Below are 72,089 nucleotides of genomic sequence, written 5' to 3' on the forward strand. Positions count from 1 at the left end.
TTAAAGGGTATGACGGTGTATTGGGCAGAGCTCTGCCATGGAAGAAAAAGAAAAAAAAAAATGAAGATCTGAAAAAACTAAATAAATAAATAAATTTCGAAAAAAAAAAAGAAAAAGAAAAAAAAACTTTAATGACGTTTTTACAGTTAAAACTGGTATGCCCGGATGTGGTTATCCCAAGCCTTATCTTCTTGTAGTCCGGTCTCCATACCCGAGAGACATGTGCTCCTGAGATGCCGTGGTTCACTGACCATACAGTTCATACTACCGGCCTAGTCATTGGACCACGTTGATATAATGATATCTATACTTCTTGAATGGCTTGGGCCGGACCATGGGCTTGGATTGACTATATTATTTATAGCAAATAACATTAATAAAAAAGAATGTAGTACTTCTTAATTTAGGGATGTCAACTCAGTTTCGGTTATTGGCCAGAACTGGGAACTGGGGTTATTGGCCAAAATTGAGAACCGAAACCAGGGTACCCTAGTTATTGGTTTTAGGAAACCGGAACCGGCTAACCAATTCCCGATTAACTGGTCAGTTTCGGGTACAACGTTTCAGTTATCCAGACTAGGTAACCAGTTTTTAAAAAAATTTGTATTTTGAGCTTATTTTAGGTATTGGGCCTAAAATATACCCATTTTTTGCACAAAGTTGGCTCATTTTTTTAAAAAACTATTAGCTTTTTTTTCCAACTAAATTGGGCTTTGTTGTGATTGTTCAAAAAAAAAAAAAAAAAAAAAACTTTAAAAAGCTAAAAAATTCTATAAAAAATCAATATTTTTGCCTAGGCCTTAAAAATAAAAATCGAATTTTTTTTAAATGCCCTAAAAAATCATTTTAAAAGCTTATAGGCTAATACATAATATATGTAAACAAACCAACAACAAAAAGAGATATTTCCTCACAACTAAAAACGTAAATAAAACAATAAAAACAAGTATTTGAATAAACCAACAACCACAAGAAATACCCCTTATTACAACAATTCAAAACCCAAAAAAAAAAAAAAAAATCAATAAAACAAGTACTTAAATAAACTACCAACTAAAAAAAATACCCCTTGCAATAAAAATAGTTAATAAACATATTTCAAACACAATGAAACCTAAACTAAAAACTTAACACTAAAAAGTAAAAATAAAAGCAAGAAAAAAATATATATATATATATATATATATATATATACCCGGTTATAACATGGTGCCAAAAACCAGAACTGGAACTGGAGTTCCCGATTTTTGGTTTTTTTCCAACCAGAACCGGAATTGATTTCTCGGTTTCTCGGTTCCCCAATTTTTTGGTTTTCCGGTTTTTTTTTTGCCATTCCTATTTCTTATTTACTTAAGAAACATATATCACTTTTAAAGGCGGATTTATAAAAAGAAAAATGCTTTTTATTTTTTTATTTTTTTTGTCTATCTTGTCCAATTTTATTCATATTTTTTCAAATCTACTATTAAATAACCTACGTTAGTAGGAAGAATATCGCTACCTAATTTCTAATAAACTAGTGACTGACAAAGTTTGTACAACTTTTTTGTTGATGCGTGCCAACTATTTTGTACAACTGTATGAGAAAAGAGAGAGACGGTCCAACCGAACCGCCCAATATGAGTCGATTGACCGAGTCGCCACGAAGTCGTTGTTGGCGGCTACGTAATCCCATTCACAGCATGACACGTTTCGATGTACTCACGAGGAAACAGGTTGTAATCCGTGTCGCCAAGATTGCCCCTGGGCTTGCGACTAACTACAAAATCTACCCCAACTAGAATGCCACTTTCGGCTTTGCTTCAAGAATCAAAGTACGTGTTTCCATTCAAAAACAAGGGTCAAGTCAACCATCTTAAAGCGTGTGAGCCATTGGATTCCTTGCGTGCCTCTTCACAAAGTGAAAAAAAAAAAAAAAAACAAAGTAGCCGTCCGATGCCTGTATATTCACTCAAATAAAAATAAAAATGCACATAAAGTTTTTTTTTTTCTTTTTTCTTTTTTCTTTCAATAAGAAAGAAAGAAAAATTATATATTGTTGGGTCTTTTTTCTAATATAAGATCAAACAAGAAACAAAAGAAAACAAATAAAGATTATAACGGCGAATCCTTTTTCCCGTTGAGAGGAAGATTTAATAAAAAGAGAAAATATTTCATTTTTTAGGGTACGTTTTTCCCTAAATTTTTCACTTTTAAGAAAATATTATTTTATTCTTCATTGAGAGAACAAAGAAGAAAGAATATTAGTGATTAAAAAATGGATGCTAGGTTTTTATAGAGCAGTTTTATATATCACACGGGCGTATATGAACAGTCATGCATGCTTGTGTTTAATTTTTTTTTTTATAATTAAAATATTAAAATATAATATTTTAATTATATTTTATAATTAAATTAAACGGGTGTGCATGACTGTTCATTCACACCTGTGTAAAGTATATCATTGCTCGGTTTAGTCTAGGTAGTTATTATTTAAAAAACAAAAAAATAATTGGCATTTATTTATCTCACCTGTTTTTCAAAAAATAATATTCATCTACCAAAAGAATAAGAAGAGAACACCTAATATTTTTCATTAAAAAAAAAAAACTTTTTTGATCTTATTTTATCATCTTGACTTCTCAAAAAAATTAAAAAAAAAAAAAGACAAAAATATTCTTTCAATATAACTAAGAGTCTGTTTAAGATTGCGTTTGAGAAACCTAAAAGTGCTTTTAATACTCAAAAAGCGCGTTTGAAGAAAAACATATTCGTTTGGTAAAAAAATTAAAAGCACTTTTAAGGTCCAAAAAACACTTTTGATAAAAGCTTAAAAATAAAACTTTTGCTCAAAAACTCTTTTTAATTTAAAAACTCTATTTCTCAAACACAATCATAAAGAAGCTCTAACTGAAAGTTATCTTGTTCATTTGCATCATCTTAAAAATAAAACTTTTACTCAAAAAAAATTTGACTTAAAAATTCTATTTTTCAAATACAATCATAAAAAAAGCTATACCTGAAAGTTATCTATTTCATTTGAATCATCTTCCATATGTGGTATCTACTTGCTAGATAAGTCGTGGCTCATACGGACAGCCGTCTGGCCCGTCTTATTTAAAGAAACATGTCAACTTTTCTTTTGTTCTTTTTTTAGAAAAGAAACATGTATCTACTTGCTCGATAAGTCATTGCCAGTGCAGTGCCATGGCAACTTGGTAATTGCGTAAAGATAAGAGGGGCAATAAGTAAGCTCCAAGATAATAATGCCACCCGGAGATTCGCACCCACGTCAGGTACTTTCATCAGAAGCGTTTTTTCTTTTCTTTTTTTTTTCTTTTTTTTAAGGTAAAGCCATTTCCGGGTCGTAAAAAATAGGAGCCTACGCGCCTCAAGTCCCAACAATGAAAACCCGTTCCAACTTTTTTCTCATAAATTTGTGTATCTTTAAAATAAAATATTAACAAATAATTCAAATACAAAATATTTTTAAAAATACAAAAAAAAAAAAAAAAAAAATTACATTTGAATTACATCAAACACTTTTTCAAATTAAAAATAAATAAAAATCCACACAAAACACCTTAATAAGCAAAGGAGCCATACCCATATGTTTAGGAAAAAAAAAAAAAAAAAAAAAACCTCCATGTAATTTTGTAAGATGACCTACAAAAAAAAAAGTAAAAACCAACAAATGGGCTTATTTACTTTCTTATGTTTTCCTTTTATTTATCTTACAAAAATTGAGAAAACCTTTTATCATGACCATCCTGATAATACTCATTTTATAACTTCCAATCAATAACCGACACATCAGCAAAAACATAAAAAATGCACAAAAATAAGTTAAACCAAAATACACTAGATTTTAGAGTGATAAAATCCTTAAAGAGTTAACATTCTTCCTCTAGGTTTTAGTTTTGAATCTAAAAATGAGTTTTGAGGCATTAAAAACAGTTTTTTTTTTCTCTGATTTAATGGGATTGTTCTCACTTTTATTTTTTACATTTTTTTTAAATTAATGATATGTCACATAGTAATTAAATACTGTAAAAAATGTATTATCATAATAGTTGCTCTCAAAAATATTAAAACATTAACAAACAATTTATCAAAACACTACAAAAAAACAAGTCGGTTATGAAACGCCGCCTACTAATAACCGTGTACGTGCAGTTCACGGAAACCCGCTGAGAGTGGTCGGGAATCCTTTTTGGCCAGGTCACCAAATCGTCTTTAGGCCTTTGGGATTTCCCTTCTTCCTATAAAGCACCCGTTTCTCCTCCACAACCAAATCAACCAAGGACGCTTTTAGTTCGTATTTTTTATTTTTCTCCCTTTCTCCTTCTTTCCCAAAACCTTTGATTTTTTCTCCAAGAATCAGCCGTTTTTCTCTAAAGCTTTGATTTTTCTTCTAACTAGAAGAATCAGCGTTTCTTCAAATTCCTCGTGGGAATCTCTGCATCTGATTTAAGTTAACTGTTTATTTTGATTTTGATTATGGGTGGTGGTGGTGTAGCTGTTCTCAATCCTCAAGATTGTATGAAAGAAACTTTCTGGCCGAAGCCCCTAATAACGCCGAGTCGCAAGAAGAAACCTCGGAGCCCTAATGCTTCTTCTAACCGTACTCCGCACAGCCGCACGAAGAAGAGCCCCTCGCGGCGCGTGAATACCCCCGCGCCGTCTCCGGCGCAGAAATCATCGCCGTTGAAGAACCTCGCCGTGGGCCAGGTGAAGATTTTAAAGCGCGGCGAAGAGCTGACCGTAACGTCGGTGGATAACGAGAAACGTGAGGAACCGAATCTGGATCTGGGATTGACGGAGCGGCTGCGTCCGGATCCGACGACGGTACCCGTCCTGTTCTACGCCGGGGCGTCTGCATTTGTTGCGTCTCCTCCTCCGAGTTCGCTTCCTCTGCCGGCCTTCTTCACAAAGAAGTGTGTTTTTCCTAAAATCGAGGATGTCGCGAGCGATTTACGTAGGATTCTACGGCTTGAAGAGCTCGATTAGTCGTGAAGGGTGGTTCGGCTGTCTATTGTTTGCTATGGATTCGAAGTTGTGGTTTGGGTTATCCGATTCTCGACCTTTCCTTACTTTTTAAATAGGTGAAGGTCGTTGAGTTCATGACCCAGAAGCAATCGTGGTATCCAAGTAGTTTATAGATGGTTTGTAATCTTTAGGGAAGTGTTTCTAATTCATTAATTATGTATAGATTTTGGTTTTCCAGGGAGCGATTAGTGGGTGGTTGGTTGATCTATAGATAGATATAGTAAGATAGGTGTGCTTGGGTTTTGTATTTTATAGGAAATGGTAATTTAATGGGTGTTCAAAGGTAAGGCATTGGTGTGTAATCCTAGATGCTTCACAAGCATTTTCAATTCTATTCTGTTGTTTGTCCAATGAAAATTTAGTTTTTCTTTCTCTTACAATCAATAGAATTATAGAGATGCAGTTGTTTCCAATGAATTATTGAAATAGAGCTTTTTGCTTTCTTTCTTAAAGGAAGCCCAAATTGCTCAGGAGTTTGAACTCTCAGTATCATAACTTGGAGCATGTAATTGACAGCTTTGCAGGCGAGTGCTATTGCTTTAGATGATTCTCTGGTAACGAGCCTTGTGAGATTCAATATGGGTGATGAGTCTGATGAGTGCTTAGCTCAAAGCATTGCTGCTGCTCCCCCCTCTGCATATCCTATGGATGAATTGGTAATAGCAGTATTCTGGGCCTATTTCTGAGATTCAGGTTTGAATGAAGAATTGGATATGCAAGATGCGTGTGATTATCATATGTTGGATTTGAAAGATTTAATACAAAGAGATGAATTTGGCAGCTTAAATTTACTGTATGTCTTTAAATAGACTGCAGGATAACCAAAACTCCTCTGTACATGGAGTTTGTTTTTACAGAGCATATCTCCATGACATCAAAGTCAAACCAAGAAATACAGCAAAATCAATTGTAGAATGAAAAGATCATTAGGTGCCCTTTCTCTACAAGATCGTTCAGCTGGGTCAGTTAAGAGAGTGCCTGCAAACCGTGACAATATCGAACTATAAAGTTATGATTGGAGTATTTTGTGTTTTGACATCTTGTGATTATGCTGAAACCAAGATTTTGTTGGTGCTTGGGTGTGGAGTACATTATATGCAAATCATAGCTTCAGGGTCAGTGATTTTGAATTGCAGGAATGAGAGTCAATCGAAGATCTTTCTACTCTAGGATTTTATTGTAGGAAATGGTGTCTCTACTTGCCGCTCATTATTAGATGTTGTGGGCTGATCCCCAAGTTTTCCAGTAAGACGGCTAACTTGTGTTTATCATAATCTAGTTGGAGTGTAAACTGTTTGTGATGCAAACTAATGTGTTGCTGGAAGGGTCAACGTTGGTGGGCCGGGCATGGTCAACGTTGAGCCTGGCCGGGTTGGTGGGCCGGGCAGGCTCAATAAGTCCCGTGTAAGGAAGTTTTAAGTGGATTTTTTATGCCTTCAGCTCTGGATCAGGATCTGGGTCAATGTTGACTTATGGGTTTGGCCTTAGGGCTGACCGTACCACCCCTAGGGCCATGGGGGTGGCCCTATGGATGAGTTGGGGTGGCTAGTTATCCCATATTTTTTAATGATTTTATTTTACATTTATTTTTTAAAAATTAAATAATATTTTATTATTTTATATTGAGTAGAACATGTGACGAGTTTTAGATGGTTTGATGAAATTAGACAGCCTAGATTGACAAAAAACTTGGTGAGCAATTCCCTAGCTATTGCTAGAGATCTTGATCCTTTTGCACCAGCTCTCATCCGTACCAAAGCTTGTAAGCACTTTTTGCAGCCTCACCAAAATCATTTTTTGGCTATTTTGGTGCAATTTAATAAAAGTGGTTTAAATCTTCACTTTTCAGATTCACCATTTTAACCAAAATAAAATTGTGAATGAACAGTACTTACTAAAGATAGTGAATACTATTCACTCACCAAATGAATAAAAATAATATAAATTTTTTCTCCTTCCCTATTCTTTGAAAAAAGTGATGTTGGAGGAATTTGAGAAAATTGTTATTTTTAATTATGCATGTGTGTTTTAGTTTTCATTTTTAAATAATGATTGGGTTTTTCCTTTCCTATTAAGATTTGTTTTCTTTTTTCTATTAAGATTTGTTTTCTTTTTTCTATTAAGATTTGTTTTCTTTTTCCTATTAGGATTGTTTTCATTTTTCAATTAGGTTTGCTTTTCCTTTTCCTTGTTAATTTAGGAGGTGCTTAGCCTATCTTTGTTGTTTTTTAGAATTCAGTTTATATTATCAATTAAATTTAAATCTTTCAGATTTATTTTTCTGTTTGCTTATATAGGACAATTAGGGACTTTCTATTCCCTATTTGTTATTTTCTATCTTCTTGAATTTTCTTTTCAATCTTAAATTCTTAGTTTCTGCTGCTATTATACGCTGTCAGAACAATCTTAGTTATGCCTGACATCAGTTGGTATCAGAGCTAAGATTGTTCTGACAACGTATAATAGCAGCAGAAACTAAAAATTGAAGATTGAAAAAAAAAAAAAATCAGGAAGAAAGAAAATAACAAATAGGAAAAGGAAAGTCATTAATTGCCCCAGATAAGAAAACAAAGAAATAACTCTCAAAGACTTAAATTTAATTGATAATATAAACTGAATTCTAAAAAACAACAAAGACTAGATGCCTTTATATAGGTTAGGCACCTCCTAAACTAACAAGGAAAAAGGAAAAGCAAACCTAATTGGAAAAGGAATCCTAATAGGAAAAGGAAAACAAATCCTACTTGGAAAGGAAAAACCCAATTCTTATTTAAAAAAGAAAACTAAAACACACACACATGATTAAAAATAACAATTTTCTCAAATTCCTCATGCATCAAAAAGTTAGAAAAAAAAATATATAAATAAGTATTTGAAAAAAAATATTTAAATGGAATAGTGAAAGTTGATAGTTCAAAAAGTAAGGCTGATGTGGGTGTTTTAAAAAAAGTGGGTAGTTAAAATAGAGAAAAATGTACTTATTGTTATTTTCGTGAGTAAAATTTGGTAAGTGTACTTTAAGAATGCCCTAAAGATGGTGAAATCAACAAATAGGCTTGTTTGGGAAGACAATTCTTCCCAATTTTTCTCAACTCTTTTCTCATTTTTAGTTGATTTGACACTACTAAGAGCATTCCTTGCAGCCTTACCAAAATCATTTTTGGTTATTTTGGTAAGGCAATTCAGCCAAAATGGCTTAAATGTCCACTTTTCAACCTCACTACTTTAACAAAAAAAAATAGTGAGGTGAATAGTACTCACCAAATTTAAAAATTAATATTTACTCACCTATTGATTAGACAACTCATTTCTCTCTCTTCCTTTTTGCTTTTTGTTTATCTCTCTTCCTTTAATAGTTAAAAAAAGAATAAACAAATCTTTGAAAAATAATATTTAAATAGAATAGTGAAAGTGGATTGTTAAAATAGTGAGACTGCTGGAGTGTTATAAAAAAGTGAGTTGTCAGTGAGTAAAATTTGGTGGGGCTGCTAGGTAATAGCATTCCTTGCAACCTCACTAAAACTATTTGTTTTTTTATTATTTTGGTGAGGCAATTTAATAAAAGTGGTTTAAATCTTCACTTTTCAGACTTGCAATTTTAACTAAAATAAAATTGTAAATGAACGGTACTTCCTAAATATAGTGAGTATTATTCACTCATCAAATAAATAAAAAATAATATAAATTTTCTCTCATTCCCTATTCTTTGAAAAAGTTAAAAAACACACACACACACACACATATATATATATATATATATATATATATATATAAAACACACAAGTATTTGAAAAAGAATATTGAAATGGAATAGTGAAAGTTGATAGTTAAAATAGTGAAGGTGTTTGGGGTGTCTTAAAAAAATTGGTAGTTAAAATAGAGGAAAATGTACTTTTTGGTGTGTAAAATTTGATGAGGCTACTAAAAATGTTCTAAAGATGGTGAAATCAACATAGGCTTGTTTGGGAAGACAATTCTTCCCAATTTTTCTCAACTTTTTTCTCATTTTTAGTTGATTTGACACTACTAACATTCAACTCAACTCAAAAATTTTCAACTTTATTCAAAATTTTATATTTTTCAAACAACCCAGTTAATCTCAACTCTTTTTTTTCTTGATATTCTTAATTTTGAATTCAGTTCAGTATAATAGAAAAAAATCGCAAATCCAAACAAGCCACAATTTCTGTCACTGCTGTGGCAATTATCAGTCCTCAAAGCCTGTGAACAAAATTGTCACAGCTTTGGTATGGAGTTCATGTTCCATCAGACACTTGTGTATGCCCATTGGGGAGCTTGTGAAAAAAATTTACTTTATGCTGAGGAACCTTTTCTTCACTCCTCTTCCTCCAGGCTTCCTACTCCTGAACTTAGTATTAATTTTGTAGAAAAGAGATGATGAATGGTAATTTTTGTTTGAAACAAGTATAATGATATAATATAAAGGTGAAAACAGTTTTGAGTATATGTATTTTGGGTTGTTCGTTTACAATTTTATTTTGAATAAAAAAACAAATGTGAGAAGAAAATGATATAACATACAAAGCAATCTATCCTGGTGATGGAAAAAATAAGCATGAATGTAAAAGCAAAGGTCTTTAAAGAACTGTTTTTTTTAACAAAGTTTTGTTGGTAGCATTTCATTGGTCTCTGTTATGAAAGTAAAATTTTACTGCAAGTAGAAGACATTGGCATGACAGAGACCACTCACAAGAGTGTGAATCCTATGAAACTCTTCAAAGTTATCTTGAAATTATCTTTGTTCTAGTTTATCCTAGAGTGGTAATAGTTTAATTAAAGCATAATGATAGAGTTAATATGTGTTATTCCGGTGTTTTTCTGGTCTTAAGTGGATATTATTTTCTAAAAAAAAAAAAAATGACCTTTATTTCTCTCACCAAATTTTTAAAAAATAATATTCACTTATAATTAGTAGAATACGAAAAAAAAAAAAAAAAAAAAAAAAAAAAAAAAAAAACCTAACATTTTCCTTAATTAAATAAGAAGAGTTATCTTCAATTGACTGAGATAGTGAGATCTCTTGAGACTTTAAATTACATATAATTTCATAGTTAATTGAGAGATGATTCCAATAGAATTCATTTATGTTAAATATGTTGAAGAGGAGAGAGAAAGAAGAAAGAGAAGATAGAGCGGGGAAGCAGAGAGTCTAATGAACTACATTGTATTGAATAGTATTATTGTGTGATTAACATTACTGCTGGAGAGAAAAATCTCTCCTAGTGAGTTCCATTCTTTTTATGCTTATTTACAATTTGCAATCATCCACTCATTAGATGACATGTGTCCACTTTTGTTGAAATTTTGAATAAAAGGAGGAAAGAAGAAGGAGAAGGGGTCCTCTCTCGATTGGTTTTTCTCCTCACACACTCTCTCTCTCTCAACCATCACTCCCTCTCATTTCTCACATACATCACTCAACACACACTCGTTCATGGATAACTAGAAATAAATTTTTATTATATTTCTTATAAACAAATAAAGATGTTCACTTAAATATCGAAGAGTCTTTAGCCTCATCCGAAGACCCTCTGACCTTATTTTTGTTTTACAAGAACTTCATTGACGTACATGGGGTTCTTCATAGCTTAGCTATCAAGAAAATCACTGATTCACTGGGCAGCAAATTCTTAGACTAGAAAACGCACCAATAATTACAAATGCCTCTATTTTTATAGATAGAGAAGTTATGAGTGATAAGCAAAAAACCCTAGACTAATTAAAGTATGAAATAAACTATAATAAGAAGGACAATAAACTTTGGAGAATAATATTAAATATTCTATCAATTTATCCAAGCAAGTTTCAAGCTGTTTAAACAACTATTAGGTGAATCTCGTGGAAGCTCTTTCTCGTTAAGCCCCGACCGAAGTGGAAGCAAATCCTCTTCCGTAATTGAGATCTTGATAAAATTTGTAAGATCTTTAATTCTCTTTTATTTTTATGCTCTTTAATTATATAAATCAAATCAATCTCCCTTTAATTAAGTTACTTTTTTGATCTTATGGTACATAGCATGAAGTGCTTTTCTCAGTGGAATTTCAAAATTCACATCCATACAATAATGAATTTTTTTTTTTTTAATTCTAAATTTTACCAAGTAATTTAAACAAAAGAAAATAAGTAAACCCCCCCCCGCAAAAAAAAGTCATTCTTAATGATGAAAAGAAATTTGCTTTTATTTATTGTATTTATGAGATGTTGACTTTTTTTTTTTTTTTTTAACGACCATCCATTTATTGCTTCAGGCAAAAGAAACTGACCGCAGAGGGAACTCGTGAATGAATGAATACGGATTGAAGTCCCCGAGCTACAATTTCAATCATTTAGACCGTTTATTTTATAATTTCAATGATTCAGGAACGGCTTGGATCCAACCATGTTAATAATAAAATAAAATCAAAATCAAAATAACCTTTTTTTTTTTTTCTTTTTTTTTAATAAAAAATAAAAGGAACTTAATAGACAGCAATCTTCCTTAAAGTGGTCGGCCACCCTCACTTTCAAGGAGATGGTTTATTCAATTTTTCTGATGAGGTTATTAATCTCTCATACCGATATTTGATGGTCTATGCTTTACAAATTAAATAAATAAAATAAGAGAAACTACATTTTTCTATGGATGTTGCATTATCGTGTAAAAATCTTAGAAATCTTAGAAGTATTTGAAAGCATTCCCATATATATATATATATATAGGAATAACAAAGAGTCATAAAAAAAAAATTACATAAATTTGAGGCAAGAAAAGGAAAAAATTACATAAATTTGAATTCTAGTAGGGAATTCTGATATCGCTCTAATTAAACAACTATAGGCTATAAATGTCTCGGCTGTTTCTTGCTGGTGAATCAAGAATTTATGGGCCAAATAATTTATTTAGCCTATTTTTAATAGATTTTAGGTTTTTTATGCACAATATTAATTATATTGAGATTTTTATTGAATTACCCTACCAATTTTTTTTTTTCTTTTTCTTTGATGCACTTATTCCCCATCTATGTTCCTTGTACTTACTTGGTTATAAAAATATTAAGTAGGTATCTATGGGACTTGGTCCATCCATTATGAGTACATGAATTGAAGTCCCTAGCCAGTAGCCAGCCCTAATTATGGCTCAAGCCTCAAGAGACAAGTGTTGGGTCCTGTATTTTTGCCCTTGCCTACTGCATTCTCAACAAATGAATTGGCTTCACCAACTATATTTATATTTGTACAATTATATAAATTAATTCATGACACCATTTTTATTTTTTTTTTCAAAGTGAGGAAAAGAGAAAAGGGAAATTACAAGAACACAAACAAAAACGATAAAGAAATCCTAGAAACAGTCGGAAATTGGTCAATAATAACCCGGCCATCAAGCGAACTTAAACGGCCAAAAAAGACTGTAATAAACAACAATATTCCATAAACAAAATAAAACCCCCATAGTAGCCAACATGACCATCAATGATCGGAAAAAGTGAACAACGCCGACCATCAGTAATCAGAAAAGAGAGGAAAATCTCCGACACTATGTCTTCATACGTCCTTCATTGTGTTTCCTGACAGCTGATAAACTATTATAAAAGTAGGAAATGTTGAGAGCATTTTCAACTATTCCTTCCTCAAAGTGTTAGCCAAAATATTGGGACAAACAAGAGCTACTCATGACCTATCTTTTAAGGGTCATTATATGTATAGAGCACCCCATTATATAGATTCCTTAATTTAAAACGAGATGCATTGTATAACGAGCCTTCTTTTTTAATTTATTGTGAAAATGGTACACTGAAATTAACTTTAACCAACAATATACAATTAAAGAGTAATACTAAAGACCACACAATTCTACCTTTTGAGCCTTTGCTGTTAAAAATAAAACAAATTTATTGGTTAATTAACACTACCACATCAGTAGAATGGGGGTAGTGGTAAGATAAAACTGTGGTTTATAAACTCACAGCAAAAATCATATCAGGTTGTTGGATTAACTTGGCCTTAGGTTATCCTAACATTAAAGAGAGAGATGCTCTATGCTACACCTCACTTCATGGTACAAGATCTTATCCAGTTCAAATGAATAGAAGAATATCTAGTTTGTTATAGTAGATGAGTATTTTTGTCTTTTTACTTTTTAGAGTGACAAAAATACTCATATATTATAACTAATTAGATATTCTAGTTTAAATGAACTGGAGAGGATCCTAATTTCTACTTCATTGGGTTGATGACTTGATATGGTGGTGCATGTTAACTCTTTATTTTTTAACAATAACCGACGGAATGGCTTATGAACATTATCACATCAGTGGATGTAGAGCGACGCAGAGCACTCCTCCCTCCTCCTCAGTCGATGCAGAGCTATGGGTACAATAAATTTGAGGAAAAAAAAAAAAAAAACTCACAAAGAGTAGGAGAGGAGAGACAGAGCTGTCGGATTTTTGCTGTAAATCTCAAGGAAACTTTCCAATGATTCTTTAGACCAAAGTTATTGTATGATTCAAACCTCTTTGTCTCTTCTCATACAAATAAATTCACTTAAAAAGCTATTTAATAAGTGAAGAATATTATTTAGTAGATTATTACATAATTTTTATACACTTGAAATGACGTTGTTGTCAAAATCAATTATTATTATTGTTTTTTAATCTAATGACTAATTTTTACTGTTTTATCAATAAATTAGATAAGAGTCATATGATAGTCTACTTGTAAAAAAAAACAAATTTTTTTTTTTTTATTATTATGTCATTTTAATTATATAACAGTTTACTAAATAACAATTAAAAAAAAAAATTCGTTGAATTTATCATAGGCTCATAGGCTTATTCAATCTAAAGTGCACGCCCTAACACGTCTGACGTTACGATATATATAATATAGCAAAGAATAAGAACTTTTTAGAAATTTTATGCTAAAAGTAACGTTTATTTAAAAAATTTTGCAGGATTCTTCTTATTGGTATGAATATAATTAAAGTCTAAAACGATAAAATAACATCATTTCGCATAAGCTTTTTTCTTTTCAAAGGAATCTTCTTCAATTTCCCCCATATTCTCCTCTCTCTCTCTCTCTCTCTCTCTCTCTCTTAATCAAACTAATTTTCACTTGCTTTCAAAAAGTCTTACATGATAAGCCAGTAAAAATGTGTTCTTATCATATTGGACTTTCAAAAAGTTTAAGGTTTTCTTATCATATGACCCAAAGTTATAATGAATTATGGTCAAATTCATAGCAATTAAGAAATGCATTTTGAAAATTTGATTTTTAAAAATGCAATTAATTATTTGGTAAAATCGTAGTTTAGCATTTAAAACCATACATTTTTAAAAACACATCCTCTTACCTACAATGTATTTTAAAACGAGATAGAAAATGGCTTTGTTTTCATAGATATATCTTATTCAAATTGAGGAAATATATTTCAATCATTTTTTTCATTTTTATTAGAGAATAACTTCTATAAGGTCTTGGTACAAATCAATATATTTGTGCAATCCAATGAGGACTTAACAAATCAGCGAGGAACACCTTAAGCAAAATAAACAAAAACACTATTTTTTTTTTTTTTTTGATATTTATATTCCTTATATGGATTAAAAGTAAAAACCATATTTTCCACTTTTCCTATGCATCTACCCAAACTTACCACCAGCTGTCGCGGGCCAATCTTTTAAATTAAGGGTGTCAATCTTTTTAATTGAGATTTTACTGAAAATTAGTTTGAAGTGGTAAAATATAATTTAGATTTTATTTATTTAATAGAGTTTAGTAGCATTATATATAGTTCTCAAGAGGTAGTTCAATCGGCTGGGACCACACTTAATGAAGTGGAGGTCACCAGTTCGAATCTCCATCCCCCCCTCTTATGCGGACATGTCAAAAAAAAAAAAAAAAAAAATGAATATGAGTCAAGAGTCATTAAAAAAAGTTAATAACAAATTGATAATTTCACATCAGCCTAATAAAATAGCAAATATATAGCGGTATAATAAGAGCACTCATATTGGGCTCTTTAAATAAAAGTTAAATTTGAAAAGAAAAAATTTACTTTTTCTAATTTGGAGAGCAATTTTTAAAATAACCAAACATCAAACTCTTTATACATTTATCTATTTTAGTTTAAAAAAAAAAAAAAAAAATTGTTCTTATTAGATACGAGAGAGAATGAAAATAAATATATAAACTTAAAAAATTAAATAACGTTCACTTTTTAAATGACTTTTTATAATTTTTTTTTTTTTTTTTTAGAAAAAAGCAATATGTAAATAGATGGGTAAGATTTGGAGAGAATTTGTCTTCTCTCCGTGGGTTGTTGATTGGAACTTTGGAAGTCACGGATCCCTTCAATGTTGTCGCGGATTGTCTTTAAACTTTATGGAGTATGGACCAACCCCTCCTCCTACTCACGACAAAAAAATAAAAATAAAAATAAAAATAAAAACAAATATTGAATGGATTCTGCTTACCTAGCCTTTTCGTTGTATTATGTTATAATAAGATATATGTTCAAATTTTAACTAGAATTTTGATTCAAGCCAAACTCATTGAATAGTCCAAAATTATCTGTTTGTAATGTAATGTTTGTCCATCGTAAGGATGATTTTGAACAACAAACTAGTTCAGAGAAATGCTACATACTATAAACTTATTTGACATTCATTCTTTATGTTTGTTTTTTTTTATTTTTTAACAGAATTTTTTTCATATTTCATTCAAAATAAGATATAGAGCATAATAGCTCTAACATTTCAGTGCCCAGAGCATAACACTCTTAACATAGCACAAAGTTATGTTAATACAATGTCATAGATACAATCAGTAAAATCTCACAATAAAAAATTATCTATGACAGCGCACAGCCTCTGCTAATCCATGCACAACTTCTCTTATGGAAGAAATCTGCTTTGACTTTCAAAAGCAGTCTAGATCTAAGACATGAGTAGCCCAAATTTTCTTAAAACATTATTTTACGGGATTCCTGAGAAATAATCCATCACACCGAAACTATCACTCCTTAACTCAAAGGCCAAGAGCAAAAATAAAAATACATAAACAAAAACAAAAAACTATAAAAAAACACCCCACTCCCAGTGGTGACATAGAAACTGGATCGGCGATTGGTGCTGTCAGACCGGCGAGTGGGATTGTGAATGAGGGAATCTGATGAACTAAAGTTGTACTAGCGACGACATTGCTGACATGCAGGTACGTGGGACACGCACACCGGCAAATTGATGCATGAAGGCTAGCGGCTGGAAAAAATGTGAGCGGTAGCATGGATGGACAAAACTAATGGATAAAACTAGATCTGATTTTGAAGAAAATAGATTTAGAAGCCCAATCAGAGCTCCCTCCTCTCCTCAGCAGCAATAGGTTTGCGGCGCTCTCTTATTCAACATTCTTTCAACAATGTTGTTATGTTCAACAACAACAAAATTCAATAATTATTTCAAGTGTTACATCAACATTGTTGGACACTTGTAAGATAAAAATATAATATCTAGCATTATTTAATAATTTATCCCAAAATTTTAGAGATATATATTGTTAGATAAATGCTATACACGATCTTACTCTCTAACGTGACTTTGAAAATTACCATTGAATTCCTATTAAATTTTAGATCTAATAACAATTTTAAAAGTCACGTTAGAGAGTAAGAGTGTGAGTAACACTCCTCTGATGGTTATATAGCCTACGGGCATGACTAAATAAGTAATTTTCTTATATATTATTAAAAAAAAAAAAAAAAAAAAAGGGGTCAAGTGGGTGATGATCACCTGCTACGCGGCATATATATGGTTCATCCTTTTTCAACAAAAATTCTCCACGTAGTAAAAGCGGTTGGTTTCTGAAACAACAAATTGACTACAACGCCCAGGCGGCCACATCGACATCAAACAATGGCGCAGTCGGAAACGTGAACTCGCCGAAAGGCAGCCTTGTCACGCACGCTAGCTTTTAATTATGCTGTGTGCCGACCCGTACCTTTCGCGCGTGTGAAATCACCCAAAATGCCAAACACGTGCGAAAGAAATTAGTGTAAATTTGTCATCAAATTATAGAGACAAAAGTGAATACCCAAGATTACATTAATTATGGTGAATGACATAATTGCTTGGCAACATTAAATTTCTAAATAGAAGATTTGACAACATTTAATCATTTGGGTAAGTAAAAATATCTAGGCAGATCTTTATATTTAATTTTCATTTTGAAAAGCATTGTGGGTACAAAGTTTAAAAATTCAAATACGATTAATTTAATTTTAATTGCAATATTATAAAATAATTTAGTGCAAAACTGTTTTCCAATTTTGTAAATCACAATACTTGGTCAATTTTTCCTCTCCAACATTTTTTTTTTTTTTTTGCCAAAAAAAAAAAAAAACACATTAATTTTTCTACCCAACCCAAGTAGTTGTGGTTGTCACGATTAAACTACAATTCTATTGTAATATTGCTATTTTTTTCATCTCCCATTCATCTTCATCTTCATTTTTTTTTGACATATCCGCACAAGAGGAGAGAATGAGAATTCAAACTAGTGATCTCTACTTCATAAAGCGTGGTCCTCAACCGATTGAGCTATATATCTCATAAAATAAAAGAAATTTTTTAAGTACACTTAGCCTCATTTGAAATTTGATATTCATGAGGAATGAAATTATCAAATTTCTCAAAAAAACATATATCAATTTGACCTATTTTGAATTGAGTGTGGTTAGGGATATTATAACTTTTATTTTAAGTCGCTTAGAGCACTCCCTCACAATGGAGGAGCCAAATTGTACTTTTATCTAAAATGACTAATCAAATTTATAAAAAACCCTTACATTGGATTAGGCAGGAAAAAAAAAATGCAAAATGGATATTTTATTGGATTAGACAAAAAAAAAAATGCTACATGTAGCAGCACTTTTTTCGGGAGCCATTTTTTTTTTTTTCTCACCTGTTTTTGTTTTTTTCCAAAACTTTCTCTTACTATTTCTCTTCCACATATCTCTTTCCCCAAAATTTGCTCTTAGTATTTCTCTCTCCACATCTTTTTTTTTTTTTTTTTTTTTTTTTTTTTTTCAAAAGTTGAAACATATGATCCTTAGGAAAAATACAATCCCTATAAAAAAGGACAAAAATTTACTCCAAACGAGTATGAAGGAATTATCCTTCAACCCATTTAAAATAGTGACAAGTGTCTATAAACATTTAAAACGCACATTAAATTGTTAAGATCATTAATAACAGTTTACTATTAGACTAACATTTTAAATGTTTATAGACATTTGTCACTATTTTAAATGGGTTGGAGGATAATTCATTCAGACTGGTTTAAAGAAAATTTTTGTCCATAAAAAAATAATATTTAAATTATATTAATAAAAATATAGCTAATCAGATGTATGAGGCATTTAAAAATTCATTAGTTAAACCAGATAAAGTGAGTTTTGATGAGCTATTTTGCATAAAAATTTGGTTACTTAATTGTGAGTGCTCTTAAAGCATTCTCAATGGAGGAGCCATATTTTTATGCAAAACGACTCTTCAAAACTAATGAATTTTTAAATGCCTCTACATCCGATTATATATATATATATATATATATATAGATAGATTGTATTTTTCATAAATATCCTATTTTTCAACTTTTGAGAAAAAAGAGATATAGAGAGAGAAATAGTAGGAGAAAAATTTAGAAAAAGAGAGATATGGAAGATAAATAGGGGAAAATTTTGGGAAAAGAGAAAACATGTGAAAGAAACAATAAAAAAATGAAATTGCTCATGAGAAAAGTGCATCTACATGTAGTATTTTTTTTTTTTTGGCTAATCTAATAAAATATCCATTTTGCATTTTTTTTTGCCAATCCAATGTGGGGTTTTTTTTTACAAATCTGACTAATTAGCCATTTTAGATAAAAATACAATTTGGCTTCTACATTGGGGATGGTCTTACAAGCTTATGTGTCAATGTATATAGTACTAATATGAACTATCATGTCAACTACTAAATAAGTAAATTGTCAAATTTTGTTGCTTAATTTTTCCTCCTTGTTTTGCCATGTAGTACTCATGTGGATTGTCACAAGCACTAGCGAAGCCACGTACATGAAGACCAGGATTTGCCCCTAAGTTTTCACTGGGTTTAAATTTAGTTATTGGGTTTTCAATTTCAAAAATACAACCTTTAAGTTTTGCTCAAATTTAAAATAGGTCACTCTATCATTTTATTGTTTAAATTAAGAGTTTGTCATATACCATATGTGTGTAATTTAACACATCATGAAAACTCTAATGCAATGCCAAGTCATTTATAGAAAAAAAAAAAAAAAAAAAAAAAAAAAGAGAGACAAACAAAATTGATCTGACAAGTGAAACTTAAAAAAAATACAAAACCTAAAAACCTAAATAACAAACCCACAATAACAATATTAATTAGAGGGATCCTATTTAAACTTCGGTAAAACCTAAGGGCCATATTTTTTATAATGAAAACTAAAGGACTAAATCCAAATCACATGAAAACTCAAGAACTAAATATGATTTTTTTTTTTTTTTGGTTAAAGGTCATTTGACTATCATTCTGCTTCTTCTTTTTATGGTTTTCATTGATATTTCTTTCTCTACTTAATTTTTGTTTAGTCCGTTTTAAGTAGGATTTATCTTTTATTTGACTGTTGGAAGTCAAAGTTGTTGAAACTATAGGGGTTTCTTCTATGTGGAAAGATGGAACCCCTGGTTGTGTAAGCGAGCTAGTGCTTCCCTTATCATATAGTTTACTCATGATATTGATGCTATTGCTACGTGTTTGATATATTGTTGTTTATTATCCAACATGGGCTCTTACCGTTGATTGCTCGTTGTTTTCTTGCATGAATTAGGAAGGCTCATATATAATTACTTCATTCTTTAAATATGGTTCTTAATCTATAAAACCAAGTGTCAAACTTCTCTTCCCCTAATGCTTAAGAGTACAAGGATCTCTTGTGATTGTTGAAGTTGGATTCTCTATGATTAGGGTGCCAAGAACTTATGACATAATCCTTTCGGTAAGGGTAGCATTAATCCGCTTTCTCTTCCTCGCCTCACCCAAGAGTGGCATGTATATCCGGTTGCTTGTTCGATTTAGTACCAAATCAATAACTCATTTCTCTAGTTGGTCAAGAGTACACACTTCTCTTTTATATAGTTTATGTATTCCATTCCCAGTGATCATGTCCTGCTAAACACAAATCTTTGGTATTATTTTATATATCCCATGGGCATATAGACGAAATAGAAATTATAACTACTTAGGTTTTGAAATGAAATAGCCTAACAGAATTTACCGCGGGCAAATAAATATCCCATAAAGATTGTCCGAATCGCGTTGAAATTCGAACACCTTGTTTTTCTTGAATAAAGGAAAATGAGAAATAAAAAATTCGGACACATTAATTGTAAGGAATATCAATCTTGCAATTGGATAGGTAAGGAGACTTCGCAAGACTCCTCTTAGTAGAAGTTGCTCAAATTGTATGTAAGTTGAATGGCCCTAATAAGAAATTCTAATAGTGCAAACATCCACACAATAATTGCCATCTAAAGAGTTTTGACTAAATCACTAATGGTAATAAACAATTAAGCACACAACAACATAAGTAATAGATTTAGAAATAGGGTTGGTATGCTTTTTCTTATATATATATATAAAAAAAATAATAATAATAATAAAAAACTGAGTTCCCAAGGATGCAACATAAATTTTCCAAGTGACTACAATCCTCTATTTTTCTAAATAAAATTAGGTTAGTCTAATAAAGTAATACTATCAATTATTAAGTGCCGATTCAAATACTTTTTTTTAAAATAATAATAATAATAATATAAATTGATACTACAACATTAATAAAATAATAAAAATAAATAAAATAAAATAGTGATATTTAACATTATTCTTTGAGTAATAAGAGGAGAGGAGATCGGAAGGCAGCACACAAAACAAAAGAAAGAAAGAAGGAGGGGATCGGTGTTGGGTAATCGGGTTACGAAGCCCTAGACGCAGCCCCACCCAAAAATACAGCGAAACTCCCCCACTGCCACATCTCACTCTGGGCCCACTCCTACGCCTTATATTGAAACTTATATCAAAAGCTAAAAAGAGTCAGAGACGAAGCCGAACAAAACACAAATAACTGGAATCTACTCCACCTTCGCCACCACCCACACACCCCCCATATAATACCACCCCCTCGTATATAAACCCCCTCTTTCTCTTTCTCTCTCTCTCTCTCTCAATCTCTATCTTTCTTGCTTTTAACATTTTTCTCATTCTCATCCGCCACTCCTCTTATCTTTCTCAATAGCATATCTCTTTCTCAGAGACGCGCAGACGATGATGGTGAGGGACGAGTGGGTGAGGGCGGCGATGACAGACGACACGGTGGTGGTAGACCTGCTGGTGCGGCTCAAGCAGTCGCAAGCGGCGGCGGCGTCGTCGTCCTCGCCCAAGTCGTGGCCTAGAGCGGTGGTTCCGCTAAGGTGGGGTCTGAGGCAGCCCAGGTCCAGGCCCAGATGCGACGCCGTTTCGCGGAAGAAGGAAGCTGATTTCACCAGATGCAGCCCCACCACGCCCCTCTCCTGGAGCGGCGGCGCCTCCCCCTCCCCCACTACCGACGGCTTCGAAGCCTCCAGCTTCCCCGCCAGCAGATCCAAGGTTCTCTCTCTCTCTCTCTCTCTCTCTCTCTCTCTCCCTCTCTCTCCCCTTCAGCTTCTTGTTCGTTTCTTTGCTGGCCATCTGATCTGTGACGTGGCAGATTTTATTTGTGGTTTGACCCGAAACGCCCTCGGTGAGTGTTGTAATTTACGTATAAGGAGCGGTGGACGGAAACGAAGGCTTTGAACGTCGAGGGCTAGCTGCTCTTGTGCCCGTCGACGAGACATTCCTTTGTCTGCAGAAAGCCCTTTTTCGGTCGTTTGACTATTTTGCCCCTTCTTTAGTACCTTATTTACTCCGCCTCCTCATATATAGTAATTCCGAAACCGCTGGCTTCCATTTTGGCCGTCGAGCTATCGTTTTCCCATTCTTTCGTGTCACCCAGCTGACAAGGGCAAATCTGTCTTAATCTTGTATTTACAAACGGTTGGTGGTTGATCTCCGATCAGACGGTGACTAATCGTCGGCGGCGGAGTGTGTACTTATTTGTTTCGTGACCACACTGCCCTTGTTACTTTGCGATATTTACGCTCACGTGAGCTCAGCCAGATTGAGAGATTACTTCACGTTTTCTCCTCGCCTCTTTCACGGTCACCTGTCATTCTTGTTCGCGATCGATTTGACCAAAATATCCTTTAAAAGTGCGGCTAGATTCTGCTGACTGAACGGCAGCCCCTATGGGGGGAGAGTTTTGTCATAAAGCAAAAAACCGGTCATTCGTCATTCGTCGTTTCCCCGTGGTAAGAACCCGGAAGCTTCACTCAAGCGATCCTCTTCCTTGTCGTTTTGACGAAAACAACCACTCGCTTAGAGTTGAAAAAACTTTCGTACCCGGCTCGAGGGCATTTTGGTCAATCGGAGCGTGGTGTGGTAGAGGTGGGACCCTTTGATAGGCCTGCGTTCGGTTTGGTGTGGGTGGAGCGAGTGGCGGGTGGCCTTTGATCAAGTTGGGTTGAGAAAGTATCAGCTGTGGCGCGGGTGTACCGTTGCCTTTCATGCGGATCATTTATCTCTTTGTCTGATAGTACTTTTATCTAATCTTTTGGGGTCTCAGTCTCATGCTTTTTCGAGATTGGGGAAAGTATTGGGTGTGGTTTAGTTGTACCTCTGACACTGTATGCGCCACTGCTGAGACGGTGTCGTCTAGATTCACAAAAAAAAAAAAAAAAAAGGTTTCACAGTCGTACTTCGGGGCTCTCCCGTATAATCAGGGGAGCATTTATCAGAGCGTGTCGGATGATGGTGAGCCGTTGATATCGCAGATTGTTTGCGTGGGTTGCGAATCTGACGGTGAAGAATCATCGGGCGACGCGTGTGTCGTTTTAACTTCGGAATAAATAAAAGGTTTTGGGTGTTTGAATATCAGCGAGTTGTCACGTGGCACCCCGTGCCCGTGGCTTTAATGATGTTTGACTATATGGGTTGTGAGTGAGTGGGTGAATTTATACAACGAGACGCTTTGAGAGAATCTTTTTCTCTTTTTCATTTGTTTTTTTTTTTTGGGATAATAGAGGGCTACATAGTTTTATTGGGATGTTTGATTATAAAATTCCTCAGATTTATGGGTTTTGAAATTCGGGCGAATTGCAAACAATTTGGATAACAAAAACACGATATAAAGGGTTTTAGCCTCACCCATCAAACTGGAATAGGAATAGCTGCATATTTATTGTCTAAATTGCTGCTACGAATCTTTCTGTAGCCAAATATGGGCACAGGCATCTAAAGTAGGAGGAGATGTGTTTTTTAAGGATAAGGATTAGATATTTATGTTATTGTATTTTGAGGTGTAGTGGTGTAATTGTGTGCTAACATAACGCCACTTGCCACGGTGTCTATTGTGTTTGTGCTGGGTGTGTGATCCATGACTCGGATTGCAACATTTGGTCACCGTTAATCCACGTACCCGTACCACAAATTATCTTGCGTCGGATTTGGACCCAAATACTGTTTTCATATTTCTTTTTTGGCCTTTTTGCTTTAGCGTGATGAATCATTGTCGTGTGATTTTTTATATTAATCAATCATTTAAAAAGACAACAAAGAAATAGTTCAATCTGCATTTCATTTGAAATGAAAGAGAATTGTATTTTATGTTATAGTGGATTCAGGCAATAAATTATTGCTATCGAATGGAAAGGTATACTTGGTGTCTTTGTAGAGGGCGTAAGTGTGGCTGTTGTGCTTTTTGTTTTTGTTTTTTCTTTACTTTGTTGCGGATATATTGTATGGTTTTGTCTTTTTGAGGTTACTGATGCGTGTGGGGGCGAATATTTTCAGGGTACTGCTGCAAATGAATCGACAGCTACCAAGATGTCAAGAAGAAAAAAGGTATGTTCTCTAAGTTATATAAACCATTACAGCCTGACAAATGTAGTGAATTTGAGATGTTCTGATACGAAGATCATTGAAATTTTCTAGACATATGCTGAGCTCAAGGAGCAGGAGAGTTCTCTGTTGAAGGAAAGGATACACTTGAAAAAGGTGTGTCATTGGTGCTTCTTATTGATTATTTGGGCCCCCCTTTAATAATTTATTGTAACCTTTATTTAATCTTGCATTTACTAAACAGGAGATAGCAACACTTCGTGCAACTTTTAAGGAACAGAGGGCCAAAAATGAGAGCTTCAAAAGAATGAAGGTACCCAAGTGTTCTTTAATCCTCTTGTTTACTGATTTGGTTTGCATGCCTCGTATATCCTGCCTTTTCTATGTATATAATCACTATGGATGAGTATAAGAGTATATAGGTTAAATCTTGTCTGACCCATTTAATTGAACGGATTAAATCCCTAAAACCTAACCCATTAATTTTATATTGGGTTCACGGGGTCGTATACAAAATTGTTAGCCCTACTTGCCCACACTCAACTCCTTCCAGAGAATCTTTGTGTTTTAGGCTTGTTTGTGGCTCTTCTCAGAAAATTACTATTTATGTTTTGCAGCTTGGTTTGGTTTTGCATTCTGCAAAGAATCTGTTTGCAACTTCTGATGGACTGGAGAGAGCAGTTAAAAGAGAACCCTACCAGAGAGTAGCCTCCACTCCTGACCATATATCTTCGAGCTTACCGGCACATGGCGCAAATGATGATAATCCTCAATCGGAAACTTGCAAGGCAGTCTTGCTGCCTGATCTAAATATGATGCCATCGGAGGAGGATTCCAGCTCTAACACCTTATATGGGATGAGCTGAGAAATGCATGCTGACTGCTTTTCTTCTCCTCACCAAAAGAACATGGCTATACAACTATCAAACGGTCTCTATTCTTATGGAAAGCACGATCGATCCGCCCGCCAAGGATCCCTTTGTAGATGAAACTGTATAAAACTTTCGATGAAGTTGCAGATGGTAGGATTCAAGCAAGCTGGAAAGACTTGGAGAGAAGGATTTTGAGGGTAGAGTAGCAACAATCCTGGCCATTAGGCTGACGAAATCATTGATTTGCGGCAGGTTCCTACTTTCCCCCAAAATTGTCTTGGGTGAGCCCTTTGTTACTTCTCGTTTCAGAAATATGTACACATAATTGTGTCATTCTTTGTAGGCAAACAGCTGTTGGACTCCTCTGTTTGTGGGTACTTGGAAGTCAATAACGATTTTGTTCTTCTACGTTTATTGCATTTTTTTTCAATTCTTATATATATATATATATATATATATATATATATATATATATATATATATATATATGTTGTTATGTGTAAGTAATGCTCTATTTTCGATGCAAATTTACCAAAATTTTGTAAATTTCATTGTGTGAACTTGATTTCTGCCAATTTTCAAAAGTCAGCTAACAATTGGTAGTGCAGAAAGGGTTCTCCAAATCACAAATATAGGTCAAAGCATTCACTTCTACTATTTCTAAAAAAGAGAGAATCATATTATTTATTTATTAGTTTATTGGGTAAAGTTCATTTAATCTTCCCAAACTATCACTCCAATAATAATTTACCCTTCAAACTAGCGACAATTCACCCCCCAAACTATCAAAATAATGACAATGTACTTCAAATTTTAACAAAATGATGAAATTACCCTTACTAAAATAAAAACAAAAATACTAAAATTTAATTTTTTTTTTCAAAATTTTAAGTGTATTTTTGTCTTATTAAAAATTCTATAAGGGTAATTTCATCATTTTGCTAACATGGGGGTACATTGTCATTGTTTTAGTAGTTTAAAAGGTAAATTGTCATAATTAATAGTTTGAGGGGTAGATTGTCATTGGGGTGATAATTTGAGGGGGTTAAATGAACTTTACCTTAGTTTATTTTATGCATTGTTAAGATACCATGCTTAGAAAAACGGTAGCAGCTAGTCATGGAGAAATAGTGACATGTGTCTTTTAATACGTGAAAAATACATATTTTTTTAATTGCATATATTTTTCACATATTTTTTAAAAAATATTATTAATAAAAAAATTAAAAAAATAAATGTGTTTTTTCGTACGGTAAAGTACACAGATTACTCTTAGAGGCTAATTTGTAAGAGACTCCGATAAACCAATTTCAGAAAATTTCTGTCTCGTTTTTTAAAGTAAAATGGCCACCGGATGTGACTACTTTTTTAACCCAATTTCGCTACTGGACTTTGCCAAAATAATCTTTGGCTAACCCAACAAAAATGCTCGCGTGAGACAAATAGGAATGAGGCTCGTTCTTCAGGCTTGTCCTCTGAGAAACATTAGTGATAATGATTGAATAGCTTGGTTTGATTCCGTCATAATTATTGGTGTGGAAGGCATTGGCTTTGTTTGGCAATCAACCTAAATTTTTTCTTAAAGTTAATTTCAAAATATTTTTACTTTTTATATTAAATTAATTACTTTTTATTACTATTCAAACAAAAAATTTACTACAAATCATAATTTTTTCACTTTTTTTATAAAAAAAATAAAGAAAATTCAAAACTTCTCTATACCTTGCCAAAATGTCACAAGTTTGGCGTTGACCTTAAAAGTTAAAAGCAGCTATGGAGCTTATTTCTTACCATATGCCTGCGAGTACCGGTAGATAAAGCATCTTTATTAGGTATGTTTGCTTTTGAAAAAAATGGCGGTTTCCAGAAAAATAATGCATTTAAAAAAATTTGCAATATTAAAGGTTGAACCACAATTTAAAGGCTAAATCATGATTTTATGACATGCTTAACTTTATTTTAAAAGTCGCATTTTCATTAATTGCATTTTATATCGTTACTATTAAAACTGCCAAACCAAATTAACACTTTTTTTTTTTTGACATGTCCGCACAAGAGGGGAGAGGGGGATTCGAACTAGTGACCTCCACTTCATTATGTGTGGTCCCAGCTGATTGAGCTACCTCTTGGGGACACCAAATTAACACTTAATTGCATTTTATATCGTTATTTTTAAAACTGCTAAACCAAATCAACACTTAATTGCTTTAGCTTGCCATTAAACTTGATTGACAGTTGCATTGCACATAGCTGATGTTCTCTCATAGAACGTGTTTTTTTTTTTTTTTTTTGGTTGGTTTGAAGTCTTTGGCCAAGATTGAAGTGTTATGGTCGGCATGTAATTGACTACAAGGGTTCTTTGGACACCATGTATGCCACATAGGCTCGAGAAGCCTAAGAAAAAAATTTCTTTGTAGTGACGTTGTTAGCGTTGAAATGGGACGCCACCATGATAGCTCTAGCAGTGGTGGCTTGTCTATGGGAATTTGACCAAATGGTATTTGAAGATGAATATTTTTATTTTGCATGGAAAATTCAAAAGCTTGAATTACTGAAAATAATAATGATAATAATAAATGCTAAAAAAGCGCATTAGATATTAATACTAGCATTAACATTTTCACTGACCTATATTTGAATGCATTTCATCCTATCCAAAAAATAAAGCGGAGATATCCCCAAGAGGTAACTCAATCGGGTAGGACCATGCCTAATGAAGTAAAAGTCACTAGTTCGAATCTCCCTCTCCCATCTCGTGCGGACATGTCAAAAAGAAAAAAAATGAAACAAAGATGGAGACGAAAAGAAATAGAAAGGGGATTTGTGCAGTCAAAGCTACATAATCAAAAGACAAAAAGGTCAATAAGTCAAATTTTCTCTCATTCTAGAAGAATTATGATCACCTATTCAATCCATGAATACCAGCTAGAGGCCCCAACCTATTTAGTTAAGAAGTTGTGTTAGAATTAACCTATTTAGTCTTATACACATACCCTTACACACGACAATTAGAACTAATAATTTTTTACACGACTCACGAACCCAATATAAAATTAATGAGTTAAAGTTGAAGAGTCTTAACCGTTTAATTAAATAAGTCAGATTAATATTGACCTATAGTTTTATATATATATCTAGACACAACTTGTACCCGTCATAAGAAAACCCTAGTTAAGCCCATTTCTTTCAATTCGTGGGTTAGATTTGACCATGTCAGCTAGATGAAATCTAGGGATCCAACGTGCTAGAGAGCAATTTAGCCAACTATACTCAATCCCCTCATCGAATCACCCGTACCCGACCATCATAATCGCCCCGTCGCCCATAGCACCTACCGAATCCGCTTTGTTTTACTTCCAACAATAGTTTACGACAAAGAAATTCAGGATTTTGCCTTGCAACACTCAAAATTTCATCCATTATTTTTGAAACAAATGATTGTTACAAACTGCACCATTCATAAGCCTTTGCTCCCAACCAATTGGGAGTCGGGACAGCTAGAATACTAGATAAAATACTATTTGCTTCCTTTTCTTTTCTTTTTTATCGTAAGCAATATTTGCTTTCTTTTCATTTGTTTTAGTCCCAATGCTTGGGAAAATAGGCAAATTTAGGACTTTTGACCTAATTTCTATTTTATGTTTATCATAATGGTGATTTCTATATGCTAAACTAACCAGAAATAACTCACAGAGCAAGTTCAATGACAAAATTCTGGAACTGGCCAAAATAAAGTGCGCTTTTTAATTATGTAATATTTTGTTTTTTGTTCATATAAAACTACGAGAATGAAATAGCTTCTTTTCTCTTTCTTTAGCGGCTAAACTTGCTTCGGCCTTAGGTCTTACTTTGTATGTAGGTTGGATCAGCTTGCTTCGATCATTTTATAATGTAATTAGATATGATGCGAAGAATAGCAATATCAAAACAGTTCTATCTCAAAAGCACTAGTTTCAATGGATGATACTTCACTAACTGATGACAAATTCATAATGCGTTTACAAATTCATAATTTCCTGAAAGCAGAAGCAAATTATGTCGACTTATATTTCATCAATTCCTCTAATCAATTCTATACGCATGGCATGAAGGCAGAGAGATTGGTCCTCCTAAAAGTTGAAAAGAGTTCTCTGCTTTATGTTGAGAAATGTTTGATAAACCTTTTCAATCTTAACCAACCTCAGTCAAAAACTATAGAATCTTGAATTTTACCTATTGAGTAAAAAGACTGAGATTTTACCAAAATTTCAACTTTGGAAGAAAACACAAGAACTATTGCCCTGAAATCATTACTTTTTCCTATCCCTTTGCAATTCCACTGAGATGAGGTTCTCCTAGTAAAGACTAAAAAACATCTCATACCATACACATAAGTGACAACTTATGTAGATTGTTTCAGCTTTTCTTCCACAAGCTCAATACACCGGTACAAAACCAACTCAAGCGGGTTTAGGGTACATACTGTGTCATCCCCGAGTTGAACAGAATCTTTCCTGTTTTCTGCCATTATGCCTGTCACCAGTGTTCGAAGAGGTAGAAGCCATTCATTGTATGCCTTCTGCAAATTGTTCTTGGACAGCACCTCGGTATAGTTGGTTTTTCCTGTTCCATTGGTCACTTGAGTCAAAAATACAAGTAGCATCTTGTAGACCAAATTACAAACATATTCTCTTTTTTACTTCCAAATATTTTTTTAACAGATAATTGAAATTTTTAGTCAAGAAAAAATAAAAAGAGCATAGCCCTAACACACCAAGTGTACTAGAGATATGCAAAAGGAAATTTAAAAGAACATTTTTTATACTAAAAGAAATCAAGTTTACCGTACAAAAGATCTAAATTTAGAGTTATTGACATTGTCCATCATTTTGGTGTATTTCCATCTATGCCCCAATTTTTGTGCTTTTGCTCTTAATAATACGAAGAGCAGATATAAAGGGAGTACTACCAAAATTTATGTAACAAGGAAGCAAGCTAATAAAACCTTTTTCCAACTTTGATTCTAACTAGATATTAGATAAAATAATGAATTACCTGTCAACTCTGTTATTAACACAAATCTGTACAGGTTGAGAGCAGAATGAACCTGTATGAAGTTTGATAAAGGAATAATTAATTAGTTATTTATTAACATGTACCAATTCAAATCCAAAGATGAACCAAAAAATATTCATTGTAAGGCTGAATAAAATTAATTGACACACTTTCAGGCTGTCAAACTGGCAAGAAATTACAACAAAACTCAATTAACAACATTACCATAGACGCAAACTGCATGCTGTATATTCTTTTCTAGAACTCCCAAACTAATAGAAGATCCTTTAGTGATTAGTTTTCAGCACTAGCAACAAACACAAATATGCCTTGGTGTAAGCCAAATATATAAAGCACTACCCATTGTTAAGTAAACCAACCAAAGTATGGACACATCCATAAATGATACAAGATGTCTACCTTATGAACAAACTTAAGCACTGGAAAAAAGCTTCTTACAACTAAAGCGGGTCTGAAGCTACCATGCTTCAAATTTTGGATTAAAAGAAACTTAGTGTAGCTATGACTTCAAAAGAAAACTATTAAATTTTAAGGTTGGACGGCGGGGTTAAGTTTAAAGCTTTCACGTTCAAAACCCTCTATGTTTGAACGGCAGCTCACAATAACCTTCTATTTTCTAATTTCCCAAAGTTCTTGGATTTGTGTTTTTCTTCTTCTCCCTTGTTAGGTGTCTCTCATGTGTACTTGGATTGCGTCCCTTTGTGCTTTCTAATAAGATTGAATTACTTATTAAAAAAAAAACTTCTAAGAGAATATTTTGATAGAGGGAGAGAAGGTTACCATTCCCCATATTTGGATGTTGGGGAGGGTGAGAGGATTTGGAGGGGTACCAACATACCATACCCCCTTCAAGTCCCCACCCCCGCGGTAAGTAAAACAAATTCAATTAACTCTTGCTTCAAAATTTTCAATTCCCTCGAATTTGGGAAATATGAAGGGACAGAATACCAACTTCAATGAAATTTTCAGTACTTCCCTTTTTATCCCAGTAATAATTTATCTTCAATAATCTGTAAACAAACTCTTATCACTCATCCTACTTTATTGTCAATTTACATAAACCTTATTTTTTTCCTCTCCTTTCCACCCTACAACCAAACAAAGGGAGGAATACATTCTCCCTCTCCCTCTCCCACTCCATATTTACTAAGACATCAAAACAAAGGAAATAATAACTATTCTCTCTCCTCTTTTCTCCCTCCAAATTCCCAAACATAGTCTAATGCCCAAATGGCATGCAACAACTTTCTTCACATGTTGCATATATATGGTTATCCAGGAGAAAGACATTGCATCCACTTTACTCAGACTATACAAGTCTTAGTTAGTCTTAGTTACTAGGTAATTTAAAACAAACATAAAAGGAAAAAAATAAGTCTAGAAGCCATTGCAATCTGCTAAACAGCATAAAGTAGTTAAATAACAAAATGAGAACTGCATCTGACAAAAAGGAAGTATCTTAGTCGAGGAAAAACAATAAAATCAGAAGAGAAAAAAATCTTTTAGACAAAATACCGCATCATTATACTCAGTAAGGGATGGAGGACCTCCCTTTGGTGGCCTCAAAACCAACTCCACCAGTTCAAGGACAGTGGCATTCCAAAACAACATTTTTGGACATTCTTCATTTTCTGTTTGCTGAACTTCATCATTTCTCATTGATAGTCTTTTGCGATTTTCCATGTGCATTTCTCCTCTAATAAGATCTAAAAGAATTGCAATCTACAAAAGGTTGTCAAGAATACATCAGATAATGCGAAACAAATATAAATTGTTACAATTCATAAAAACTAACTTGAAAAAAATTACCATGGAGGAAGAGTCAGTATTTGTAATCAAAGCTGTCAAAATGTCAAATCTCTGAGAAGTTGGAATATCAGCAAGTACCTGGTTTTGAGTAGCCAACACAAGCAGGTATTATCTACTTACGAATAAGTGTATACAATACTTGAGAAAATAAGGTTGTATGACATTGGTCAGGGACTACAACATAACCCACTTTTGGAGATTGCAGCAAACAAATTTCTTGTGGAGTTGCTCATGACACTAAAAGATACAAATTCCCTACCCTTTTAAATGCATCAAAGGCAAGCTTCCTTAGTACTGTATCGGGTGCGTATATGATGACCATTTTAATAGCCTGAAATATATAGTTTTGACCATCAGAGATGAAATGGATCAAACTTTATCCATTGACACAGGTTGGATATATTGTATAAACTCAATATGTTAGACTACCTGCAAAGCAGCAAAAAGACTGGGGATATGAGATGACAAGTCAGTATGTTCATCATCACATTTTTGGGAGATATTTCCATCAGTTATGCAAAGCAACAAGTCGATGGCATGTTTCTTTAAATCCCATGGCAGATTGACAAAAGAGTATATGTGCTTTAACATGCCTACTGTTTGCCACCTTCTCATCTGGTTACTTCGAAGTTCATCCTTGACAGCAGTAAGGTCCTCCTCAGCAGCCTGAGCAACTTCATCCGAGATATGGCCCCAAACAACTGCGTCAAGAAAGATAAAAGCATGCCTGAGAAACAGCAAATAATATTGGAAGAGAACTCAATGCCAAAAGAATAAATAAAATCTGTATTTGCAAATATGAACCTGAAAGAGATGCACCATGTTTGACATAGGTTAAACAACTCATATAATCATTTTCGTCTTCTGTGCATTCTGTAAAAAAGAAAAGGGAAAGTGAAAAAACCCTACCAGCTAAGATAAGAGAGGAGCAAATGCAATCAAAGAAAAATTACCTCCCACAACAATGGTAGTCATTTTTTCAACATCACTCCCAGTTATTAGACCAAGATATGATAGACTACAATATGGAAAGAAGCGTGAAAATTGTGACACCAAGCGATGACAGCTCGAACTTTTATGATTCAAGCTCATGGAAACAAGAGCCTGCACATCAAGGGTGTATTTCAAGAGATAAACACGCAGGTATATTAAAAACCAGGAAAACAAATAAATCAGATATAACCATTGAAATACAAAACGGCAAAATGAAGGTCCACAAACAAATGAAAGAGGAAAAAACGATTGAATAGAATCAAACACCAAAAATTATTCAAGGTGCAACATAAATGAAAACAATTAATACTCAAACTGGAAGTTCAGTCCCATAGAGAAATGCCAACCATGCTTTGCAAGACATAAAGACCAAGTAGAGCACAAAGCTTTTCCTTTGATCTACCCTCCTGTCGCACAGAATGGAAGCTCATCATGATCTAATAGAGAACATATCAAGAATCTCAAGACTAGCCTAATAAAGTAGGGAAACATATTGTATGAGAATGTCACACCGACCAACTTTGTGCTAACTCCATGTATAGAATTGGCAATGCCGACAGCTCTGTCAAACAAACTCTCAACTTCTGTTTCCTCATCATTTGACTCCCACGACACGACCTTTAAAACTTTAACAATAATAGGAACTGCTTCTTTTACTTGCTCGAAGTGATGCCTCTGAATGGAAAGAATTACTGAAAACCAAAAAGAGTATGGACCAACATCTTTCTCAGCTTACTACTGCCAAAAGTGTAGTTTTCACCACTTTCATAGATACAAATTTCAAGCACAAAACCACATTATAAAAAACAGAATTGCAAGAAAATTTGCACATAGATTATAAAATTTTAGACAATTTTCATTTATTTAAATATTTTGGAACAAGTGCCCAAAGAAAACCTAGTTATGATATAAGCATGCACCAATCAGCAATTGTCAATAAAGATACTGGATCTGAACAAGGCATATAAGTTAGGGGAAAAAAAGTTCTTTTTAAATGGCTTCAACAGGCTTTAAAGCATACCCGCTACTGCAAGCTGTGGCCTCAATGTACCATAGAAACTTTCTAATTTTCACAAGGCAGCTGGATTTTAATTTGAATCAAGTAGCCAGCACTTCCAACTAAAAAAAATTCTAGAAAATAGAGCTGTTTGTTAAATCAAAGAGCATCCATTTGGTGAGTCCATTTTTTATAATTATTTTCCCAACATCAGTGGCCAAGACAAGAGTAAGTTTTAGCTTAATCTGATATGGAGTGGTTCTCCTCTAGAAGGAGCTTTGGCATCTTTGAATTTCTTGTCTGAAAGGACCCAAACTTACACAGATGAGTTTTCAGAAAGGGCCCTGAGTGGCCAGCCAATCAACATTTTGTCTTTGACCATATGTGAGGCTATGCTGTAGGACCCAGTTCAGGCCAGTAATTATGACCCCAGCCCAAATTTGCACAAAATCTGCCAGCGTTCTCTAGTATACATCCTATATACGGGGTTGCCCCCCCTCTGCGCGTTGTTTGAATATGCATTATTTATCAAAAAAAAAAAGTACCTCCTAAAAGACCAGCTACTCCTGCTGCACTAGGATTACCCTCAAAAACAGCTATTGATATAGAGTTCAACCCAATTTGTCTAACAGAAAATACATGCAATGAAGGTATCAGACCGCATTCTAACAGTTCATTAACCCTAAGGCGCTTATTATCTTCACAACTTCAACTAGGTTACCATTTAAGCACAGGGGGGTAAACAAATTGCTCATTAAAGACTCTTCAGTTCCTGCGCTTCAAAATTCCCCAACAACTAATAGACTCCAGCACACTCCTTGTACAGCAACCTGTCATTTTCATATTCTTACCTACTCTTCTTCAAGTTGAAGAACTCTGGCTTAAAGTCTCCTATAAATGGCACTTCCACTAAATCTTAGCACACGGTCAACCCCTAGACATAGGGACGGTATTCAATAGCATAACAATTTATTACCTATGACCCAAAATTAGAATGGCAACCCCGTTGTAGAGAAAATTGCTGAAATTTATTTCATATATAAATTGTTTTTTTAAGTTTAGCCATTGCTTGACCAATAAACCAAACCACTTAAAATATTTTTCTCTTCAAACATTTGAGGTGGAACTCCAAAATGATGTTCCATGGAATTCTTCCCCATAATTTGAAGTGTATTTTTAGCTGACATTCTTCATGAAAACCAGACACACATTTAGAAGAAGAATGAAGGAAAACCTCAAGTTCGTCCAAAGTTATAACCAATGAAGCACGGATACTTCATAATAACTCTTGTACCCTTATTTGATATATAACTGATATGGATAGGCTAGAATACGGCGGAATATGCATCAAACATATTCATAAATAAATTAACTGTTAAAAAGATGGAGAGGTTTGGCTCGGATACAACATAGATACGTTTGGGGTAAATATTTGAATTTTCTTAATGAAATGGTGTTTAAATTTATATTAGGAAGTACACATTATACAACTCGTATACTTTTTCTTTTTTGCATATATTCTTATTAGGTGTTAAAGGGGAGGGGGTGTTAATGTAAAACATTATGTCTAGTGTTTTAGAAAGTTAGGCAGCAAAGAAAAAAATCAAATCTTAATAAATGTCAATCAGTTGGTTATGCATACTTTTGTGATTTATAACTTCAAAATTGGTTTTGTTAATTATATCTACTTTATTTATTTTGGTGTTTGTTATTCATCTTTTAAATTAAAAATTAGCACACATAATGTATTAAATTCATTACCTTATCTCCATCCTATCGTATCCTAGATTTTCAAGAATTGACGTATCACCATGTCCAAAAGATATTGTAATCCAAATCTCACATCCATATTGGTGTTTCATAGGTTATAACTTTAGCATATAAAATCCAACTAAATTTGTACTAGCTCTTTCCAAATAATTTAAGCCAATGACACAACAAGTAGACATTTCTAGCAATAACTCATATCCATGTACACACCCATAGTTTAGTCATATGTAAATGAATTAATAATACCACTGCTTTCACCATTACTTAGGGCAACATATTTAAATCTTATTACCTTTTGAAAGACCACTTAGTAGAGGGACAATACAAGTAGAAGCCTTAGTCGTCTTGCTTAATGCCTGGTATAATTAAAATCATTCGTTAGCAAAGAACCAAAACACAAAACAAAAAATAATTACAAGTAACATAGGAATGGATGAATTGAGCATACATCTCCACTATGAATATAAGCAATGGGAAATACAGAGGTGCCACTTTAACGAACATAATTGATGCCACTTGCATATATGTCAGTCAAAAAACTGAAGATCAAAATCTGATACATCATTTCCAGAGAAAATTCACTTTAATGCATGTTACTTATCAGAACAAAGTCATAAAGCTCCATTTCTAATGTCCACTTTGATCAGTCACTCAAAATATGAAAAATTAAGGTGCAATATGAATAACTGAAGTTAGTGTTGAGAAAAACTTCACATGGAGATGCAAAGTAAAATACTAATTGGTAATAATGAATATATGATTGTCAAATTATTTAAGATCTAAGCTTGTAGACCAATAAGAATAATTGTATTGGGTAGCGTAGGATCAGTAGTAGTTCTAGGTTGGTTATGAGTGGAACAAGTTAAAAGTAATGGAAATTTCTCCATAACTGTTCCCAAAAACACATCAAACAACAAGCAGCTTCATACAACAATTAGATTATATGAATGATATTCATCAATAAGGGGATAACAAGCTAAAGATAGGAGCTACATGCTGGCTGGGAATTAAAGAGGCCCTAGGCAGGGGGCTGAGGAATCCATTTTGTTTTCACAGTTCTGACACAACCAACTAATAAATTATATCAAAGCCAAAGGGTGGTTCTTGTTGATTGAGAGTTTTATGGGTCAAACCACTAACATTTGCAATTTTTTGGTCATGTTTCGCTATTTTGCAAGTTCTTTTAAGATTGATGAAGCCCCTGAATCATGATAACCAATAGGCCACCATAGAACCGCAATCATTCTTGCTTCCCACAAAATTATTCCTAAGATTCTTTAAATAAGGAACCCCGTTAACATCTTGCCTCACAACACTTAAAAAGTGGGGTTCTTCAAGCTAGGCAGTCAAACTTTATTGTTGACCACATAATACATGAATGGCTATTTTGAGGTCCCCAGAGCATCAAGTGCTTCTCTCATAAATATTGGACCTTCTCCAAAATTGTGTTTCTTCTTTAACCTGCTATATGACAGTCAGAAGTCTAAGTCTCATGAAAAAAAATCACTTGTTCTTGCTTCCCTCAATCTAAAATCTCAGACTTACTTAGCGATGGCCAAAAGCTTATAGAAAGTGTTGACCCAAATAGCTTGTGTTTGACATGATCAAAATAGGAGAATCTCTAAAGTGGCAGAGCTCTCTTCCCTTCATTGGAAGCACTTGCGTTTCATGACTGTGTTTTTGGACATGACATCTAAAGAATTCAAAGATCTGTACTTGAGATACATATATTTTTAGCTCTCAGTTCCAGGTGTTTACTACAAAATTTAGACATTTATTGACTCATCAATTAGAAAGAGACTTAACAGAAGACAGAATTCATCCACCACTCCACCTGTGTATTCCACAACATGAGAATATTATACAATTAAACCCTCTAACCGATAACAATGCTGAGCATAATCCAAAAATAGCCTCATGAGTCTTCTCGAACGTTGTTCTTTATATATGCTTAGGAGCATAATATCTATGTATTCCAACAATGGGTCAGGTTTTATTTGGAGAATAAATTCCATCAAAGGCAATGCTCTCAGAGGAATTCCATGATCCATCACTGTTGCTTATCAGTCAAAGTATATGTTGCTGCTAATATTACCCATATTAATAAGTTAGAATCAACCCATACAGAGATATTAGTGAGAATCCTGTTTCACTTTGAGAATTGAAGTCAATTAGACACACTATAGTAGCAAGTTAAAAATTAACTAAATCAAAATGCATAGACATTATCTAGGACTAGTCAAATTTTCACTTTCAGATTATATATGTTTAAATCATATTTCATAATACGAGCCATCATAGATGAAAATACTTGCCAAGTATATTGGTTGCTCCCCCTCTCACTTTTCAAGAAAAATTAAACTCCACACCTATGTATTCCTAAGCAAGCATCAAAATGATTCTAAGAAACACCAATAAATTGATTATATATTTCCAAACAACACACCTCACAAAGAATTGGAAGCATGTCCCGGGGACTACACATTGCTATAAATCGATCAATAACACAATTAGCAGTCTCCAAACATCTATCCGAGACACCTGCAAACTTTGAAACTGCTGTCGGCAACTCAAACGCAAGCATGTCAATAACTGTCTGCCACACCATCAAACAATTTATAAGGTCGTCAACAAATCAAAACATTTATCAACAATAAACAAAACAAAAGGAAATAAAACCTGGTCCAGTGAAGGAGAACACAAATATCCATAAATTTCCGTAAGAACTTCAAATGCATTGTGCTTTGCGTCCTCATTGTCAGGCTCTGATGCAGCAGCAGCTGAGATTGTATCAAGGAACTCAACAAGCTCCGAGACTGAGTTATCAGACTGATGTGGATCTCCTGCTTCGATGGACTAGAATAATATGAAAACAGCATGATCTTAGACATTAACACTCCATTTAATTCGTTATAAGATAAAGTAAAAACAAATTTTAATTATATCTGGGCATATTGTCTTTGATTTCTTATTGTTCGTATCTGTGAAACATCAAAAGCCTCTAAGCAAACGCACGAACACTTAGAAATTGCAACTTCCATTTAACCACAGAAAAACCAAATCCTCAACTCAGCTTCCTTTTGTTTGATTTTGAATCAGAGAAACTTCCAAGATCGAAAAAGTTTTTGAACACTGTCATTTTCAGCTAAACTTCTTTTCGTTTGATTTCGAATCAGAGAAACTTGCAATATGGAAAAATGCTTTTGAATTCTGTCATTTTCCTACGGTTTCTCGGGAACCAAACAGAAGTACTCCGGAAAATTTAAAAGAGGGAAGTGGCGGGGTCTTACTTTGGAAAGTGAGCTCAGGATTTCAATAGTACGAAGAGCAGCGGAGGGGCTGCGACCGTCTGCATTCGCCGCTGACATAGCGGCGCTGCAACTCTGGAACTCCGAATCTGACAACGGATTAATATCCGAATCAATCCTAGCCCTATGATCGGAAGTTTCTGCACTGATGAATCGACACCGTATTATACTTGCGATAACTTCTCGAGAGGAAGCGAGAGAAGGCGGGGTTTTTTTGTTGTTGTAGTGAATTTGATCTTCTTGCAGTTATGAGTAATGGCAAAGAGCAAATGAGTAGTTATATTCGAGACCGATAAAATGATACATTTATGTCATCATCTCATATCGCATCTTATGAGATGGTCTTAAAAATCAATTTTTGAAAATAAAATTTAATAAATATAGCATTTTTCGTATTAAAAAAATTTTAATATTTATGCGAGATCACTCTACAAATTTTAAAAATGTTAGAAGAAAATGAGGTGATATATAACATTTTCAATGACATATAGTAGGCAGTGATGCTCTCTCTCTCTCTCTCTCTCTCTCTCTCTCTCTATATATATATATACATATAGTGGTTCGTACTTCGTAGCATTTGATACGCATGCGATTGGTTTTTTGGTTGGAATACTCTCCTACATCGGTTTTAGAGGATGGAATTCATAATAGACTTATGTCATAACCTGGTAGTTTATTTTTAGAGAAAAATGAAAAATTAGTCTTTATGGTTTACCTAATTTATAATTAAGTCTTTGTAGTATTAAAATAAACTCAAAGGTACTTGAAGTATGCCAAAAAATAATTTAGTCCCTACAGTCAAATTAGGTCCACTAATTAACAAATTCTGTTAGTGTGACACTGACTTAAATATGACAAGTATCATAATTTTATTGGTTCTAACGTTTCATGTTATCATAATCTGTTAAGTCAGTGAATGGAATTTGACCGCAGGAACTAAATTATTTTTTTGGCATACCTTAGGGATTTTTAAGTTCATTTTGATACTACAAAGAGTTAATTGCAAATCAAATAAACCACAATGACAGATTTTATATTTTTCCCTTATTTTTATATTCTAATTTTTAAGTAATGATAATTGTGATTTTTATTATTATTATTATTATTGATTGGATTAATACCGCTTTTACTATTAAGTTTATTATAAATTGGTGTGAAATTTTACTTATCATTTATTATGTCAGTTGTAAAATAATTAATTTTTTTTATTCTAAATAATTAATTTTATCTATTACTTAATGTTTTCACCTACATAGTATCATGTGAAACTACTTAAGTTTGGAAAAAAAAAAAAAAAATTATAGTAAAAATTGTACTATCTAAATATTTCTCTCTTTTTCCTTTTTTTTTTTTTTTTTTTTTTCTTTTTGAAAAGTTATAAAGGTGTGGGAATTATTGGAAGCCTTTTGTTAAAGTGAGATTGTAAAGAAGGTTGTTCAATGTTAGACCCATCAACAATGTCCTGGTTTATAATGATGACATTATTTTCATTTGAATAGTATTTGGCCGATTAAGGTTCCTTTGAGGATAATTTTTTTCCTTGGTGAGCACCAAGTGCACTGAGCAGCCCTATAGAGCTGCATGTCATTGTGATCAATAAGTATTACATGTGCAAGAGAAATAGAAAGTCAGTGGACCATATTTTTATCCATTGTGAGGTTGTTTGCACCTTAAGGATTTCTTTTAAGTTGCTTTTTATTATATTGGGTTACGTGTAGAGGAGCAATTGATTTATTTGCTTGGTGGTGGACTGTTAGTAGCTCTTTCGAAGGGAAAATCATCATAATCTCATTAGTTGATGAGGGATCACGAGCATAAAGCTATTACATCACAAAGCAAAAGATTGATTTATTTGCTTGGTGGTGGACTGTTAGTAGCTCTTTCGAAGGGAAAATCATCATAATCTCATTAGTTGATGAGGGATCACGAGCATAAAGCTATTACATCACAAAGCAAAAGCTCTTAGAAAATCCTAGCCGAAGTTACAAGTCATAGATACATATATAACAATCTGACATTCAAGACCTATATATGACATCAATATCCGCTAACCCATGACTAATATTCAGTTGTAGCAATAAATCTATTTCAAACAGACTCAACTCAATGCATAGGTAGCTCATATTCCTCGGCCCTAAGAGTAGAAAACCTAATGCCAAAACTCATCATCCTTAACCCAAAAGCCAAGAAATTGTTCACATCAACAACCCAATGGTCTGAACAATCTTTATTCAATCAAGTTACAAAGAAACTACAAAAAGACAAATGAAAAAAAAAATAAAAAACACAAAACCAACAGACAACAGCATCGATGGAGGCGAAGCAACAACCCCATGTGTGGAGCACACGCAGAAGAGTGAAGCTCCAGCGTTGGCGCGTGTAGGCCACGCACTGGCGCATGGTGGCAGTGTTGCGACGAGGAGGGCGATGACAGGTGGCGGAGAGGTTGGAGAAGGCGGGGGAGAGGCGTGTCATTGGCCTGGTAAGCTCAAAAGGAACATATCTAGCTTAGATCAGACCGGATCTAAAACCCCCAAGGCAACTAGAACAAAGGAAAAGGTGACGACCGGATGAGGTGACGAGTCGACAAGGTGGAGGGGGTGGCATGGCTGCTGCTGAAATCGGTGATAGGGATCAAAAACAGGAGACAAAACAGAAAAAATAAGTGTATAAAAGCAAAAGAAGGGGGGAGGGGGGAGGGAGGGGAGGGGAGGGGAGGGAGGAGGGATTCCATCGTGTCTCTCCTCCCTCAAGGAACTCACTGTTGGTAGCTTTTGAAATACTATTATGTAGAAGATAATGCCTTCTTGCCTTTTGCGGTATCTATGGAGGAACATAGATTATAGAAGTTTTGATGATTGTAAGAAGATATTGAAAGAGCAGTTGCCCAAAGGCTCAATGTATGGCTTGGTCTGATACTATGGCATCCTCTCTTTGGTTTCCTCATATGCCATAAACCATTAAGGCTAATTTTGATTCGGCTTTAAGACCCGACTTTTCAATTGTTACCACCGTTGTTAATGATGCTAGTGGGAACACTATCAACACAACAATAAAGAAATTGTTCACTAAGGATTCTAGCTGCCATGGGAGAAGATTAAGCAACTGCTGCCTCTTGTGGTGTCTATTCTCTTACTCTCATTTGTTTGTTGGCTGAAACTTTGTTAGCATTATTTATGATATTAGTTTGTATTTTGCTTTATTTCAATAGCGGGAAGGCATGGAAAGTTTATAGGAGCGATAACTTTATAGAATATAGTTTAATTAAATGGGATACTTCTCACTTGGAAATATTTTCAACTAGTTACCCATTATCTCTTTTATCTTGATCAATAGTGGGAATGACACACTTGTAACCCTTTTTCGGACATTCGTATTGATTGATTTTGGTTTTAGCTTAGTGTCTGCAGATTACTACTACTAAATGTCAAGTAATCCCCCCCAAAAAAAAAAAAAAAAAAAGGGCAATGCAGTAAAACTCGATGGTTTTGTTTTTATAAGAGAAATGTTACGTGTATTTTTCAAGTGTTTACTTTTTAATGTGATAGTAAAAATCATCATTAACGTAACACACACACACACACACATATATATATTACCCGTTTAAAATTCAATGGTAATTTTCACTACAATCAATATTTGTTTAATTTAATTTAATTTAATTTTTTTAAAAAAAATTTGACTCCTCTTAATCAAAATTTTGGCTTCGCCACTGATGGGGAATTCTTGATCTATATATTCGACTACAAAACAAAGATTAGGATTTAAGGAATTCTTGATCTATATATTATAGTGTCATTTATACTCTCTACTCGGGAATTCTTGATCTATATATTCAACTTCTGTTAGTGTCTCTTAGATCAAAACTTCCATGGATTCCAAGCAGAATTATTGCCATCTCTGCATGAAGGGTTTTTTTAACTATGGGAGGCCTCCAAAGTCACAATAAGGTCCGCCACAGTGACTTTCGCATCCCATGCCCACAATGCGAAAATTTCTTCAAAGATCACTATTGAGATAATATTTACAATAACTCGAAAGACAAAGATCTCAAATGACAAGAACTCAAGAGACAAAGAACTCAAGAGTTAAGAGTTATAAGAACTCAAGAGACAAGAGTTCAAATGATAAATTAACTTTATTATTGTTAATGTAAAAGTAGAAAAGACTTGTATCATTCATACTCTTTCTCTATAAATAGAGTATTGTATACAATCAAATATATAAAGAAAAAATGTAGCCATATAAAGGCTTTGATGTGTGATGTATGCCATAGGCTGGGCACCTTAACTTTCTTAATCTCTTTTCCTTGTTATAATTTCTCTTCTCTAAATTATAAGTTCTAAATTATAGGTTGGGTTAGCTATGGAAAGGCGATTCTCAGTCGAAGCCAAAGCCTTCTGCTTCACGGCGAGGGAAGGGTCCACTGATCTTTGGTTAGAGGAAAGGAGGAAGGGTTTCGTAGGGGTCATTAGTGTGGGTCCGCAGAGTGCGATTTGGTTGGTGGCTAAGGTGGAAGAGGCTTTTCAGTCTCAGGTGAAGGAAGGTTCAGTCTCAGGCTTCCGTGAGGATGAGAATAGACTTTTGGTTCGCGAGGGTTGCAATAAGGCAAGCAGATTTCTAGAGGTGGTTGTTGAAGCTGATGGTGGTCGGAAAGGTACGATCTGGCTCCCAGAGGGCAGAAGGGGTGGGGTTGGAGCCGTTTCGTGAGTGAAATGATAAGGATGTTGGAGTTTCGAGGTGGACAGATCGGGCCTACTGTTGACGAGTATCCTTCTCTGCCAGGAAAGCGAGTAGTAGAGTCTGCTTCTTCTGGGTCTCGTTATGGACGGTCCTTTGTGAACGTGTTGCGATCGACAGTGGGTGGGGTAAAGTGTTTGTCTTCGTGCTTTCTCGATGTGTTCCCCATGTCAGAATGTTTCGAGGAGAAGATAGTCAGAGTGGAGCCGCGATCTGCTGTGGACTGCTACGCTATGGAGGTCGAACAGATTTCGTCGAAGGAGCTCTTGGTGCGTCTTTGTCTCTGGCGGCGGCAGACTCGTTTAAGACGAAAGAGTGGGTGAAGCTTCAATTAGGGATTTTTCGCAAAGAGGTGGATCTGGCTTTAGTTGGGCTGATTGCTGGGTTGGAATTGAAGCCCAATGGGTCGCAGAATAGGGTTGCGCTGATGGGTCATGCGGGTTCAGTTCTTGGATCGGTTCATGGGTCGTTCTAGATCCTATTTTGGATCATGTTCCGGATTCTGTTTCAGATCTGGGTTTCTCTAGCGCTTCTGGCTCGGATCTGTCAGATCCATTACCGGCGACGAGTTCTCCTGGGCTGTCAGTGCATGGCAATCCTCTAGGCAACGATGAGTTTCTGTCGCACTTGGAGTTGGGGGCCGCGACAGCTATGCGGGGGGACAGAGCCTCGGATTTTAAGTCGAAGTCTCCTGATCATACCGGTATCAAGCTTGTCCATGCCGGTGACCCTCTCTCCGACCCTCTTTCTGCAGGTGTGTTAGTGGCCGAGGCTGAGGAGGTTTTTGATCCTCGCAGACGCTCTCCTCAGACACCATAGTTGATTTTGGTTTGACCAAATCACAAAAATGGTTGCTTTAGTCTTATTGGGAAATGGTTAAGGACGATGTTAAACATTTGGCGTTATTGAAGGACATGGAGGAGTCTTGGCGCCAAGCAAGGAAGGAAGGTCGTGAGGTGTTGTCCACTGAGGAGGAAGACCAGAATTTGGCATTGCTGAAAGAAGAAATAGAATGGTTTATAGGTGGAAGAAAGGGCCCTCAAACTAGGTCTAAGGGCAAGAGAGAGCACCGGAGGGTTGTTAATGGATGGGCAAGACTAATGTTGGGTAGTTAGGGTCGGGTGGTTTGGGTCTTGTTGGGTCGCTGTTTTCGGGCGGGTTTGCTTTGGGTAAGCTTTGGCTTTCCCTTTTGTATCTTTAGGGCTTTTTCTCCTTAATAAAACTCCTTATTACTTATCAAAAAACAAAAAAAGGTATAAAATCTGACGGATAAATTTATGATATATTTTCGCAACGCTTTTGAAATTTTATAAAAACTTCAAGGGTAATTTAGGGTCTAAAATGAAGTTTCCATTAAAATAAAATACAACATGATTGCATTCATGCATTTGGTAGATGACCATTTAGTTCAATCTCTTAGAATTCTACACATTCTTGTCTTCTTTTAGAATTCCTATGACATTCATGTAATACATTGATGCAGCCTTTTAATTTATGTACTTACACTTCTATATTTCTTAATCACCCATTATGATTCCATGTCAATAAAAAATAGTATTGAGTAATATGTACGATACAATAATAAAAAAGAATCATATATAGTTCCTGAAGAACTAATTTCACATATTATAATTTCTTTATCTTGTCTTATTATTTTATTTGATTTTACAACTCATCAATATTTATAGGTGTAAAATCAAAAAAATTTAAGAGAATGCTGACATGTATCGCAAGCGAAGCCAACCCGTTGTTTTATGCAGGGTCGAGATATCTCCAACCGAGATAACGTGTGCAGTTATCGTGCCACCGATCCTCCGAATTTGAGTCACTTCTCACTCCACTCTCTCTCTCTCTCTCTCTCTCTCTGTGTTTAGAGTAACACCGTCGAACGTCGTCGATCGAATGGTCCCGATCTGATACGCCCATCACCACAGCGAAACCCTGCGACTCCTCTCCGATCCCGAGAATGGAGCCAGACGTGAGCATCGAGACTTCGTGTATGATCCGAGTGGCAGTCCTGCCGATCGGGACGGTCCCGCCGAGCCTCCTGCGGGAGTACCGCTCCATGCTGGAGCGGCACCAGACGATCCCTCTCTCGGCGATGAGCTCGTTCTACACGGAGCATCAGAAGTCGCCGTTCGCGCATCAGCCCTGGGACTCCGGCAGCCTCCGGTTCAAGTTCGTCCTCGGCGGCTCCCCGCCCAGCCCCTGGGAAGACTTCCAGTCCAACCGCAAGATCCTCGCCGTGATCGGCATCTGCCACTGCCCTTCCTCCCCCGATCTCGACTCCGTCATCGATCATTTCGGCTCCGCCTGCAAGGGATACTCCTCCGCGCTCGTCCACCGCTGCTTCGCTTTTTGTCCCGGCGATTCTCAGGTTTGTGCGCTTTCATTTGCTTCTTGTGTTTGTTAAAAATAATGGTTAAATCATTAATTTCACCATTTCCTATGGAACATTTGATCTGCCTTCACTAAAATAATTCTACGTGTTGGGTCCCAAGGGGCTTTAAAGGATTCACAATTTCCAATTAGTGCTTGGGTTAAGTGGTTGTTTATCTGTAGTTTGCGATTTCTTGACATAGATTATACTTATGGCTGTCAAGGTTAATTTCTAGCTTTTAGGCGTCAATATTTGGCGGGGTGTAGGGGAAAATAATCAAAATTGTGTAGGCAATTGTCAAGTTTAGTTCAAAATGTATTTGTTAAGGCTATATCTCGCTACAACTTCTTTATGGTTTAGAGGTGCTATTGTCATTCAGCTCAACAGGCTCTCATTGTGACTGGAAGGCGAGGAGGTGCCAATTTGCAGGGAAGATGGTTCAACCTTACACTTAATTCATCACAAATAACTGCAAAATGTTTCCAATAGTATTGATTAACAAAGTTCTCTATGAATGTATGTGTGTGTGGGTTTCAAAATGGTAATTATCGCCTTTTTATTGTTTGTTGGGGTCGGAAATGATGGATATCATTCTATATTAATTGAATGGATCTAGTTATTGTTAATTTATCTTTCGTGTTTTGGTCTTGACCCTTACCTTATTCATGGCATGTCGTAATCACAAGTTTTATTTCTTGTTGCAGCTGGAGGAGGGCAGTAAAGAGGGAGGTAACTTAATGTTGTTTCCACCTTCTGACCGTCAAACTCAAGAGTTCCACTTGCAGACGATGATGCAAGACATTGCGGCCTCATTGTTGATGGAATTTGAAAAGTGGGTTCTTAAGGCAGAATCGGCTGGAACTATACTGAAAACGCCGTTAGATTCTCAAGCCAGTCTCAGCTCAGAGGAGGTTTATGTTTAGGTGTCCTATAGGAATTTGAATCTACACATTTTTTCTCAAAGCTTCAATGAATTGTGAGATCCTGAATGTGTTTGGATTTGCAACTTAATTAGTTTGATTTGGAAAAAATGCAGGTCATCAAGGCCAAAAAGCGAAGGCTTGCCCGGGCTCAAAAGACTATAGGTGATTACTGTTTGTTGGCAGGATCACCTGTTGATGCTAATGCCCACTATTCTACTGCAATAGAGCTTGCAAGATTGACTGGTGATTACTTTTGGTATGCTGGGGCGTTAGAGGGTAGCGTTTGTGCTTTACTGGTAGGCTCTTTTTTTTTTTTTTTTTTTTTCCCTAATATATATTAGATCATGTGTAGGATTTTGATCCTTTTCAGTCTATGCGGAGATGACCAGACAGACACCCATGATTATGATCACTTGTGTCTGACACCTTTACTGGAAACTAACAAGAGGATTTATTCATTATTACTTCATAAATGTGCGGATGGATGGATGAATAATGCTTTTCCAAGACACTAAATATAAATTATGCTTTCTCTAGCTAATTTATTTATGAGATACATGCAAGAAAGTGCTCAAACAAGGATAGTAGATATGTCTGTTAGTATAAAATTTTCATAAAGACACATAAGTCTATCTATCTTTATGTCTTACAAACTCTAATAACTTATATCCTTGTTGAGATGTGTTGTAAGCCCATGAATCATAGTTGAATATCAAATCGGGTGTGTAATAATTGGCTAAGGACTCACACCTTTCTTATGGTGGATATTTGGTTCAATTCTTGCACGGCAAATCAAAAAGATGAAAATTGATTGGATTGGCTGCATCTTGTCACAAATTTAGACTTTTGATAATATTTGTGTGCCAAAAATAATTAGTAATTGGAAACAAGTTGATAAGCTGACAAATGTTAGGAATCTGTGAAAATTTTCCCGAATCAGCGAAAATAAGTTGGTAAACACTGCTGACTATTTTGTGTTTGTACTTGATAAATTTGGGGATAGTTTTGACACAGCATCAATTGGTCAATTAGGAAATATACTTGGTGTGGTGTGTGAATAAAGATCAAGAAACCAAAACAAGGTATATGTTGTTGTTAGATAAAATGTGGTTACATGAGTTTTTGAATTACATATATAGACAAGAAGACATGACAGCCATAAAAATCCTGACAGAATGGTGGTTTCATGCTGTTTCTAGTGGATCCTTTTGTTTGGTCAAAATAAACTTTTTGTCTAGAATGCAGTGAAACATCCCTATAATTATTGAGTACCTTTGGACATGTGCTTTTGTTTCTCTTTTGGTGATTAGTTGTCATGATTTTCTTTTCTTTTTTCCCCCCTACTAGTTAGGTGGCTTGTATTGTATACTTCATGTGTACTTGGGGCCACCTTACGTTTTTATTGATATTTCAATTACATATAAAAAAGTATTGAGTACCTGAATTACTCAAAAAAAAAAAAAAAAATTGAGTAGCTAAGCTCCTCTCTTGATTGGTCTCAGATCCTTGTGTGCAGACTCTGTGCAGTTCTATGCCTTTGGTTTACATACATATAATCTCTTTATCTGTATTTGTTTATTTACTTATTTTTACTGTTAACAGCTAGACCGAATGGGCCAAAAGGATCCGGTTTTGGAGGAGGAGGTTAGATATCGGTACAATAGTGTCATCTTGCATTACAGGAAGTCATTTATACAAGACAATGCTCAGAGGTAGTTGACACCTCTTACAACTTTTTGGCCGAGGAATGAGTCAATGACTCCCAACTCTTCTCCAAATGATACTTCAATGTGTTGTAGATTACATGCAAAGTTTATTTTAATTTCATCTTGTATGTTTGATTTCTCTGGTGATAGATTTCATGTATCTCACTTCTGCTAAGCAGTTTTTTGTTGTGCATGAGAAAAAAAAAGCGGAGTTGTCTGTATTCAGAAACAAATAGGCGAATTATAGTTAGAATGTACATTATGAATTTACTAGGTTGTATACAGTAATACTGATTTGCAATCATAACTGTATCCAGCAATGCCCTAAGATCTGGTGTAAATGATAATCTGAGTGGTTGTAAAAAAGATAGAGTTCTGGGGTTTAGTGCCAGATCATTAGGGTTCTGATTAGCACTCTAGTAATTACTCTCATGGGTGTGGATGTAAAATGGGTTATACACAGGCTAGACAGAAGACACGCAAAATTGTCTCTTTAACTATGGTGGTCATGATGGAATATTTAGGCCTACTTCTAGCCGGTAAGAAGAGAAATGCGGTCTCCATGATGTGACATACTTGTTTTGACCCTAGAACAATATGCATATTGCTTCCTGGTCTTTTGAAGAATGGAAGCCATTGAGAAGGGTGTTTTTTAGAATGGAATTTAGTGAAGTCATTATTCACGTAGTCAACATAAGACTTTGGTTTTGAGGTGAATATTGCAGTTGCAAAGTTTGGGTAATGTGTAGTGATTGACATGTGGTATATTATAGGAATCATATACGGTTTTAAAAGCTTTTAGAGAGCATCGTTGTGCTTACTTATAAAAAAAAAAAGGAGCATTGTTGTGCTTGTTTTTGAACTTTTTAAAGTTCAGTAAAGAAAATCCACAGTTTATGATGCCTTCAAAATTATCAATGGCAATCCAAAGTATTATGCCAAAGCACGAAAACTAGATAAAAGGTGCTGTTTTAGAGTCGCTGGCCTACTTTTGTACACCATTTAGTTGTCAAATAAGCTCACAGTATTGGCGAACAAAAATGGTATACCCCAGGCTGGGACTTTAGAAAACTGAGTTCTGCATGCGTTTACCTAAATATTTTAGGTAAACGTTTTAGACTATATCATAAAAAGCTCTCAGAGGAACACGTGTTTCTGGGGCTGGTTCCTTCAACGCTGGTATGATATACTGTATTGTGGAAACAAGTTAGTATAAGGTGATTGCTCTCCTTATAAGAGAAGTAGCGATAGGGCCTTCTTTTTATTTGCATATTTTTTTTCCTTTGTTTTTTTGCTCTAATTTAGTTTACAATTAATTAGGTTATGTTAGTTATAAAATATATATAATTGATGCATCCTTCTGCTTAAATAACAGAAGCTCGGGCTTCCTATTCTTTTCTACTTCTAGTTTATTCTGTAATTAAATGACGTCTTGGGAGTTGTATTACCTTCTTCATGCTGGAATCTCTTGAAAATTGATATTATTGTCATTATTTATTTTGATGTTTTCTCTGCAGAGTTTCACCCCTAAGCTTTGAACTGGAGGCCACATTGAAATTGGCAAGGTTCCTTTGCAGGTAAATTTTTTTGTTGAACCTTTGTATATAGCATAAACTATTCTTCCCAAAATTATTTTTTCATCTTATATTTATATTTCTTTTAACTTCTTACAGAAGAGAGCTGGCTAAGGAGGTAGTGGAGTTGTTGACAAGTGCTGCAGATGGTGCTAAATCATTAATTGATGCCAGTGATAGACTGATATTATTTGTTGAAATAGCCCGTTTATATGGCTCTCTTGGTTATCAGCGAAAAGCTGCCTTTTTTTCGAGGCAGGTTGCTCAGTTGTATCTGCAACAAGAAAATAGACTGGCTGCTATTAGTGCCATGCAAGTTTTGGCAATGACAACAAAGGCGTATCGTGTTCAAAGTAGAGCATACACCTCTGAACATTCTCTTCCTGATGTGAGTATATAAGTTTTAAGCATAAAAGACTTGGCTAAATGGTCCTTTATCTTTATTCAGTTCTGTCACTGATGCATCTCCTGGTAACATCTTCCATTCAGCACTCTAATTGATTTTAAACCTATTGTTTTTAGAACTCTTTTCAGATTTATGACCTCAAATTGTAGCTTATCAAAAAATTATATGACCTAAAATCATTGATTTTAAAGACTGACAAAAGCTTCATTGTTTGACAAAAGCTTGTGATCAGATGAATGAATGAATTGCAATCATCTAATTCTAAAGGATTCAAATTTATCCGATCTCCATTAGACCTTTCTACAATGACGGGCCCCAAATTGGGGACAGGACACATACTCGGACCATCTTTGGGAAGTTTGTTGTGCTGGTAAACAACAAGCAAAGGGTTATTATACATTCACATTAATTTCAGAATAAAACAAGAAGCCATCATCTATTCTGTGAAATAACAAATACTAGCAGCTTGCTGGAGAACTGGAATTTATTACTCTTGAAGGGAAAAGGAAAAAGAAAAATCAAGTTTGATCATCAATGGTGACCTTGCTTGGGGATTCCCTATTTCTCGATGTTAATTTATGAAATACCCGTTTTCAATATCTTTGAACATGGCTTCCCTATACGAATTTTTGTTGTTGGTGGTAGTGGTGCTCATGATTCTTTGGTTAGGAGTTCCAAGTTAAACTTTATTCTAAGATGAATAGGGGTTCACTGAATTTTATGTTATTTGGCTGTGTAATCTCAAAACTGAGTGTGTGTCTTACTTAGTTTACAACCCATGACTTGGGGTTATAAATTTGTTGCAGTAGTAGGAAGTGAACTTGAATTTGCACTATATCAAGGAATGAGCTAGCTTATTTGGTGGCATACTCTGATTAATAATTAGCACGTACTAGTCATGTGTTTCTATTAAGTTAGAAGTATGGTTTAAGTTTTTCTCTTTTCTCTCAATAAATTTATATTTTACTAAATTTAGACTCTGTATGCATATTCTGAAGGTATTTCTTGTTTTTCTTTTGTTTATTTACAGCGGCAAATTGTATCCGGTCATGCTGATGGTATGAAAATGCATCATCAGTCAGTAGTCTCCTTATTCGAGTGTCAATGGAGCACACTGCAGATGGTTGTGCTAAGAGAGATTCTGATCTCTGCAGTTCGTGCTGGAGATCCTCTTGCTGCATGGAGTGCAGCAGCACGCCTGCTAAGATCTTATTATCCTTTAATAACACCTGCAGGGCAAAATGGCCTTGCTAGTGCACTCTCAAGTTCAGCAGATAGGCTTCCATCAGGAACACGCTGTGCCGATCCTGCCTTACCTTTCATAAGGTGGTCAACAGATCCTTAATATTTGGTCCCATTGAAGATTAAATAACAATTAATTTTTTTGCTGAGTCTTAGTCCTTATGATTTGGTGGCTTTATGGCCATGTTAGTGGATTTTGGAATCTAATTATCTTCACCTAGCCAGTCATCTCGATGATACTGTGTGCTGCATTTTACCTAATTAAAACTACTCTTGGTTTGTTTTGCTTTTGAAAAAGAAAAAGAAAAAAAGGAGGGTATTGTTTCAAGTTTAGTACTTTGGGTATATTGTTGTTTGAGTTGATTTAAGATGTGTATTCGAATTGTGTTGAATTTCCAATGGTTGTCTAGGAGGCTTAGTTCATGATTTTGCCAATGGATGCTATAATTTGTATATTTATATGTTTACTTAAATTTTATTGACTTTTGAGGTTCTGAGCTTCTTAAGTAGAGCCAAGTCTTTAGCATTTTTGTTTTGACACTCACTTTTTGCATTGAACACATATGAGTGCTTTCCCACCCATGAGGACCTTTCTCATTCCTAAGGCGTATCCAGTTCTGATCAGTAATGTCAACGATAAGAACAAATCGCTATTAGAGTCTATCCTCTTTTTCATTTTAATTTATGTGGGAGCGACTTGGATAATGTATATTAATTTAATTCACTGCAGGCTGTATTCTTTTCCTCTCCATCCCTCACAAATGGACATTGTAAAACGCAATTCCGCAAGAGAAGAATGGTGGGCTGGATCTGCTCCTTCTGGGCCTTTTATTTATACGCCATTCAGCAAAGGAGAGCCAAATAATAGCAGCAAACATGAGCTGACCTGGGTGGTCGGAGAACCTGTCCAGGTCTTGGTGGAGTTAGCAAATCCATGCGGGTTTGACTTAAGGGTTGATAGTATCTATCTTTCCGTGCATTCTGGAAATTTTGATGCTTTCCCAGTCAGTGTTAATCTTCCACCTAATTTATCAAAGGTGATCACCTTATCAGGAATCCCAACTTCAGTTGGGCCAGTGACAATTCCTGGGTGCATGGTTCATTGTTTTGGTGTTATTACTGAACACCTGTTCAGGGATGTTGACAATCTTTTACTTGGAGCAACACAAGGACTAGTGCTTTCTGACCCTTTTCGATGCTGTGGATCTGCAAAGTTGAGGAATTTATATGTTCCAAATATTTCTGTTGTACCGCCGCTGCCATTGCTAGTTTCACACGTTGTTGGTGGTGATGGTGCCATTATATTATATGAAGGTGAAATTCGCGATGTATGGATTAACCTGGCTAATGCTGGTACAGTTCCAGTTGAGCAGACACATATTTCACTATCAGGAAAAAACCAAGATTGTGTCACCGCAGTGGCATATGAAACCTTAAAGGCTGCCCTCCCTTTGAAGCCTGGTGCAGAAGTGACCATACCTGTGACCTTAAAAGCATGGCAACTTGGCTTATTGGATTCTGATGCTGCAGGTGGCAAGAGTGCCTCTGGTAGCATGGTAAGGCACTCCAAAGATGGAAACAGCCCCACATTGTTGATCCATTATGCAGGTACTTTTGTCAAATTATGTACAAAAAATTTATCTCACGATGAATTTATGCATGTTATGAGCTCTGACTATAAGCATCCAAAAATTTTCAAGTTATTTAAGTAGCCTATAGCTGTTAAAGAAGACCGGTAATATTTCTGGTTTAGCTGTTGTGTTTTGGGCCTTCAGCTTTGTAATGTGGTCCCATTTTTCCATGTTGCATGCCTTCTATTATGCTATTCCTCACTGAAACATGATTATCTGGGGCTTGCAATGGGCTAGGCTTGGGCTGTTTGAATGCGTTATGCTGATTAGTGATTCATCCATAGTAAAAGTATGAAAATAAATCTTTGGAAAATGTTAAAGCATGTGAAATTACAACTCAACTTAACGATTTTTATTTTTTTTGCAAGTAAACCTTTAACTAATTTTTTGAACGAGATAAAAAAGTATGAAAATAAATTTTCAGACTATTAAAATACGTGAAATTACAATTGAACATCTGCAAGTTATAGAGAAGGCTTTGATGACTTCTATTTTGGTTTTTCACATGCTCCCCGACCTGTACTAATCAGTTTTGTTTTAATTATTCAGTTATTTTCTTTGTTAACATTGTAACTATGACACGGATTATTCCTCTCCAAGTGCCATCTGTGTTCCTGAGTGGAATAAACATTTGTGGTCGTACTTTCTTACAGTAATTCTGTTTTCATTTTGCTTCTCAGGGCCACCGTCAAATTCTATAGATCCTCCAAAAAGTGGGTCTGCTGTGCCACCTGGTAGACGACTGGCTGTTCCTTTGCAGATTTGTGTTTTGCAGGGTTTGTCCTTTGTAAAGGCTCGCTTGCTTTCAATGGAAATACCTGCACGCGTGGGTGAAAACCTTCCTAAGCCGGTCGATGTTGATAATGTCTCTACTGAAGGAGCTGTTGGTTCTGAAGGTAAAATAGACAGATTGGTGAAAATTGATCCTTTTAGAGGAAGTTGGGGACTTCGATTTCTTGAACTCGAGTTGTCTAATCCAACCGATGTTGTGTTTGACATTAGTGTTTCTGTCCAATTGAAAAACTCTGGCAATGAGGATAACATTTCTGCTGACCATGATGCTACCGATTACGGTTATCCTAAAACTAGAATTGATAGGGATTGCTCTGCGAGGGTACTAATACCACTGGAGCATTTTAAATTACCTATTCTTGATGGTTCCTTTTTTATGAAGGATATTCAGGTGGATGGGATTGATGGTGGCAGAAGTTCTATTTTTTCAGAAAAAAATACAAAGGCTGAACTGAATGCTTCTATCAAGAACCTCATATCTAGAATAAAAGTAAGGTGGCATTCAGGGCAGAATAGCTCTGGAGAATTAAATATAAAGGATGCTGTACAGGCAGCACTCCAGACATCTGTTATGGATGTACTGCTGCCAGATCCGTTGACATTTGGCTTTAGGCTTGCTAGAAATGATCTTGAGCCTGCAAAACTTGATTCACCTAAAGAGTTTGATAATCGTATTCACTCGTCTGCATCTAGAGGTTCTGTGCTAGCGCATGACATGACTCCTATGGAAGTTCTAGTTCGTAATAACACCAAGGATGCGATTAAAATGGGTCTCAGTATTACATGCCGAGATGTAGCCGGAGAAAATTGTGTCGAGGGTACCAAGGCAACTGTCTTATGGGCTGGTGAGTTTCTTTTATGATGCCTTTATTTTATTTTATTTTGTCTTCTTTTTTGTGTGTTTGGTCTCATAAGTCTACTTAATCATTTGATGCTTCTCATCTATATTGTACAATTGTTGCACATGAATAAGTTCACAAAGCAGAGCTTTGCCACACATCTTTTAGAGGCTAACCGGGTCCTGCCTATGTTTTTGAAATTGTTTGCCATTCATGAAAATCTTCAGGTTTAACTTACATAGATGGAAGACATCCATTATTACAAATCTATTGACTAGTGTGTATACTTTTTTCTAAATATTTTTAGGTGTTCTGAATGGGATCACTATGGAGATTCCTCCACTTCAAGAAATCAAGCATTCTTTCTCTTTGTATTTTCTTGTCCCCGGTGAATATACACTGGTAGCCGCTGCATTGATAGCCGATGCTAATGACATCCTCAGGGCTCGAGCAAGGACCGATTCTCCTGATGAGCCCATTTTCTGTTGTGGACCTCCATTTAATGTCCGTGTCAATGGGACTGCATGACAGTTTTTGGTCTGTCCTTATTGATTGGGTAATCACATTGCAGATCACAGTAGATTAAAGCATACTGCTCAAAGTAGATAAAAGTCCAATTTTTTATTTGGCAGCAGCATGAGGTATGCATTGCCTTCTCTTCTTTTACCTCTTTCAGTGAACTCCCTTTCCACCCAAAAATGAAATCTTTTTTTTCGCCTTTTTCCTCTGTGTGGAATGGATAACTAGTCTGTATCTGCTTGTAAATCCATGTTCGAGGCATTGTATTGAAACACTTATGTTTTGTTGTTGGGAATTTTGAGGCTGTATCCGCTTGCACTGTATTGTGAAATAAGTTGTCACGTTTTACACGGGAAAGAAATTGATGTTAGGTATATGAACTGACTTTTGTGTGGTTATTATTAGGTTCATGTTCTAGAACCAATCTAATCTTTTGCATTGTCTGGAGCCATTTGCAATCTGAGTATCGAAAATCCATTGATATTTTGTTGTGGCATAAAATTGAAGTTTTCGGAGGAATCTATGCTAAAATCCATGTGGTTTTCATGGTGAAGAGCACTTGCTGAGTTTCTTACGCAATTGTTTTCCGTTTCTTTAACACGCTTACAGATTTGAGATAAGCTACATGATGAAGCTCCATTCCTAGTTTGGGTACGGTTTTAAGCTATATTAGGGATGCTAATTGTACTTATCAAAAAAAAAAATATTAGGGATGCTAATTGTAAAAAAGCTTGGTTTACCTCATTAAGAGTGAAGATTGTAGGATTGGGGGAGAACTCTAGTGAAAAAAGTGGAGGTAATCTTTGCCGTTAATTTTTGTAAAGGAGTTTAATGAATTGATGCCGAGTAATGTTTTTTGAAATGCTACGATTTTGGCTTTGGCGCAAAAAGGGTTGGTTTTGGAAGCTTGTGAGATTTTACAGGAGCTGATGGAATAAGGGGAGGTAAGGCCGAATGAAGGGACATTGATAAGATTGATATCCGCTCGCACGAGTGTCGAGGAGCTTCAAATTGAGGAGAGAAATTCGTCTTTTTGCTCTGATCCTAAGTGTTCTATATGTTTTTAAGTATAATTTTAAAAATGTGTACATAAGTTTTTAGGCATTTTATTTTATTTTATTGTAAGTCAGTATTGTAAGGGTAAATTATAGGCTAGATTAAAATGTCTTGGTACTGATAGATGAATGGAGTCCCAAAGAGAAAGGATAATCATCAGGTCAGTGTTGATAAAGTGGGCCACCGTGGGTATCGGCTGCAAAGCATAGTGGTATTTTTACGATCCAAGGAATTACTAAAATAAAATGACTTTTCTTGCAAATAAGGCATATCTTGTCTAGGCAAGATTTTTGAAATGATACCCTTATTTTCATAAGTGTTTTACATGGTTTAAGTGTAATCTTATATATATATATATATATATATATATATATATATAAAAGCTCTTTGACACTTAATCTTGTAAGCTGATTTTCAAATGTAGTTCTACCTAAAATTTGTATCATATCAGAATAGGAGATTTCAGAATAGGAGCGAGCAAAGTTGAGTGTTGAATTGATGACTTGTCTGAAAGTTTGTTTGGATTTTGCAAGGGAAGTGTTCGAAGAAATGTCGGAGAAGAGAATTGTGGGATTCTGGAATTCATTGATACGTTGTTATGCTCAAAATGGGTCTTTGTGCCAAGTACTGGATCCCCTTAGAGAGATGAGTTTAATGGACGTGAAGCCTGATAGGTTCACAGTTTCAGGCTCGTTATCTGCTTGTGCCAAAACAGGTGCTATTAATCTAGCAAAGTGGGTTCAGAAATTGGATGGTGGATCATATGTGCTCCTGGAAAATTTATTTGCTGCAGCTCGAAGATTTGCTGGGTTCAAGCAGTTAGAGAGGCAATGGTCAAAAATGGGGATTAACTCACATAGAGTGGGAGGATTAAAAAAGAGTTTATGGATGTTAAGATTGCATTTGAGAAATATAGATTTTAAGTTAAAAAGTGTTATTGGGCAAAAGCTTCATTTTTAAGTTTTTGCCAAAAGTGCGTCGTGACCATTTTTAGGCTTTTTGGACCCTTAAAAGCGTTTTAAATTTTTTTTTACCAAATGAGTATTTTTTTTCTTCAAACGGACTATTTAAGTGTTAAAAGCATTTTTAGGCCATTCAAACGCAATCTCAAATAGGCCCTAAGTTTCACATTAATTTCTAACTAAGTGAGACTGGACTTTATAAGCGATTTTAGGAGTTTCAATTGCAACTTAACTAGTCTTTTGAAGTGATAGTGCAGATGTGACTAATGCTTTTCTAAGTTTGTTACACTTTTAGTAAAACTGAAGGAGTTTGAATTAGTTTCTACCTCAAACTCACAAGTGTTGAAGGAGATCATTGAAAGAAAGAATATAGACCAACTGCAGCATACAGTTGATTCATTTATGATTTTCTGACAAAATTGCTTTGAGCATTTTTGGATGCCATACTGATGCTAATTGTGAAGACTAGTTTCTCAAAATTTTTCAACGGATAAATTGAGAAGAGATGGAAGCCATTATGGCATGCTCACGGTTTCTCAAGTGACAAACCTCCACAGGATAAAGTTTGGAATTCTCTGGATGAAACCTAATGTACGAGATGTTCTTGGTCTTTGGCAAAGTTTTGAACAGATTCATTATAACCATGAGGATCGTTAAAATAAAGTAATTAAGGATTTGAATAGCTTTTTGGTTATTAGAAATGAGACCAAAATGAACTACATTTGGCCCAACAAAATGACAAAATATTTGGTGAGCTGCTACAATACTCACCAAATTTGAGCGTTGTTCACTCACCAAATATGAAAAAGCATTAGAAAATCTATAACATTCTCTCTCATATCAAATAAAGAATAAAAAAAAAAAAATCTTAACAATGAATATTAAAATAGAATAGTGAAAATAGATCGTTAAAACAGAGAGATGTAGGTGCTTTTTATTGTTGCTTTAGAAAATTCATTAGTTAAAAGGTGATCCTTTTAGCTAAAATTAAAAGTAAATTTGCCAAATGTAAATGCTCTTATTGGATCATAAGGATTTGGGCCTCGCATTAACAAAAAAGAAGATATGGATTCATGACAAATAGGCAATATTTATTTTTCTCAATTTTTGGTTATTGTTCCAAGCAAAAAAAAAAAAAAAAAAAACCCTTGGTGGTTGGAAGTTTTTAAGGACTGAATGTTGTGAAAGCAAAAGATGGGGATACCTCCCTGGAATTGGCTGTCAGGAAGACGACATCTCATGGTGGTCACCTTTTCTATCCTATTACCAATTCAATTTTCTGATGCGTATATTTATGGCATATTTATAATTTTGTAAACATGCTTATTTGATTTATATGGTATATATTAGTCATTTTTAATGTCATCAATGGGTGATTTGATTGTTGGATCGATGATGGTGAACTGTTTGGATCTTAATATATAGCAATGTTTCACATTGATAATGATATATATATTGAGTTTATTGGCTTTGTTAATTTATGTTAAATCACCGTTTATTCTAAAAGGATAAGTTAATAAGAATAGATGAATTTAATTAATATTTTAATACACTTTCTCCCATGTGAGCTCATGAAAGAGACAAAGTTTGAACTCAAGACCTTTACTCTGATACTATGTAAAATTAACAGTTATCTCAAAAGTTTAAGCTAATAGAAATGAGTGAATTTAATTAATATTATGAAAATTTCTTTTGATTCTTAGATCGATTATGCAGAGTGCATTGTTGGATCTTTAAAGAATTTTAATCTTCTTTTCTTTTTATCTTATTTCATTTTTGGAGGTTAAGGTTGTTCTTAGAGGCAATGAAGGAGAGGAGAGGAGAGGTACACTTGATGGGGTGGGGCTACTGGTAGTTGATATTGGGTCACTCTCAGGTTACCAGTTGGGAAATGGAAATGCAAAAAAACATAATGTGTCTAATGTCGGTTTGGTTTAATGATTTTTGTTTAAAAAAATATCGATTTCAAAATGCAAGTAAACAAAAAGTAAATTTTAAAAGTACAATTAGGGTTTAGTAAGATCCGTAAAAGATGTGATACATGTTACGCGAAAATGCAATTCAACCTTTAAAATCGTATGTTTTTAAAAGTGCACACCCCTTGTTTGCTACGCGGAAATATGGATTTTTTTTTTTATTTATTTATTTTTTATTTTTAACTCTCAAACGGATGTTGTTTAAAAACATATGGTTGGCCTACAAAATCAGGGTAAAATGGACTCTTAATTGCCTTCGAATACACAAATTCGTCCGAAAAATTCTTGGAAAGTTGTGTATAACGCCTCGGTCCTATATTAAAAAAATAAGGAGTAGCTCACATAGAGTGTATGGTTTATAAAAGATAGTCATGAGTGCTAAGTCTCATATTGCCTAGTTATTAAATAAAACTAAGCTTTATAAAGAATTCAGAAAAAACTCTAAATGAACTAGTCATTTTGAGATGATAAAGCAGATGTGGCTAACATTTTTCCTTGATCTTCATTCCATACTTGATTGCTAAATAGGCATTGATAATAGTACTTGGAGAATCTCCAAATCAATTATCATTTTGCCTATATTCCCTTACACTTCTCAAGCTTCGTTGCCAAAAACCCTTCACTCCTTTTATGATGGTCAAAATTTGTGTATAAATTTCCCAAGAGTCCTCTCTACCTTCCTGCCTAAATGCCAATGACTATCTCTGACTTTCATGGACAAAATGCCACAAAAATTCCTCATGTGTGTGCCATCTACATCATGTAAATGGGAAATATGATGCCCCCCCAATCCATTTATGAGTATTGTCTACATGAATACTCAGGTTCCTTATCATGTGTCCCTTTGCTGCCTTTTTCCTCATCTATCATGTCACCTACAATGGCTAGTGGGGGCAGTTGGTGCCCCCCCCTTCCAAGTTCTCTTAGGGGGCCCTCAAAAAGAGAGAGCATTTACAGACTTTCATTATTATGGAGGCAAATTCGTTATTGGGTTAGTGATAACATTTACATGTTCGTGTGTTTTTGCTGTTTTGCTTTCATCTCATGACTAAAATGAATGTCTATTTTCTTGTCGCTTTCATTTTTTCTCCCTCTTTTTGGATCATCTTTTAGAAGATGAGCCTCACCTGCACAAACTTTTTATTCTGTGTAAGATAGTAAATGGGGAATAAGCTGACCAAACCATCATTAAGGACGTATTCAAAGCGTCATGTATTTTTCTAAATTGGACCGAGGAAATTCCTCTGATTCAATCCATTAAACTGACATCTGTCTCAAGTTTAAAGCACGTGATTCTCACATGCATTTTAATTCTTCTGACCCATTTTTGAAGAAAAAAAAAATTATCTTTTCTGTTTGTTTGATGGATTTGGCTTAGGTGCTATAAAAATAACTAAAGAAAGAGAAAGAAATAAATCTGAATCATTGAAAAAACTATAGAAGATCTCATAAGAAATTAAATTTGAACCGTTGAAAAAACTATAGAAGATCTCATGTAGTTATTTTTATATCACCTAAGCCAAATCCGTGTTTGAGATTGTTCCCATGCACTTACATATGTGTGTGGTTCTAGAAGGATACATGCCATATTTAGAGGCTGGTTTATAAGAAATTCTAACAAGCCAGTTTGTAAGAAATTTTTATTCTTGGAATTTCTCCAAGCAATAAATTTCATTACTAATAGGAGTGACTTGAAAGGCAATTAATGAGAAAAGTGAAAAACCAGTATTTTATTATTATTATTATTATTATTATTATTTGACAATTAGTTTTAGTGGGGTGGGGGGAGGAGGACTATTAATTGGTACAGGCAAGGGAAGAGCAAAGAGGTAAGTGGGGGTGTGGTCCAGGAAGAGTGCTTCAAAGTGCTCTTGTGGTCCTTGAAGGAAAGCCTAATTAAGAGGCGAAGGGGAGCAAAAGAACATGATCGGCCGGAAGAGGGATGGGGTGGGCTAGCTATGAGCCTATGAATGCCACCATGGGACACACTCATCCATATTCACCACCACCTCATCCTGTCATATTTTGAACCCACAACAGCATGGCTCTTTTTCACTTTTTTTTTTTTTTTTGCTATTTTGATTGGACAAAATTTATTCTAATTCAGTATTTATAATTGTCACAATTTTTGTTAACATGTGAAAAACGTATATTTTTTTAATAATTTTATTTAAAAATTATCTGCTTCTTATACGTTAAGAGAAATAGTTTTATAGGCGGACCTAAAGTCCTTTTGATATAAGACTATTTAGAGCCTGTTTGAGATTACGCTTGAGAAATAAAGCTTTTAAGTCAAAAAGAGCATTTGAGCAAAAGCTTCATTTTTAAGATTTTACCAAAAGTGTTTTTTGGCAATTTTTAAGCTTTTTGGACCCTTAAAAACACTTTTAATTTTGTTACCAAACTGATACTTTTTTCTTCAAATGGACTTTTTGAGTGTTAAAAGCACTTTTAAGCTCCTCAAACGCAATCCCAAACAGACCCTTAAAGTATATAATAGCACTTTTTAAGATCCTACTTCAACTACGTAAAAGCATAATTTCAAAACTCAATTTTAATTAAATCAATTTAGGTATAAGTCAACTTATTTAACTATAAATATGGACATATGTATTGTAAACGGTAAAGTTAATGTGAGTACAAGTACAACGCAGCCCTTCGGGCTATTCAAAGTGGTAGACGTAATCTTTATCTCTCATTTCTCTTATCTTGCTTCTGCTATTATTCTCGTATTTTATATTTTCGCACAATTTTCAACAATTTTGATACCGTGTCATCTTTTTGATATGTACCACAAAAGAATATTGAGAATTGCACATATTCAAAGAAACTGCATGTCCCTATTACACCCCAAGAGCATTATTTTTGGAACCACTTTTTGGCAAATTCCCCTTCCATAATTGCTCCAAATTGATACCATTTTCCTTTAACGTGTACAAGTAACTCTTTTGGACAAGTGACAAGTGCGCATATATATATATGGAACAGGTACAAAGTAAAAAGAGGTCTTCAACGTGAATCATCAACGTTTCATCACCATGGATGAGGGGGTATCACATCGGTTGTTGTGGGCCAAGGCCCATTGCCACGCCTAACAGGGGATTAAGACAGTTCAATGCTTAATGCAATGGGACATTAGGGTTCTTTTTTTTTTTTTTTTTTTTTTTTTTGATTGGGACAAGAAATCTTTGCCATCAGTACGGTTTGCCTGCCTATCATGCATGGGTGAAAGGCTAATAATACTAAAAGACAAATGTTATACACAACATTTTATCTCATAATTATTGTTGTTGGATTTTTTTTTTTTTTTAAACAAGAATTGACTAAAGGGGTAATTGAAACTAACCCGTCAGTATTGTGGGATGGACTAATATTAAAAACTACATTTTTATCTCACAATTATTCTACAATGTTAGCATGACAGTCTCAACTAGCATTTTTTTTTAAACAATGACTAACTAGTCAGTGTTGTGAAATAATTATAAGATAAAAATGTAGTTTTTAATATTACTCATAGGTGAAGCATTAACGGACAACACAAAACAAAAAAACATTTCCTACAACATAAAACACTTTTAAACAACAGTTTTTCATCTTTATAATGCCTTTTCAAACCCCAAAGGAAAAAAAAATCCTCCATGATATCGTTGACAAATAAAGTATTCTTTGTGAAAATCTAGTTGAAACCAAAATATTCCAGATAAACAAAACCAAAATGAAATGAATGATAATTTTGAAAATGATTCCTTCAAAATTATGACTCAAATCAAATTTGATGCATATTAGAGTTTTTCCGATAGACCGTGAAAAGAAAGCGACTTATCGAATAAGAGTATTCGCATCCCATTCAACAAATTAAATCACCTTTTAGCTAATTTACCTGTCTCTTAACCAAAAAATCATCAAAAAGCATACCCCCCCCAATTTGGGGAGGTTTTTTTTGTTGGTCATTCTCTTTCCTCTCAAAGAAATTAAAAAAAAAAAAAAAAAAAAAAAAGGTGAGAGGATAGGATGTCAAGTGTTTTGAAAACATTGGTAGCTAATTATTTATTTATTATTTTATAAAAATAACTAAAATTTAGAAAAGAAGAAAAAAAAAAAAAAACTTAATTTGCCTAATAGGATGTGAATGCTCAAACATAGACAAATAGAGTTTCTTAATTTGTATATTCTTGTTGATATATATATATATATATATATATATATATATATATATCAAAAAGAAAATGAAACATGAAACATAAATCAATAATCCCTAAACCCTCTTTGAACTTGCTCAAGAAGAACAAAAAGAGAAATCCTAGGAACACATATACCATGAAGCAAGGTTGTGTGGGAAAAAGGGGGGCCATTTTAGGCCTTGGGGCCTTAGGCATGTGATCCTGAATGCTACCAGTCAATAATAAGTGAAGGCGTGTTTGTTTAGAATGGACATTTTGGTCAACGCAATCAACTACTTTACTTTAATCTTCACATATAATGGTCAAAAACTCTCCAATAATGCTCAATAATAATCAATTTGGAATCCTTTCTTGCTATTTACAAAAAAAAAAATCCAAGTGGAATCCATCCACAAGCGTTCCTAAGATCAATGAGATACCCCTTTCTTATACCTTTTGGCAAGTCTCTTCAGAAAGGAATGGTGCCCCACACTTGTGATAACAACAACTACACCAACTTGGAATTTCTTTAAAATTTAGAAGTGAAAAATCTAGACAAACAGAAACCAGGTACCAAATGCAAATGAATTCTACTTCTACTAGCTACCATTTGACCATTACAATCCTAATTTGAACTCCATTGATAATGGAAATGGAAAATGATGACACAAGCAAGTTATCAACAAGATTAAACAAATCAATGGACTTAATTGGTCAAAAATTAAGGTGGAAAAAATAAATAAATAAACCCTAGTTCAAACGCAAGTACAAGAAGATGAAAGATGTTAAAACGATGACTTCATACTAAACGTTCGCCAGAAAATACTTGAAAAAAAAGTAAAAGATTATTAGGGTGGCTCGTTGGAAATAGGAGTGAAACCATCTCTCATACTTTAAATTAGTATAAAGATAAGAAAGCAAATATGCATAAAATAGGCAAAGAAAGTAAAATTGAACCTGAGAGTTTTGTTTTTTTATCTCTCAATAATATCTTTATTTGAGAAATTTATTGATGGGGGAAGGGCTGGGAGTGATCCATGGAAGAAAGAAGAATTCAAAACTCATTGATGAGTGACCCCATTCCATGTATAAACACGAAAAACATGAGTTTGAATGCCCCCACAAAGCAAAACAACATTGTCTTGCACATGAAGCCTCAAAGTCTTACCCATGCATTAAAAAGTAAGAAAAAAGCCGTTTCTCAAGCCTAAAGTATGCAAAAAGCCATTTTAATAATCATTTTTATTTAATATTGCTCATCAAAGAAGACAAAGACAAAGACATGGACAAGCCTAAGATAAGACTTTTTCCACTCCCATAATATATAGTCTTGTTTTCCACATAATTAGGTGGACCCCATGTTTAAAGTAGAATTATCCTCAACCTACCAAATACAAACCCCCCCATCATTACAGACAAAAAAAAATTTAAAGTTGATGATTTTTGTTTTCTCCTCTAATTTCAGTCTATTTAATTAATATCTGTTCTAAATTACGTGATTCTCATGTGAAAGTCACATGCTTCGCTAATTTTATTAAAAATACATCACATATTTTAAAGACAGATGTAAATTTAATATATTAAATTAGAAGTTTTTATATTTCTAAAGACATGTATCAATTTAATAAACTGAATTACATAAATTTTTGAATACTTTGAAGATATGGAATAAGATCCTCTCCATTTTATGTGAAATAGAGAGTATTCATTTAGTATAAAATGATGGGTAATATTGTCTTAATATTAAAGTTGAATAATAAAATTTACAATATTACTCTTCATTTTACACTAAACGAATATTATTTTGTTCCGAAATTCTTATCTGCTTAATTAAAGATTTTTTTTTTGACATGTCCATACAAGAGGGTGAGGAGAAATTCAAACTAACGACTTCCGCTTTATGAGAAGTGGTTATCAGCCAATTGAACTACCTTTTGGAGCGCTTAATTAAAGATATATGTCAATTTGAGAGACTGATTTAATAAAATTTATCTCCCAACATAGTTTTGGACAATACTTTGTCATATCATTATAGTAATCACCTTATCAACCTGCTAATCAATCATTTTAATGTTTTTAACGATGATATCTTCTTATTTTAATGATTAGTAAACACAAAAGCGTATGGAATGGGACAACGTGCTGGCACCTACGTTTGGCTGGCTCGTGTGAAACGTGTGGGGACCGCCCTTCTCACCTTCCTGCGTCACTGACCCTACGAATTGCACGTCGGCACCGAAGGTTGCGGGTGGCCCACGGAAACTAGACCGCGTCGCACTGGATTTTTTTTCAACTTTTTTTGGTCTTGGGGTTGCACAAGTCTCGGACAGCATACCATCCACAAGCTGTGGAGATATTTTGGTCTGTGGACAAAACTTCGTCCCCTTCCAACTTAGATTTTTAGTAATTTTGTTTGGATTGATATTAATTTAGAACATCAATATGAAAGAGTTTTTTTATTGAATTTTTGCTTATTTGAATAAGTCTCGAGCAGTCTGCTTTTTGTTTGGACAGGTAAACTTCATTTAAGTTCGATCATATTTACTATCTAAATTACTAGTAATTCAAAAAGTAAATTATATGAATTCTGATTCGTTGGCTACACCTAATTGGGTGTGCACCTTAGTTTTAAGAATCTTGAATGGGACCCGATCTCTTAGTTTTAAGAATCTCGCATATGGTGTTATATGATTTAAAATTTTACATTTTTTCTTTCTTGAAAATATCCTTAATTATTAGTTTGGTAATGGACCGACAACCAATTTTCTTAAAAGGTTTAAGAAAATAGAAAATAGTGAATTTAATTATTTAATTAATATTTTAATATTTTTTTCCTTATGTAGAGGATTATATAGCACATAGAGGGTTTTAATTTTTAATTTTTTTTTGACATGTTTACACAAGGGAAGGAGGAGGAGGGATTCGATATAAGGATAAGTTGTAGATTTAGGGTTTGAACTCAATAACTCAGCTATAACACTATTATACTATGTTCTAAAAGTTTAAATTAATATAAATTGGTAAATTAAATTATTTAATTAATATTTTAACTAACAAGTTAAAATTTTAAAGCAACAAGCTATTTAACGTATGACAAAAATTTCATACAAATTAGGTTGTAGGAAAAAACATCTAATCTAGTATCTAATATGTCTTTTTTAAATAGTATATATATATTTCTTACATGCTCAATAAGCACATAACAATTTTAGAGACTAAATTAAAAAAATTAATACAACCCAAATTGTAAAAAATAATAATAATAATTTATATATGATTAAACATATGAGCTAGGTAGCAAGCTGTAGAATAAGGATTAATTAATGAAAATTTTCCTGATTGAGCACTTAAAATTTAGGAATTTATTTATATGTTTTAGATAAAAAGTGGAGTTTGGGAGATATCACTTCTTGAAAATGTTTCAATCAAACAGCTGAACATGTTTCTATGTGGAAAGTTTTTTTCGAAGATATATAAAAATGGGAAGCTAAGTAAAGGTGGAGCAGAAGAAAAGATGGAGATAGTCTGATAGATATGACATATGAAATATGAACCACGCATGGGTAGAAACAGCGACTGACGCTTTGACACCCGACAAAGACGTTTACCTTTCCATCTCAAGTATCAGGAAATTGTCTTAACTTTTGTTTCAACAAAATCTCTCTTAAAAATACTCAAATATTTTTTTTTTTTAATTTTATTAAGTTGATAATTATCTTTTGGTGGGGTTTATATTTAATAAAAAAATATTTTGTGTGTAAAATTATTTGTCAATGATTTAAAACAAAAGGTTTGTTTTTGCAATTTTGATCTCATAATCTAAGTACTTACTATTTAAATAAAAATAAAAAGTTAACTTATTATACTAATTACTTACAATGGTCATGAAAGTGACAATATCTTAATGATTAGTGATTATGATAGTATAGTGTCACAACATTAATATTGGTGGCGATCATGGTGATGATAAAAACATGTGATGATAGATATACAATTACTGTAACAATGATGATGGTGGTAGCGAGGACGACAGTAATGGTGGCAACAGTATTAGTTTGCTCGTGCCACCATGCAACTACCGCAATATAAAAAAAAAAATCTATTAAATTGATATTACTGAATAAATATGTGCTATTTATTTGAATAATGTAGATATTTTTTAGAAAAAAAATATTGCAGACCAAATATAGATGAAAAGTTAGTAAGATTGGAGGATTTAGAGGAAATTTGGGGAAGTTAGAGGAAAAGACAGAGGATCAGACATCTGGATAGGAAAATTACGCGAGGGCTTTTGCTTAGGTGCTGTGCCGTTAGCCTGACGGCAGGTCCCCAAATAGATATAAAAGAGAAAAAATGCAAAGGGAGCGCAACTAGGGAGGGGACCAATGGACCACAGACCCTTGTAGGTGGACAGTTAGCCATAAAACACCACACAGTAGTGGGCCCCCACCAATCTCTTCCCCATATATTTCTCGCACCCTGGGGACCACCCACAGTTTGCATTGATTAAGCCGGCGGCTGTCAGAGAAGTCAAAAATTCTAGGTGGTCCCGACCCCTGTGATCTCTCCACGTGTACGTCTTTCATTCGCTAATATGGCGCGTGCTTCGAACCCGGTCCCCACCTGGTGGTCCAAGCGACCAGCGTCTGACGCGTGTCCTTTGGGGTCGTTGTCCCGCGAGTGGCGGAGAGAGTAGCGACGTGAATTATGGTCCCCTCCTCGGCTCGTCCCGTTCCTTCTAGGCGATGTTTCTCTTTCACTGGCTATAGCCGGTTGCGGGACCAAATCGAATATGACAAACAGGATGCTTCAGAGAGAGATAGATACTATAAACTAAAGATCATTAGTTTTCGTATTGGATTTTTTCCGGCCGCTAATTCCTCACGCTACCATGGGATAACGTGGAGGACACGCTCCAAGAGTGAAGTCTAAATACAATTGCGTACTCTACTTTTTCTTTTTTTTTTTTCCCCAAATTAATAATTATGTTCTTTGTCTTGTTGGAAGAACTTTTGTTTTACATGCATAAAATCACGTGTGATGGCACGTGTAACAACTTTGGCTTTAAATTATTGTGATGGTAATTAATAATTATGAAGTTGATAAAGTTGATGGTGCCTTCTTATAGTTATTCTGATATTACTTTGATTACACTTTTTTTTGGATAAGTTTTATAAATAAAATTTTCGATAAATAATTCCTTTGATTGCACATTAAGTTTTATCTTTCCTATGCCCTCCAATCCAAAGAAGAAAATGAAATGCCACCTCCCTTCACTCAATTAAAATGGCTGTTTTCTTTTTGTTACATTAATCTTGCCTTTTAAACTAAACAAACCATGAAGTTCTATATTAAAACTTTCAAAAAACAGATTAATATACATATATTAGTGATGATAAAGTTGATCAACGGATGTTTACGAAAAAAGTAGAGATATTGCCGACCGGAAAACTTTCAAATGTTTAAGTTAACAAAGTGAATGATATGATGCTTCAGTTAATATATATTCTTAGAATTTGTGTATGTGAATAAATGTAAGGTTGTATTTGAAATGGTGATCTCACTCACTTCTCCTTAATTACGTGGAGCGGTTGGTGGGTTATGGCCCAAGCCAGGTTTCGTGCCAAATTTTGTGCTTATTGGCGGATTATAACTTTAACCAGATTATGCGCATGGAATCACGAGTGTAATAGTTATCATCAGAGCTACAATCTTAACATCTTTTTAAGTAACCATTATGATGACATGGTTGGTTAAACTATTTGAATTTTTCATTTTAGTCGGGTCATATCACATGTTCTTTATTTTGTTTTATTTTCCATTGCGTTGATTTTTGTGGTCTGGTTAGAACTTACAATTTGAGCTTTACCATCCTGACCTAAATACCATGCTTCCAAGTCTGCTTCTCAGTCTGAATTGATGGAGCGTTTATCTACTATCTAGTCCATGGATGAGTTTATATGACATGTCAAAGTTGTCCTTCCCAACTAGAACGATACATGCACAATTCACAAGCTAAATTAAAATATTGTATTCATTATATAAAAGTATACATATAGGAATTTAAAATAAAAACAAATCCAGAGTAATTTAAACTCGAGCTAGACAAAATGCATATAAAAAAAAAATTAGAACTAATCTAAAGTTGGTTTCCTTTTGAAGATTGATTCAAAATCAGAATAAACTAGTTTTTGATTTGGTCAAATACCCTTTTAATGTATTTAATTGGAAGTGCTTCGATCCCCCCTCCCCCTCACCTTTCATCTTATTTTATTGAGCTATTATGAGAATTTTTCTATTGTCTACAGGCATTAATAGATCTTAATTAAATTTATATTCAATATCCTTTAAGAAGGAGAAGAGAATGTTCCATTGAAACAATTATTTATTCCTAATTTAGGAACCTTACCTTTTTAAAGTTTATTTATGAGGTACAAAAGTCTAAAGAGGTTCAATCAACCTTTTCTTTTTCTTTTTTTTCTTGAATAATATTTGTTCAGTTGATACTATAAAGTTTCATGTTGAGAATATATATGAGGGTGCTCCCTTTGTCCTTTTATACCATTAATGCAGCCAAGAGAGCATCCTATTTGTTGCTTAGGCTTCAACCTGATATTCTCTTATGGACACATTAGGTAATGTAGATCTGTCTTTAATTAAAAAATTCTTGGATTTCTTAATTATCTTAATAAAATATATATATATTTTTTTTTTCTTCCTTTTATTATTTGCTTTCAGATACCAAACGCTACTCAACCTATTGTGATTGGATCCTTCATTGTCCATGGCAGATTCTTTTATTTTCTTGTGTCAATTTCTATAATCTCCTTTCTCTTTCCAATTATTTTGTCTTTACTTCGAAGATTAACTCTCCAACGGTGAGACCTTTTTTTTTTTTAAAAAAAAAATAATTAATTAATTAATTAATTTATTTATTTTTATCGCTTCATATTTTAAGCTCTAGACAATTCCATTTTGTTATTTTTGGCGGGATAGAACATTTATTTTAGATTATTAAAACTGTTCAATGGCAACAAAGATTTTAGTGGCAAACGCGTAGTAAGTATATAAGAGGAATGCTACAAATAGAATAAACAGTGAGAGAGGTTCGGCTGAACGCCTGAACCACTTCAAATGATTAAGTTATATTAAGTAGAAAGAAAAACAGATTGATAAAGTGAGGGTGTAAGAAATGATTGCATACCTGAAGAAGGGTCTTATCCTTCGACAGACGAGCGTTATGGGCTCTTTGGTCATCGAAAAACTTTGGCTTTACGTTGGGCTATGTTTGAACTTGGAGGTCTAAGGGTAGACGGGCTTGATGATCATAGCAGAGCTAGGTGTACCAGTAGTCCTCCAATTATTTGAGCTAACTTATTTATAGGTTGGTCCATGAAAATTTTAGCTAGTGGATGACTTTTCGGTACGTGAGCCTTAAGGCCATTTAAGCCTTTAAGGCTTAGGTATGGTTCATTAGGGTTGGGAACACCACCAATTGTTTTTTCAACTCTAATTAGAGAGTCATTTCGGAAGATAAAGAAAATCTAATTTTATCAGCGTGATTGTATATCTTGATTCGAATGTAATTGGTGCTTGATATATATGGTTCATTAGGGTTGGGAACACCACAAATTGTTTTTTCAACTCCAATTAAAGAGTCATTTTGGAAGACAAAGAAAATCTAATTTTATGAGCGTGATTGTATATCTTGATTATAATGTAATTGGTGCATGATATATATATATATATATATATATATATATATATATACACACACATATATATATCAATTAATAGAAATTTGCTTAGTGTGATAAAATCTTTAGGGTTTAATTAGGGCATATGAGATATCAATTAATCTTTACAATTTCCCCTTATATATATGTTTAGGTTTATATATTTTTGAATTTGAATTGTCTATTGCTTAACATTGTACGGTGTACACTATATAGTGGCTATACAAGTACTATATAAAACATATAAACCAAATCAATAAAGTAATATCTCAATTATCTAACACCATTGGATAATTATATTGAAAATTAATATAAAGAAATAAAAAGAAAAAACAAAACAAAAACTGTGAAAATATTAAAGCCACATACTTTTTGGTGAGTCATGTTTATTTTATCATATATATTGGCTAGAAACTTGTTTGCAAAGGATTCCACATTGCAACTTTAGCTTATAACACCTTTATTTGACTATTTTACGTACAAATCAAGATGCAAAGCAAAAGATAAATAGCATACTTTGCATGCCCACAATCCTTCCAAATATAAGAGAATTCAATGTAAGATAAGGATCACGTTTTCTTCCAAAC

The 72,089-nt window shown here is 34.3% G+C and overlaps 4 protein-coding genes across 5 annotated transcripts; 3 read left to right on the forward strand and 1 right to left on the reverse strand.

The window, feature by feature from the left end:
- Nucleotides 1-4,290: 4,290 nt before the first annotated feature.
- On the forward strand, nucleotides 4,291-5,408 carry LOC148583577 (serine/arginine repetitive matrix-like protein). Its single transcript, XM_088510564.1, has one exon. The coding sequence runs from the start codon at nucleotides 4,480-4,482 to the stop codon at nucleotides 4,987-4,989; it is 510 nt and encodes a 169-aa protein (XP_088366690.1). The 5' UTR covers nucleotides 4,291-4,479; the 3' UTR covers nucleotides 4,990-5,408.
- A 15,685-nt stretch (nucleotides 5,409-21,093) lies between these two features.
- On the forward strand, nucleotides 21,094-25,342 carry LOC132190564 (uncharacterized). Its single transcript, XM_059605595.2, has 5 exons — nucleotides 21,094-21,728; nucleotides 24,009-24,059; nucleotides 24,150-24,212; nucleotides 24,301-24,369; nucleotides 24,674-25,342. Exons 1-5 carry the CDS (start codon nucleotides 21,408-21,410, stop codon nucleotides 24,920-24,922), a joined length of 753 nt encoding a protein of 250 aa, XP_059461578.2. The 5' UTR covers nucleotides 21,094-21,407; the 3' UTR covers nucleotides 24,923-25,342.
- Nucleotides 25,343-28,846: 3,504 nt separating this feature from the next.
- Nucleotides 28,847-39,091, reverse strand: ALF4 (aberrant root formation protein). The gene is made up of 14 exons (XM_059605368.2): nucleotides 38,843-39,091; nucleotides 38,232-38,408; nucleotides 37,999-38,148; nucleotides 35,845-35,908; nucleotides 33,302-33,477; nucleotides 33,133-33,192; nucleotides 32,746-32,896; nucleotides 32,597-32,665; nucleotides 32,222-32,493; nucleotides 32,052-32,123; nucleotides 31,793-31,870; nucleotides 31,499-31,705; nucleotides 29,963-30,014; nucleotides 28,847-29,530 (listed from the first exon to the last, which is right to left on the reverse strand). Exons 1-14 carry the CDS (start codon nucleotides 38,918-38,920, stop codon nucleotides 29,310-29,312), a joined length of 1,827 nt encoding a protein of 608 aa, XP_059461351.2. The 5' UTR covers nucleotides 38,921-39,091; the 3' UTR covers nucleotides 28,847-29,309.
- Nucleotides 39,092-45,347: 6,256 nt separating this feature from the next.
- Nucleotides 45,348-56,016, forward strand: TRS120 (transport protein TRS120). Of its 2 annotated transcripts, none has more exons than XM_059603801.2 (10): nucleotides 45,348-45,977; nucleotides 46,685-46,891; nucleotides 47,017-47,199; nucleotides 48,506-48,615; nucleotides 50,127-50,186; nucleotides 50,283-50,571; nucleotides 51,620-51,915; nucleotides 52,562-53,439; nucleotides 54,143-55,099; nucleotides 55,401-56,016. In XM_059603801.2, exons 1-10 carry the CDS (start codon nucleotides 45,567-45,569, stop codon nucleotides 55,619-55,621), a joined length of 3,612 nt encoding a protein of 1,203 aa, XP_059459784.2. In that variant the 5' UTR covers nucleotides 45,348-45,566; the 3' UTR covers nucleotides 55,622-56,016. The 2 variants fall into 2 exon arrangements, with proteins under 2 accessions (XP_059459784.2, XP_059459785.2); XM_059603802.2 differs by having other exon boundaries at nucleotides 50,286-50,571.
- The last annotated feature ends 16,073 nt before the right edge of the window (nucleotides 56,017-72,089 follow it).

The sequence above is a fragment of the Corylus avellana genome, chromosome 9 (genome assembly GCF_965113065.1).
Source record: "Corylus avellana chromosome 9, dhCorAvel1.hap1.2, whole genome shotgun sequence".
Taxonomy (NCBI): domain Eukaryota; kingdom Viridiplantae; phylum Streptophyta; class Magnoliopsida; order Fagales; family Betulaceae; genus Corylus; species Corylus avellana.

What these genes read in the sequence shown, in the direction of transcription:
- LOC132190564 (XM_059605595.2), top strand. Translation starts at nt 21,408, where the DNA reads ATGATGGTGAGGGACGAGTGGGTGAGGGCGGCGATGACAGACGACACG. An exon ending in AGATGTCAAGAAGAAAAAAG is followed by an intron (nt 24,060 to 24,149) that starts GTATGTTCTCTA and finishes GAAATTTTCTAG; the next exon opens with ACATATGCTGAGCTCAAGGA. An exon ending in AAAGGATACACTTGAAAAAG is followed by an intron (nt 24,213 to 24,300) that starts GTGTGTCATTGG and finishes TTTACTAAACAG; the next exon opens with GAGATAGCAACACTTCGTGC.
- TRS120 (XM_059603801.2), top strand. Translation starts at nt 45,567, where the DNA reads ATGGAGCCAGACGTGAGCATCGAGACTTCGTGTATGATCCGAGTGGCA. An exon ending in TTTGTCCCGGCGATTCTCAG is followed by an intron (nt 45,978 to 46,684) that starts GTTTGTGCGCTT and finishes TTCTTGTTGCAG; the next exon opens with CTGGAGGAGGGCAGTAAAGA. An exon ending in ATTGTTGATCCATTATGCAG is followed by an intron (nt 53,440 to 54,142) that starts GTACTTTTGTCA and finishes TTTGCTTCTCAG; the next exon opens with GGCCACCGTCAAATTCTATA.
- ALF4 (XM_059605368.2), bottom strand. Translation starts at nt 38,920, where the DNA reads ATGTCAGCGGCGAATGCAGACGGTCGCAGCCCCTCCGCTGCTCTTCGT. An exon ending in GTCTTTTTGCTGCTTTGCAG is followed by an intron (nt 32,124 to 32,221) that starts GTAGTCTAACAT and finishes TATATATTTCAG; the next exon opens with GCTATTAAAATGGTCATCAT. An exon ending in CCTTTGATGCATTTAAAAGG is followed by an intron (nt 31,871 to 32,051) that starts GTAGGGAATTTG and finishes ACTCAAAACCAG; the next exon opens with GTACTTGCTGATATTCCAAC.
- LOC148583577 (XM_088510564.1), top strand. Translation starts at nt 4,480, where the DNA reads ATGGGTGGTGGTGGTGTAGCTGTTCTCAATCCTCAAGATTGTATGAAA.